Raw genomic sequence first — 69,952 nt, forward strand, 5'->3', positions numbered from 1 at the left:
TTCCAACCTACTCCACCTGTAAAGTGCTTTGACATCTGTGGAAGAAAAGCCCTATACGGGAGCCAGGTGTCACGTACATATCGGGAGAGGATTTGGGGAGGACGTGAAATGCTGTTCTTGCTTTTTTCATGTATTCAATCAAGTGGTATTTGGATAATCAGCTAATGAAGCATTGGGCAGAACAGCCTCTACTCAGACAGAGCTATCGACCAATGGCGACCTTAGACTACAACTTTCCATAGTAGCCAGAGGGCTCCTTAGCATGCCCGGATGCTCTTGTTTAAACACTGCAGACTGAAGCTGCTCTGAAGATCATTAGGCCCAACTCCCCTCTGATCAACCGTAGATTGGTGTAGATCAGGAGCAAGGCCACTGCGTTAACAGAGCCACACCCAACAAAAACTGGTATCAATGCATAGCTGGCAAGTTTTCTACAGCTCCGTATGTGAAATTTGATGCAAACTATCTCATTAGCTACGTTGTGTATTTGTGGCTAATTGGCCGAACACCTCAGCTTTGAAAACGCGGTGTGGATTTAGTCCTGGTGGAAGGTGCTGGACTGCCGTCAAGCAGCAGGAGCGTGTATGTGCAGGCAGGGGCTGGCTGTACCTCTTACAGGAGATGGAGGTGGGAGAAGGCTTGCAGGGAGGCTAATGGCAGAGGGCCATGGCTTAGTATGGCACACTGGGATATTCACCCACATTGTGGACAGGCAGGGCTGCTAGAACCATTTGTACAGTGCGGGGGCTGAGAGCCATTGAACCAAACTGTAAACCCTGCATGTGATGGAAACCACTTCAAGCCAGGGGGTGCAGCCGCACCCCTACTGCCAGCACCCCTGTTACATGACCAAAACATCTGAGCCTGCACTCCCTTCTTTTTCCATTTACTTTGAGCAGGTCTCTAACATGCCCATTCCTCGCGTGGTTTCTTGTTACCTACGAAGAATCTCAGCTGTATAAATAAAGCACAGCGCAGTCGTCAATACATAAGCTTCTTTGCACAAATAGACCCAACTACACAGCGGCTATCGGGAATCAAATAGCTTTTCGCTCCACTCGCAGTGCTGCTGGATGGCTAGCAGGTGTCACTGTTGTTTTACACATGCATCGAATGGATGCTGTGCCATTAGCAGAAATCAGCACTCAGGGAGGCCATGACAGCTCACTAGATTCAGGCTGGAAATGACCCGCACACACGGAACTGCTCAGATGCCCTCATGTTCCTGAGGGACCGAGGAGTTTTGTCATCGCTTGTCATTAGTAGCATTGTTTGTGTATTAATTATGTGGAATGCCGGCTGGGCCAGGTGCTGCATGGATAGTCCTAGGGGCTAAACCCTTCGGCCCACAGGCTCCCCAGTGGCAGTGCAAACTGAGCATGCTGGGCTGGCCCATGCTGCTTTGGGCTAAGGAGATCTGTCCACTAGAAACCGCACTGAGACCCACCTACCCCTTGCACATACGATAAACTGCCCAACACCAACTTCACTTAACAACGGATCTGGGACAAATCCTTGGACTTGGTCAATGTCAGAGGCTCCTTATCCCATTCTCAGCCCCGCGGATCCGCCCAGGCTTTATTGGGATTTACGCTGTATATGCAAACGTAACGCTTTCCCCCTGAGAGTTTAGAGTCCTTAATCGCTGCACATTTAGCTTTGACTTCCTTTGGCTGAGGCTTAGGAGGAAGTGCTCTAGACTCCAGCCCCAGACACGCACCAGCAGCTGTTTTTTGGTACTAGTATTTAGCAAGTAAAAAGGCCAAATCCTACAGGGGAATCTCTATTTTGCCTCTAGCAAGAGTGGATGCTACCTGCTTTTGTCACATAAAGGTGATGGACTAAACGCATCCCCCTTTTCGGTGGTCGTGAACAGACACGGTCATGCAAAGAGGTTGGCTGCTCTACACTTGCCTATGGGGCCTAGAGCGTAGCTGCCAGACGCCTGCCCTCTGACATTCAGAGCCACTGTCTGCTCCTCCCAGAGAAACAGCGCCTGCTGCAGCCCGTGGGCCGGGGGCTCGTAACCTTCCTTGGAAATGTTTTCAGACACAGTTCCAGCCTAGCACCATTATATCAAGGGCTATGTTCCTACCAGGTACAAGCTGGGTGAGCGGGACCCGATCAAACTAGAGCCATGTGGGGAAAGGGAATTCCACTGGGTGGAAGATTTTGATATTTCAAAATTTGGTTTTTGTTCCAATGTGGAGTGAAAGGAAGTGGAGCCCTTGGCAGTCCTGGGCTCCTGTCTCAGGGGCAGTTTGCCCAGCAGGTTGCCGTGTCTCCACGCACCTTGGAAGCTGGGAGCCAGCACTCCGAGCTGCCCATCATCCCCTCAGAGAGTCAGGACACCCTGGGAGTGCTGCCCTGCAGCACCCCGCCGCGGGAGCTGTGGAAGCCCAGGAGCTTAGGAGCCAGGGCTCCCAGACAGCTGGCCAGGTGGGATGACAGGGAGGCGGGTGAGCTGGCAGGAAACGGAGCAGGGCACCATTGGGATCCAGCCTGGCTCCATTGCAGCTTCATCGACATCTGGAGGACGAGAAAGATGCGAGAACCTGCAGTGGGGGAGGGGCGCATCACCGAGGTCAGGAACTCCATTCAGGGATCCCTCTCCAATTTACTGGCAGACAGGGCCAACAGGCGCATCTCTGTGGGGATTCGTGGGCACATCTGCAGCCATCGCGAGAGGATTTTAAAGTCATTTGAAATCTGCCAAGGTTTTCTTTGAACTCCTCCCCTCTGGCTCTCCCTGCTTTCTGGCCTCTGTTCTGCCCCGGGAACACAAAACCCACAACTTCCCAGAACCTCCTTCTTCACTATTAGTGCCAAATTAGTGATTTTAAAATATTAGGGGAATTAGCAGAAGATTAGTAGCTGGAATTAGGCAGCCTATGTGAAGGAAGATTTATTGCATAAATAATGCACGCAGTAACAAGCATCAAATCACTGGCTTGGCAAGTCCTTCCAGCAACAAGGCAGCTGCAACCTTGCCTCTCCGTGCCAACCACGTGCCCGAAACCTGGCAGAACTCTGGGTACCTCACAAAGTTTTGAAGAGTGGATTTTACATGAAGTGGCAATAAGGATTTTGATGAGTTTCTGTTGTTCCGTGTGTGACTAGGAGGGGCATTGATCTTGTGTTCTCTCTTGTTCCAAAGTAAGTTACCAAAGATGATCACACTAATACAGGCCCTTTGCAGGAGTAATTCCTCCTGCTGTAGATTTTGGATGAGTTAAAATGCCTTGGGGCCCGAAACTTTGAACAAGGCCCTTGAACAGGGCAGGTGCAATGGACTGCAGCACTCGGCAGATAATTCCACTGTTTTGCCTTGTTCCAGTTATTTGAGAGACATGCCCAGTGTTTGGCAAAGCCCTGGATTTCTCAGAACATATCATTCTAAAGCGCTGTTGTGTAGCATTTTGATCACTTTGCTAATTGCCCTCAGAGTATATGTAATCAAACCCTTTGCGGTACAGAGGTTATAAAAGAGAAGAACACGAACAGCTCTAGAGACGCGAAAAGCACCGCTCTGACTGCAGAGAAATCTGAATCTTTAATTAAAACAGTCACACAACAATTACAAAATATACAAGTATTTTCCAAACTCCCCAAAAACTATCAAGCCACAGTAAAGAATATTCCACATGTTAATTATCTGAAGCAAACCAGGTACATGTTGATTCCACTAAGTCTAGGCTTTAATCAAAGTAGCAACTGGTGGTACTTGGTTTTTGGAAAGGCCCAAGGTGTTGTTTCAATATTCCAGGTACGAAGAGAAACATTGTTCAGGCCTCTGCAGTCAAGCCGGAGCCTGTCTGTTTTTCAGGTGGGAGAGGTATAAATGCAAGGGACTCTTCCAATCTGGCTTCACTGACTCATGCTGATAACACAAGAAGATCCTAACGAAACAAGTAATCAAAAGTGCTTAGCTCAATTCCTTACACAAACATTATTTGTTTTTGTTTTTTCATACACGGATCTATTCCTTTGCCTGATATTCCCGTCAGTGGAATCCACTGTAGTGAACTTCCAGCAAGACTGACTGTGGGAAGACCTGACAACGTGAATCCCATTAAGGCCAGTTATGTGGGTCCCTGTAAGAACCCGGTGTCCTGCTCGTGTTGAGCAGAGAATCCAGTCAGTAAGGTGAGATGTTACCTTTGAAAAATTGCGTTGTCCCTGCTCCAATGTTGGGCCATATTGAAACATTTTCTTTTCAAATAACAAACACAGGCTTTCTTGTAGCGAACTATTCTGAGAATCTAGGGGAAAGCAGGACTAATGAGATGGTACAGGAAAAACAAACACTTACTTCAATGACATCAATATCAGCATTGCTAAAGTCGATGTTCATCAGTTTGGGGAGAGGAATGCCTCCTCCTAACACACCTGCAGATAAGAACAGAAATCAGACTTCGCTTTCCATTGTTTGGAGTCATTGTTTAATTTCGCGCTCTGTTCTCAGCTCACTCAGTTGCAATTAGCCTTACTATGTTTTTTTTAAAACTAACTCTCCATTCATTCAGATCACTGCAAGCAAAGCAGAGTTCTGTTGTGAGTCACGTCACGGCACCAGGACTTCATTGCTTTTGCAAAATATACTACGCTACTTTTTCTAGCACACTACGAAATAGCAGTCATCCAAATAGATGCACAAAGTCAATTCTGCAATGCAGTGTGTCTGCTTTGTTTTATTATTGTGTTTATTCCTTCACGGACAAAATTCAATCATCTGCCATGGGTCTCACCATCTTTAGTGCAAATTAGCTCCAGTAGGTTCTACTGTGTGCAGCGAACGCAAATTGAAAACATATAAACCATTATATTGTGTGCAGCTGAGTCTGGTGCAAATGAGCATCTGAATGAAAAATAAAGCCGTCCTTACTGTTCACTGCTGGCAGGAAGGCAACATCAAAAATCTTGCCAACCAGCGACTCCCAAAGTGAGACCTGCATCAGGGACAGAAGTGATTTAATGGAGATGCTTATTCACTAAACGATGGACCAGGATTCAGATTTCAGTTACATGGGGTCAATGCGTCTCTTCTGGATTTAACGACAACAGAGTCTGGCCCATCGCCTACTCCAGAGTCAATGTACTGTAGCTCAGTCCCTCATGTGTGCTGCAGAATCAGAGTGCTGCACTTTTTCATGGATTATGCAGTCATTATTTGGTCCAAAATTAATGCCATTCCTGAGATCAATTGGCATTTAGCGCTAAGTGATTCTCTGCAATTAACCTTCTCTGGAAGTCAAACAAACTTTAGCTTCAGTTAAGCTAAGAAATGAAAATCCTGTGATTGCTCCTGAATTTTCCTTCTGTCCTCTCTATTAGAGTGCGCTGTGTCTCCCCCATCGCTGGGGAAGCTAATGAGATGTTTTTAGCACAACTTATGGAGATCAAAACACCCCTCTTCTCTAAAGAATGAAAGAGATGGAAAACTAGGTGGAGAACTTAAGGCTACAAAGCAAACAGTGTTAATACAGAACACTTTTCATTGTGGAATTAACGTAAGCATTAACATAAGCACTTTTAGTGATCAAAAGTCTTCAGGAATAGTAGTGAGTGAATTAAATAAAGGTAATTACTGCCCCACTCACCATTGTCCCAATATATCCCAATGTTAACAACACATTTATCATACCCACGTCTTACAAACGGTAATTTACAGTATTTGCATGAAGATTGCCCATGGATCATCCCATGAAATAAATCCATCTCGAGGCAATAGAATATATTGTATAAAAGTGACACCAATTTTACATTCTAATCAACCCTTGTATTGCTAGAGCCAATATTGGTTAGCACGTGGCCTCCTTCAGTGGATTGCACACGGTGCTGAAGCAACCTATGCTCTTACATCAAATTTGCCAATGGAGGAGGAAGCCAAGGAGAGACGAGTCCTGCAGAGAAAGGAAAAGAGTCAAGTGAATTTAATTTTACCAGCAACTTCCAAATGGGCACAGCTCTAAGAAGGTGCTGTGTGAATTAACACACAGGGTCCTCTTTCCTCCCCCTCCCACCCTGAACACTGAACTAAGGCTAAGACATGATGAAAAGCTTCTTACTTGTCAAGACTGACACTGATCTTCAGTTTGTTGTTTTCAACAGAAAAGTGGGCCAACAAAGCAGCATCCTGCAATTAGGAAACAAAAGTCAGTCAGTCAGTCTCGGAAGCTGGCTTTTTCCTGCCTTCACTCATGACGGCTGAAAGCAGCCACTCATCTCAAGTGTAGAGCAGAGATGTGTGTGCCCTCAATTGGTGCATCCCATTGCAGAGGAATGAGAGCAGCAGATTTGACCCTCAAACAACCGTCCATTGACAGAACTTGTGAGACTGCAGAGGGAGTTTCAGTAATTGTGCTGTGGCTAGTTTTCAATACGTACAATATTTAGAACACACAGGGACTGGTGGGCATCATTGGGCTGGGAAACCAACACTTCCGTGGTAGCCGTGAGTTGTATCCAGCCTTGATTTTTTTTCAAGGTCACCCTGGGAGTTTCAGGGACTGTAACTTTCAGCACCAGTGGCTGTGGCTCAGGGAACTTCTGGTAAACCTGTGGAAATTCAAGAACATAGGTGTGGAGTTCCAGGGAGCAGGATTGTAACACCTAGGCTGGGCTGTATTATGAAATCAGGGTAAGCAGGAATTCCATGCAATGCAGCTAGATTAATTTCAGTACATACAGTTAACTGTGAATAAGGTGGCCAGATTCATTATTGCTTTACTCCAGGTGCAACTCCATTGATTTAAATGGATTAAACCCGGAGTAATGCTGAGAAGAACCAGGCATAGTGAATGCATCAACCACTGAAGTCCATGGCTGAATTGAGAGCATCACCTGCAGATCAGGGCCTGTAACTATCGTGTTATGACAGATGGGGCAGCTCCATTGCACCACCAGAACAGTGCAAAGAAGCCACCTCATAAGCCCAGTTCTAGCCCACTGTGTTTTGGACTTTAGAGTCTGATTTAAAGTCCACTGAAGTCAATGGGATTCCTGCCATTAGCTCCAGTGGGCTTTGGATCAGGCCCTTAATAAGCAAGGGAAAGGAAGTGGATTTCTCTATCTTCTCTCCCCGCCCCCCACAAGGGAAAGGAAGTGGATTTCTCTATCCTCTCCCCCACCTCATTTATGGCCCCCATCACCGGAGTATTTGTTGTAAAGTATAACACTAGAACTCACTAACCGCAGGAACCAGGGCTCCAAGGGTCGATGTTGTTAGTGGAGGAAGCTCAGGAAACTGTGACAAATAAAGAAATAATTCAGTGACCCGTATCCATCATGTGACCCGTGTCTACCCCTTTCTTTGCAGCATTAACAACACACCTGGAGCGTTAACCAGATAATCCTGCATTTTTCATTTCTCTGCCTGAGTAAGTAGCATTCCTGGCGATTGAGAATTTGCTGCTAAAACCTTATATACCCACTGCCATCCCACATTAGCCTATCATCTCTTCTTAATTCCAAAGCTAAAAAGGGTTAGTGAAGTCCCCACGTGGCTGGTTTGCTACTCACCATTCCATCAGAGATGTCTAGATCAAGAGCCCCTTGCTTCTGCAGGAGCGATATTACAGAGCCAAGGAAGTTTACAGAGAGCCCAAGCTGGGAGGAGGCAGTGTCTGCCATCTGTGGCATTGGTGGCATGGGGACAGCTTCTGGTTTGCCCAGTGGGTAGTCAACGAGGCCTCCTGCTACCCGCCCAACTACAGTCTGAAAGCCCAGAAGAATGAGTTAGAAACTTCCAGAAATGCTGCACATGATATTTTTGTTTGATGCTAACTTTAGGTTCATTTGGTTAGGAATTGACATGAAATAATTTCACGTTTAACTAACTCTGGATCAGAATCTGTTAGACAGCTGTTCTGATCTCTCTCCAGAATTTTATTAATTAAAAAACAGGAGATTGTTAACAGCTGGTGTGATATAGGGTCTGATCCTGAGCCACTAAAGTCAATGGGAATTTTCTCCAATGGCTTCAATAGGAAGACGATCAGAGCACAGAGAGCACGACCTAAAGCCATTGTCGACGGGAGCCTTTCACACAGTGAACAACAGCTTCCAGTGAATTCACTGCTCAGGGGCCAGTGGGGTCCCCTAGGACTCCCCCCCCAAACTGCAGGAGGATCAGTCACTGCAACGACAAGAAACATCACAGTCTGTGGGTACAAATGACAAGAACAGGACTTACATTTAAATCAACTTCCAGAAACTGGCCAGTTACTAGCGGAAGGCTTGATACAGTATACTGGATGCTTCCCAGTACACCCAGGGGCACCAGGGCTGCATTGAAATAGAAAGAAAGCTAGTGATCATCATTTGGGTTTGGATGCAACTCTACGTCCTACCACCACTATCACCCACAAACATCCCTGGGCTCAGGTGTTCGGAACAGCCAACTCAAACACCCTGCAGAGAGTCCCAGAATAGCTCTTGGCACCAGGCAGTACTGTGGATGGAGGCTGAGTTCCTGGCCACCAGTGTGTTCCATTGCTGGAAGTGGAGAAGGACTCCAGCCAGAACAGCCCTGAACACCCCCCCAGCACTGGGGGAGTCTGGAGCCAGACCCAGAGAAATCCACATCTCAAAAGTGAACAAAAACCGGGACCTTCTGGAAAGGGGATATCCAGATCCAATTCCAGATATTATCTTAGGGTAAATGATGCCCCCACTTGGTGAGTGCAGAGGTTCTCTGGCTAGTGGAGAAAGGCTGGGGAAAGGGAGGGATTTGGGGGGCTGAAGGGGGTGTATGCATAGGAGGCACTACCCCGTGTGAGGTGGCGTTCTGCTCTGTGCCTGCCCCCTATATGTAGTGTGCAGGGTCAGAGCAAGGGAGCTCCTTGAAGGTCTCATGTCAAGGGGCAGAGAGGGTATGGATTTAATGAGCACCTTTTGCCCCGAGGATTCATTGTCTCCTCGGGTCTGTGTATTGTGCGAATAGTCCCGAGGGAACATGGGGAACGGACCTGGCGCTTGGGGGAAAGAGAAGCAACGATACCACCAGAGACTTACAGTTCACGAGGCCGAGCTCATCGTTGACAAGGCCGAGGACAACGTCGACCACCGGGCACAGCTGTAAGAGTCAACGCTTTGGTGAGGCGTTCCCAGGAACCAGGCTCTCTCAAAGTCAGACTGGCGAACGCAACTGACAGCGTAGCAACGTGTCACGGACAAATCAAAACCCTTTAGTGCAGTGCCTGTGGCTGGTGTAAATCAGCATGAATCAGCTGAGGATCTGGCCCCTGGAGCTTGCTACACGCCGTTCCCCGTACAAGGAAAGCCACCATTCATGTTAATTACAGATGGGCCAAAGCTGGATCCTCGAATCCCAAGCCCTTCAGAGGAAGGGGACAGGGATTCACACACCCCAGACATTAAACTAGCCAGGAAGATTATTAAGAGCTATGAACAGCTTGAGTAAATTGGCTCAGATACTCTAGCCCAGAATTTCAAAGGAAGGCACAATTGATCCATCCGCTGGATATGAGCGTGGCCCATCCTGAATCGCCAGACATCCCAAACCAGCGCTGCAAGCGCAGACAGGCAGCTAGACATGCCCTTAACAGACTTCTGGGATTCTGTAGGCACCAGGCATGGGGGCTTGATCCTGCTCAATGGAAAAACTGTCACTGATATGAATGGGGCAGGACTGGGGCTGTGATGCGCATTTTCACAGGCTCACTCATTGCTCCCTCAGTAAATTTGCCCCTTTACGTATCAGGCTCACTCTAAGCTCAGAGTTTTCCAAAGAAGGGATGTTTTCAACAGAGCTGGTACATTCTCTGATACGTCATTAGTGTAGAATTGGAGCTGGACCCAAACCAAAACTCTGGCCCCAAAGACCCTGTACTTTGAAGGAATGGTGGGTTTTGAATACAAGCCTAGGTCAGGATTGAAACTTTACTAATGGCTTCTGCTTTTATAACGGGCTGAACCAAAACGTTGGATCTAACCTCTAGGGTGTATGAAAGCTGAATGCTAGAGCCTGAACCCCTCTCTTCTGCGGATTTATTCTCTTCTCCCTTCTTTGTGAATATCAGGGAGTCAGAAGGAGAATCAAGGAGCAAATCGAACTGTTTGGGAAAGGGCTACTCTTTACATTTCTCGAAGATCGTCTAACAGAGGATAATTTTTTGAGAAAGATTAAAATATTTGCTTGTTTAAAACATTCGAAAGACATTTTGGAGCACGGCTGTAGTTACGTGAAGCGCTAACATACTCTCTTTTTGGACTTACCAATTCGGGAAGCAGTCTGTTAAGGACCCGCGCCAATAAATTATCCACAATTGGGAGCAGGCTGAGAAAAATAAAACAAGAGGATGAAAAATGTTGGAGAGGAATAAAAGTATCTTGTTGAACAACAGAACAATGGATTAATAGTACCCAATGAGCACTGGTGTGGACCTCTGGAAGTAACTGCCCTGCCAATAAGACAGCAGTATAAAGCAGTTACGTGCTTTGTGGAAATTTTGATTTTGAATGCTGTGATGAACCAAATTCTCATCCCATGGAAGCAAACGAGAGGTTTGCCACTGAGCTGTATCTACTACGTTTTAACCTTTTTTAAGTATTCACGTCTTTAAAAGAAACGACCTTGTCCCAGGAGGGGACTGTGCTGTGTCTGTGAAATGTTGTGTATCTCAGAACACACACAGTGGTAAAGGAATCCAAGCGCAGAATAGGAAATATAGACGTATTTCCTTATGGAATAACTGGAGCATCTCACACACCACTCTGCGGTAACTCTAGTAAGTGCCAACTTTTCCGTAGCGACCACTGTACTGTAAATGCATATTGAGTAACCCCCAAATAATATTGGTTTTGTTAATTGCATATGTATGTGACCAGCTAGATCCTTAACTTACCACAATGGCCACTATCACACATGCAAATTAGGCACAAAAATGTAAACACATTTTAATACATACAGCTGCATTTGCAGTTCAGAAGATATGGCCCTGAAGGTCATCAGTGCATGTTCATAATACCATCAGCACTATGGTCAGTTTAAAATCCCTTTTGCACCTACCCTCTAAGGATTCTGATTTTAATACCATCGAGAAGGGTATCGCAGCTCTCAATCACCAGCTTGGGGTAGCCTGTGCCATCCATGGTCAGTCTGACTTTCGACGTGATGTTCACTTCCACTGCAATGTCAAGCAAACCTAGGAGGCTGCACAAGATGACAAGAGCAACGTCAAGACAAAGGATCTCCTCCAAGTGGAGACTGATGGACTCTGTCCCCAACCAGTGGCTGCCTCCTGATACGCAGAAGCCTCCATCCTTTCACCCTTGCCCAGGGATGGACGCAGTCCCGCGGCAGAGCACAGGCACTGAAACCTGTCAATGCTTGGATATGATGGGAAAGACAGGAGCTTGCTACCTAAAATGGGGAGTGAGGGTAGCACCATGGCCCAACCTCCTCCCCAGTATAGCTGGCCAGGGTAGAGGGGAGCGCATCCCCAACGTCCTTAACAGTGTGTTGGAGCTGCCATGGCTCTGAGGCCAAACTCTGGCTGAGTCCGAGGGCTCCTCCTAGGCCTGCCTGCTGCATCAACGCCCGTCCCACATCCCTCTGCTTCTACTTCACTTCACAGGAGTTATAGAATCATAGAATGTCAGGGTTGGAAGGGACCTCAGGAGATCTAGTCCAACCCCCTGCTCAAAGCAGGACCAATCCCCAGGCAGATTTTTACCCCAGTTCCCTAAATGGCCCCCTCAAGGATTAAACTCACAACCCTGGGTTTAGCAGGCCAATGCTCAAACCACTGAGCTATCTCTCCCGCCTTTGGAGTCTGAGCCCCTTGTGTCATTCAGTGACTTGTGTTTGACTGCCCTCGAAGCTGACACTTCCCTCCGGAATGATTCCCCCACCCCCGGTCAGGGGCTAGAGAATGCCCAGTGGAGGTGCTGAATTTACTAGCTGTCCGGAGTGAATGAGACCCTACTCACCTCTTACCATTGATTGCTACTCTAGTATACAAGTCCAGGCGGACTCCAATCCCTGGTAGGAGTCTCACAGATACTTTGGGGAGCGTTAGTTCCACAATTCTCAACCTGCAGGATGCAAAGAGGGATCGTGAGCAAGTGACTGACTGAGAGGGCCAAGTCTCAAGAAACGACTTAGAAATGTAGCATACAAATGGTGTCTTCTGACATCCTTTAAAGAGCTTTTGAACTAACGCATAACTGTTTCAAAACTGTTTAAAGATACATTGCTCTAGGGTTACATTAGCACTTTCTCTAAAACAAGAATCTCAAATGGTTAAACAAGGTTTTAAATGATGCCCTCTGTGCATAGCAAAATCATGTCATCAGAATAATTTAAAAATGCCTCCACTGAAGTAATGTAAGTGCCAATGAAGACAGAACCTTAAGGAACCAAATTCTCTCAAAACCTAGCTCCCAACATACACATCTCTCAAGTCACCATGGGAACCTTGCAAACACGGTGATAATTGGATAGAAAAATTATACCCAGTAGTTCAATGTAGCTCTTGCATTTGTGCATGCCTATTTGCTTCCTGCTTTCAGCTGGTAGGGGTCACAGAAGTACTGAAATGCTCTTCAATATACTATCCTGGATATGTGACGTTACTGATGTAGTTTTGACCCTTCCAGAAGCAGGAAGCAGTGGAAATCTTGTGGGATTTCCAGCCCAATTTTTAAGCCAGAGAGGTTTCAACTCTGAACCTTCTAGGGTTTACCTACTGCTCCTGAGCCGTACTACATTATTGCCTGTGATCATGCAGTGGGCTCATTGCCACATCTGTGCAGAGACCTTTGCAGTGCGTTCCTTACCCTGTGAGCCCCTGGACGGTGCTGAGCAAACCTCCTTCCCCGAGGATACCAAGTAGACCTCCGTCACCCAGCAGACCTCCTTTTCCTAGCAATCCTCCAGCAACGCCATTGGGGGGACTCCCTCCAGGAACATAACCACCAGCCCCAGGTAGGCCTCCGCCATAAGCATTGCCACCACCGCCAAGGAGACCTCCGCCACCACCTCCACCAAGCAGGCCACCTGTAAGCCCACCAAGCAGCCCACCACCACCACCCCCTCCACCAAGCAAACCACCAGTAATCCCACCAAGCAGCCCTCCTCCACCGCCACCTCCACCAAGTAAGCCCCCAAGTAGGCCACCACCGCCACCACCACCAAGGAGACCTCCTAGCAGGCCTCCACCTGCATCTGGACCTCCACTGTCGAGTGGCACGTCTCCAACTGCGCCTTGGAGGGCATTGCCTTGTATCAGCGAGCCTGTGACAGCTGGAAACAATGCACCGGGTAAGTATTCAACAAATGGGAATCTGGCTTCTTTTGTACCGTCTGCCTACTTTATTTTAACAAGGGAGATGTCAGGCCACCTAAGCTCAAACCCTGGATGAATCAGAACTAATGAATTTTAGTTCTGACTTCTGAATATTCTCCGTAAGCATGGTTACAACCATTGCTTTGGCAACACATTAGAATTTCTCATTTCTGTCATCGTCATGTCAGCAAAGGGAATTCTGGACCTATTTGACACTACGGGGATGGGCAGCAGCAGAAAGACCTCTCTGTGAAAGACAGAGCAGGTGAATTTGCCTTCTGCCTGGATAAGCAGAATAACATTTCTTGCACAATCACAATAATCATGCATCTGGCACGCGTCCCAACTGCGTGGTCTCACTGTGCGGGTCAGTAGCCGTAGCATCTCTGTGTGCCTACACTTGGCGAGGGCCAGCCTCAAAGCAGGGAGCTATTGCTGTCATTGGATAACCCTCGGGGAGAGGCGAGTGACTGAGGCAGACGGGCCACCACTTCACTCTCTCATGGGCAGCCCTTGACTGCGCTGATGTCAGCCTGCCCATCTGCATATTGCCCTCCATGGCTGGGGTGGGTTAGCTGGGTACTGTCCTCCCCATAGGAGCGTGTGAGCCAGGATACATGTGACCTGGCTTTTTGACATATCTGCCTACTTCACTCATGTCCGGTTTTCCCATGTATTCCCTGCCGTACAAACCTGGTGGTTTTTCCCTTGCCAGGCATCTCGCCTGCTCTAACAGGCCTTACTGCTTTTTGTCTGCACAATAGTTTCAGCACCTCTGACGACTGCTATTATTTCTATTTCCATCTGTACCCCAAAGGCGACGTTCCATTGACTTACCATTGCCTATCACGCCTTTACCAACCCTGAGGACAGCGTCTGGTGCAGGCTGGCTTAGAGCTGGTGTCGGCTGGCTTAGAGCTGGTGTCAGCAGACCACAGAAGATGGCAATGCCCCAGCCCTTTAGCATCTTGGCGTCTGTGCCCTGGTGAGAACATTTCTGGTTAGCAATATGCCACGTCGTAAAAGGGGAAGAAACAAAGCTGCACCATGAAGAGAACAAGGAGTCCCAGGGAAATTCAGGACAGGAAAGTGGAGAAATAGATCATACACATGAACTGGAAAAGAGAGAAAGGAGTAAGGGGCCGAATTCTGCTCCCACTGGGCCTGATCCAAATCCCACTAAAGTCAATGGGAAGATTGCATTAACCATAATTATCTGGTGTTTGTTTTCTACCAAAATATGGCATACTTATACCAGGATTACAAAAGAAATTTAAAAATAAATAGCAAAAGTTCTTCACAGCAGTATTGTAAGGACCATGAGCACAATGAAATCATTACAACTGTGCTCTCCAAAGACTAAAAGCACCCTGTACCAGCCTCATGCCTTTCTTTACCTGACTTTATCCCGAGTTTTAAAGGTGGTGTTATTCTTGCTTTGCTTCGCTCTTGATCAGCCAGAGGTTCGGTAGCTGTCCATAGCAGCCTTGTTCTCGCTGTGCTCCGCGTCTGAAAATATAGAAAAGGCAGGTCTTATATAGCAAAAATCTGCAGTGGCGAAGAGGAAAGCAGCCTAAATGGTAAAAGGTGGGATAATGGCTTGAGTGTAAAAAAGATGTTTGTGGTTTTGACGGATTCCAATATAAATAACTGTCTGTAGATCTGGAAACGCTATTAAGCAACAGGTATCAGATACAGCCCAGGTTAATCAGCCAGTGCTGTTAGCATTCCAAGGGCTAATGCACACGTCCCCAAGCACACACCGGTCATTTGCTAATATGACAGGTCTCCTGCTCCCACAGGCCCGATCCTGCAAACTCTTGCTCATGTGACCAGCACATAAAAGGGCGACAGACGGGGTTGGACCAAACAGCCATTCCGAATTCAAACACAGCGTGATCTGTGCAGCCCGGGACTCACCTAGCTCGGCTGAGAGCTCACTGGAGACCAGAGCTTTCAGCTGTGACTGCGGAGAGTAAGGCACCTGCACCATGTCTGCGTATGTAGATATGTGGCCTGGTCCTCACAGATGCTGAGCATTGGCAGCTCCCATTGACCTGGGACAATCAGACCCCGCTGAAAACCAGCCACTGATTTAGGTGCCAAAATGTAGATTTTGGTGCCCAGCTTTAGCACCCACTTTTGTGACTGCACCACACAAAATTGCCAGCTGGCCATCTCTATGTATGTATGTGTGTGTGTGTACATATCCCAGAGTCTGGGGCACAACTGTGGCCATTATTTGTTTGTTTAGATTTCTAAGCATCTCAGACAATCAGTGCCCAGCCGGTTCGCTGGATGCTCTTCCATCGTTTTAAATGTACAATCCCATCAGCCACTGAACATCCCACTCGAATAACCACCCCTGAATTGCACATTCAAGTCTGCACATTCGGATCTCAATGGCTCAGAGATAGTGTCAGCGCCAGGATTAGACTAATGAGCTCTAAGCACGTGTCTACACTGCAATTTAAAACCTGCAGCTGGCCTGTGCCAGCTGCCTCGGGCTAAGGGGCTGTTTAAGTGTGCTGTAGACATTTGGGCTTGGGCTGGAGGGTCCCAGAACTTCTACACTGCAACTAAACAACTCCTTAGCCCAAGCCCCACCAGCCTGAGTCAGCGGGCATGGGCCAGCCACGGGTGGCAAATTGCAGTGTAGACAGACCCTGAGTGCCCAAAGCAGGGTCAGCCCACCAGGGCAAAGCTTCCTTTCATGCAAATGTCACTGGCTGCTTTTCGTCTCTTTGTTGTCTGTTATGCACAGTTCATGTCGGAAAAACAAATGAAATCCCTCACAAACAAGACACTAAGGCCCCTGATAACCTGCCCATGATGAGCCCAGCACAACACCATATGGTGCTGAACGCCAGCTCTGAATCACAGAACAACGGCATCTGGAGCCTGCATGGGGAACAGTCTCCGGGAAAGCTCAGAGGGAGGTTTATGTCCTTAAAGTTTCAACCTGAGAAGTGTTTCCTGAAGATTATCAGCAGTTTCTACAGCCTCCATCGTGTTACTGATAGAACTGACGCCTTCCACAGACATCGACAAGTCCCTACCCAGTGAGAAATTGAGATTTAATGTCAGCTACCAGCTTAAATTGCCATCAGCTCATAACGATGCTTTTGTCCTAGTCACCTGAACGGTTAATACCTTTGAGATAAAATCTTTTGTTAGATCCCAGCTAGAGCAGTCAAGTATATCGCACAATAAGGGAAAATATGTTTTCAAACTAAGTAATCAGGTCATCAACTCAGCTTATCCATATCAGACTCTTGGGATATAATTACCACCTTCCTGGACTCCCATTAAGTGCAGCTCTGGGAAATGCCAGTGGATGTTGTTACAAGAGCAAACATTTTAAATAATGGGCCATCTTCCTACAGAAAAAGGAACGTCTCTTCACTGATACTCTCAGCTCTGCTTATAGGCCACCTCGGTGAATCACTGGCAGATTTTCTAAGTTTAAGTGCACACGGTGCTCTGAACTTTTGTCAACAACTGCCACCATTGCATGTGCAAAGTAGGTAATTGTGCATGCAAATTACCAACCAGTACTGGGCAAGCAGTGAGAAAATTACTTGCCAGAATGTTTGTGAAATCTGAATCATAATGCAATTCCGAGTCGATCGTCCTTTCTTTGCTGGTGTTGCTTCCCCATAAACATTAGTGTGACTGGGTTTTGACCCTGCGTGTCACTGAAGCCCTGTCAAGGTGGGTGCGGGAGGGAAGGGACGAGCCATACAGGGAAGGTGCTACACCCCGTTGGCCTGCTGGAGAGCAATGCCACAGCAGACCCAAACCGATCCATGTGGAAGGGAAGTTTCATTTGGGGCTGACAGAGGAGGCGGCCATGTTTGTGCAGATGCCCTGACTCCCTGTGCAGGGGATACAAGGTGGCAATGGCCACTAGTCCAACATGTGGGCCAGAGACCCGACCATGCAGGGAGGATGCTGCAGCCCTGCTACTTTCACAGACACTTTAAATGCCCCTTGAGGGACAGAATAGTGTCCTGCACAAAGGCCAGTCGCTTGGGTTTGTGCTGGGAGGGTGAATTGCTCTATAAACGATGCCATAACCAGAGTGGAGGCCCCTGGGAGCTGGAGAGGGCATACTGGGTTATTGAGCTCCCAGAGGGCTGTGGAATAGACAGCAGTGTCATTCAGATGTTCATTTCTGGAATAGTTAAGTGCCAGTAGAACAGTGCAGCTGCCTCCGTTCCTTCCCAGGACAGACGGTGTCTCAGCTCTCCGGCTCGCAGCACAGAGATCTTCCTTTTGAAAACAGATTTCTGGTGAAAGCCAAGGAGTTTCCCAGCCACAGAGGGAGGAATTTCCAGCCAGACGATTTAGCAAATGGGCCACTTTCCTGTGCAGGGTTTTCTCCAAAGCGCTAATGAGCGGCAGCGTGACTACCTTTCCATTTCCTCCACCCCACCACTTTATAGGTCTCTGCGGCAACACGGACGTTAACAATTCAGGGCCAGATCCTCTGCTGGTGTAAATTGGCGTAAGCTTGAGACACATCAATGGCACTATATGCAGTGTACACCAGCGGAAGCTCTGGCCCATGGGCACTACTTCTGCACATCTCCAAAGATCCCCAGGGGTTGAGCCGGAGCCTTACCTGGTGTAAATCTGAGTCGTTCCATTGATTTCCGTGGCTCTGTGCTGACGTGACCGGCCTGTTCTCTCCCCAGCCGCTCCCCGTAATAGCTGGGAGACAAACTAGAAGTTGCCTCTGTTCAGTTTGCACAACACACGTATTCAGCTGGACCTGTGACGTCCAGCTTGTGAAAGGGCATTTTCAATAGTACCTGGTTCAATGTACCCGGGGAAGGACGTCATCTAGGGCCATATTCGGTCATCTAGGGCCATAGCAACTCCAGAAACCCAACTGCGACTGAACGTGGCCTGAACGTGGCCCCTGTATACTAGGAAGGATGGTCTAGTGGGTAGCGGCACTAGATTGGAACTCAAGAGACCTGTGTTCGATTCCTGACTCACCCCCAGACTGCCTGTGTGTCTTTGAGCAACTCACTTAGCCTAAGCTCCCCACCTGTAAAATGGGGACAATACTGACTGTATGAGGACTGTGAGGTGCTTAGATACTACACTGACGAGGGCCATGTGAGCAGAAAGGCTGTACTCCAGGGCACAGGAATTGCTCCCACTAGGGTAGCATCACTGCTGAAAGAGGGCAGAGAGGCTAGTGCAGACACAGAGGTAACATTACCTACAGCTATGCGCGGGAACTGAAACCTTCCTACGGACACTGTCGCATGTGACTCATTGGTGCACGGACATGCGGGGCGTTGCCTGATTGGTGAGGAAGGGCATTGTGACAGTGCTGCGGGCTGGCACTCTGGTCATTATTAGTACTAATTAGGCCCAGCCTCCCTGAGAAGGCCTAATTGTACAGAAGTGTACCTGATTACCAGGCCAGATTGTAGGGTTACCAACCCTCCAGGAATTAAAGATTAATCTTTTAATTAACAACTATGTCATATGATAAAACCTCCAGGAATATGTCCAACCAAAACTGGCAACCCTACCAGATTGGGGCTAATTAGCCCATTAGCAGGGAAGCTGTATGAAAGGGCACAGGAAGGCTTGCTAAGGGGGGAAGAGAAGGCTAGGAGAGCCTGGCAAAGGCAGTCCTGAGTAGGCCCCCTTCCCCACCCCGCTTTTGGAGAAGGGGTTAGAAAGTTGAGATGCAGGTGTGGAGACACTGCTACGTTTTGGGAGGAGGGATTAAAACACTGTCACTGAACTCCCCAGTGGTGTTTCCAGAAAGAAGGCTCAGAGCAGTCGGAGTTTGTGGAAGGGAGGAGTGGCCCATCGCAGACATGCATTTGGGGTGGCTCAGGCATTGTGCTGAACTTCAGAAATGTGACCCTTAACATAGCCGCCTAGCAAACTATTAATGACGGCTCCCCTTTCCCATCAGAAGCTCTTAGTTATTGTCAGATGCAAATTTCTGTATTCGTTGTGTGGCAGTGGGGGTGAGGGGAGCATTCTGACAACCCGAGTCTTACAGCAAAGGAACAAAACCACATCAGGAATGCTGAGGCAATGAAAGCTTTTATTGAAAGGGTAACAAGAAGTGTAAAGCACAAAGCAGGGCTCTCGGCTCCAAACTCTCCTGAAGCTTAAGCTGACTGCAGAAGTTTGCTTAGAAAATCCCAACTATTTTCAACCAATTAAGCAACAATTTCATTCCTACTAAGTCTTTTCTACAGCTTGATTCAATGATCAGAAGCAGAACAACATTTTGTTTCTATCGTCATAGCCTTGACTCAAAGTGTCAGGGGGAACAAAAGGAAGGAAGTGCAGGGTTCTTCAGTCGTGAATTCTCTCCTTCATCCCCGGGCGGTCCCCAACACTCGCCCCTTGTGGGAGGGTTAGGCCAGCGCGTTAACCGATAAAGCGTTCTGTGGGAAAGAGAAGGCACTCGTTCAGAGAATTCAATTTTCTTAGTGGGATTTTCACCAACTTTTCTAACCTGCGCTAGAGGGTCCATTTAAAGAATTAGCAATGGTTAATGGGTGCTACAGTACCAGTATGTAGTACATTGGGGTTAATGGCCCTAGTTTTGATCACAAGTGGAAATCAGATGGAGGTTTAAATCCAATCTATAGCAAACATTTAATGTACCCACCTCACAAAGCTACTACATGGGTTAGTATAACTCATCGTCTCATCTCAGGAGACAATTTGACTAGAACAGGATGGGGAGTTACAAACTATCACCTAGAGTAAGGTTAGAAGATTTGACAGGACATACATGTATGAAATTGCGACAGTATGCGGCTCCTGGTTGCACTGTGAAGATTTAGCATTATGTCCCATTCAGTGAGAAGACATTTGTTTCTCAAATAAAGCGGCAGGGTTTGTAAGGTTTTACCATGCCGACAAGGTGGAACATTTCAATTGAAGTCCTTACTTTTAGAAGTGGCCTCTAATTTTCTACCGTATTTCGCACCTGCACTAATTGTGTGTACAATTTTGTGGACACAAAGTATATCACTTAATTGTCGGAATACTTGATTGCAGCAGCTTAGTCAACAAAGTACTATAAAATAGAAGAAAAATGTAGAGAGAAATTCAGAGGCAGAGTGAGGCTCTTCTTGAAAATTCAGGACCATGACTGGCAGGGTCTAACAGTATGTTATTGCGAAGTCTGAGGACGTGAGAATCCAGAAAAAGAGACCATCATGAAACTCTACAGGAAAACAACATGAAGAAATGAGCAAACCCTTACATTAATGACTTTGACAAGACCATTCTCCCACTTCAGGTTGAGAAGATTAGGCAGAGGAATTCCCACCGCCAGGGCACCTGAAATAAACAAGCAGAAACTATCAGCCTTGTGCTAAACCATGTGGTTGTAGCCAATGAGGAAAGACAAGAGAGCTCTGAAACACTTGCGGGACTCTCAGAAGACTCAAATATAAAGACCGTACCATTGATGAATGGCACGTATGCAGCATTGAGTATGTCACTGATTAATGGTTCAAGAAGTGCAACCTGCAATGGAGAAAGAAGCATCTTAGTGACCACATATTTTAGAACTGAAAAAGAGAACGTCTGCCCTTTCATTGTGGAGACATTGAATTTGATCCATTCCATCTCCGGATCAGAATGTCCCCCCACCTGCCAGCTGTTTATCATAGGACTGTTTTTAGTAAGCAAGACAATCATTTCTCGGGTTGAGACATTCCCATTTCACAGATCACAAGAGGAGGGCAGCTCGTGACTCAGTTCCCTGCTGGGCCCCAGACTGTCAAGTCACTTCATTTCTCTGTGACTCTTTTCCTATAAAATGGGGATGATAGCACTTCCCCACCTCGCTGAGGGCTGTGAGGGTAAAGACCTTAACGATTATCAGGTGCTCAAATACTACAATCCTAGAGGCCATCGAACTCTCTCATATAGATAGAAGGTGCTGAACGCGAGGTGCCTTCAGTAAGCTCCCTGTCAGGATCCCAGTTAGTCCAATCTGTGAGGCCCCTTTTTTATTTTAAGTGAGCATCAAGAGTCCGGAGATTGCTTCAGAATCTCCCACTTGCTTTACACCTAATGCCCCGAACTGCTGTTCTCTCCCCACTAGAGATGCCACAGGCTAGGTGTTAGCTTATGGAGATCAAAGCTTCCTTTGCTCTAGGATGATGCCTATAAGGGTATAAAACTGAGTGGTGTCAAATTTATTAAGCAAATTCTATCAGTGCAGGACACTCGGAGCTCTTAAAATGCAAATCTTAGGCAAGAGTTTCCCAACTTTTTCAGGACTGAAAGCAGGTGTGTTAATCACAGAAATGACTGACAGGTAATTATGCTCCATTCCCTCCCACCCTCTCCTGCAACCTTCACAAACTCACAAGATGCTCCCAACGTGTGAAATTAATTCATATATTCAAACGCAATTCTTAGAAATCAGAATGGCTTAGTGTGAATGATGATAGAGGAGTCTATTAAAATAACCCTCTCCAGGAGCAGGAGAATACCAGCGTTTTCTCCCACAAGAAAAGCTTGGAGACCAACACACATTAAAACTTTTGTTCCTTATTCCCTGGATACAGTCTCCATCATTATTGTACTTTGTTCAGTGGGTGTGTCATGAACTTACATTGAAATTGCTAATTAGCGAAGAAGCCAGTCTGAGGCCGACTCTACAAAAAATGGAAAAAGTCAAGACAGAGTCAAAGACTATCCTGTGCGATATCAACTTCCCCAGTGTCTGCATAGCCGGTGGAAAGACATTAGTAGATCAGAGAAAACTAATATTTCACTGGGATGGCAACACAGTTACACACACAAACAGTTTATCATTAAATCAACAGACATGGAAAATCTAGGGTTTGACCTACCGGTGCCTGATCTCTGCAGACTATAACATATTGTAACAATACGATGAAGTCCAACTCTAATCAAGTCTTTGAATGTTAATGAGATGCCCATTTGGCCCCTGAATTTGTCTTACACATGTACAGAAACAATTTTTGTGAAAACCAAGCTGAAAATAGAGGGACATTTTTCAGTAACCAAAGCTCCCTAATTATTTTTTATTCTTTTCAGAGTCCACATTTCAAATATCTGTCGTTACCGAAGTGAGCCCAGGGAATCTACTGTAAAGAATTATCAACTCTTTGTATTGAATTTAAATTGTGCATTTCCATTTAATCTTGTCTGGTTCACTGCCTGTTGTTCTCCTGAGGAATATTCCTTCCGATATGAATGAGGCACAAGGGACGAAGCCCCATTTACCTTTCCAGAGCTACAGAGATGCGGAGTTTGTTGTCTGAAATGGTAGGCTGGACACTCAGAACAATATCCTGCAATTAGAGCAAGAAAATAAAGCAAATTGATTCCTTCCTCTCCCATTTCCAAGATTGAAAACAAAACCCCAAGTCACCTAAACTTGTTATCTTTATACGTACAGCATCCAGAACAAAGAGAGACCGCTGGGGTGAAGCTGAGGGGGAAACCTCAATGGAAGCAGGGAGGCGCACCATGACTTTCCCATTTTGCACCGACACTGCAGGCGTTTCCAGAACTCTGATCTTCAGCAACAGTTGCTGTGACTCCGGCAGCAGTTCAGAGACCTGTGCAAAGTCACCAGGACTCAGTTACAGCAAGAAGCAGAAGATTTTGAAGGTAAGAGGGATATGGCAAAAAAAAATCTGAACAAAATAAAATCGCTGACCTCAGGAATGAGTGCGCGAAGGGCAGAGGCTGTCAGCGGGGTGTCACTGGGAAGCTGAGGGAGAAATACGAAGCTGAATTGCTTCCAAGAAATGGATCATGCATAAACCGTTATCCCTGGTAATGTTTCTTTGCTCAACCAATTCTCAGGGTTGTTCTGCTGGCAGCAGATCATGCAAGTAGCAGTTTGCTGAGATTATGCAGCTACAGTGGATGATGCAAGGAGAATTGTGTGGCCCAGATTCATCTCTGCTGCCACTTCTCTGACTGCTCCGGGGCTGAACCTGACCCCGAGCCGTTAATTACTAGCAAGCTGACATCCAGCGCGTCATTGCCTGGATTCTGCAAGTCCTTGCACAGGGAGTTGCAGGACGCCTATGGTTGCTATGCCCCACACAAGGCTGAGCTACGCTACGTGTGGGCACAGGTGAGTTGATTTGTCAGTCGTTTGCAGTGAGCAGAAGTCTCAAGCGTCTTGTGCCCTTACTCTTAAGAGCACAGAGTAAAAAACTTGCAGGGTATGGGCAGAAAATGGGCTTGTCTCAAGAGTCAAGGGCTTAATTGCCAGCGAGGGGGGCAGCTGGACTCTCCCCCTATGACCTTACTGCTACTACTAGATAGAGAGAAGTCAGTGGCCATGCAGAAGCCCTCTCAATAAGGCAGGATCAGGTTCCCCTGCTCACCTTGTGTTCACATGTGCAGCACCCCACCCCTGTGCTGTGCACGCTCAAGCCCCGTGTGTTATCAAAATGCACAAGGCAGGAATCTTATCCTAACGAGTCAAACTGTTCCTAGGTCATTTGAGAGCAAAACTAGAGGAGGGGGCCTAAAGGTGGCATGCCTGGGCAGAGGGCTCAACGGAAATGGCTCCCGTCCGGTTTGCCATGCTCACCGTTTGAGCTGCAATGTCTGTGCTGAGTTTCCCAGGCGCCAGCAGCAGTTTGAGCACTGAGCTGAGGAGACACACTGACAGGCCAAGCTGGGAAGGGCTGGCCACCACGGACGGCAGAGATACGGTTGCTGCTGAGCACGTGGGATCGTCCACTCTGTGGCCAAGCAAATCCTCAACTACAGCCTGAAAGAAAGTTTAGAAGGGGCGGGGGGGACATCCATAAAGCTCCCTACAATGAAATACACTAGTCATGAAGCCAATATCATTGCGGCCACACTGTATAGTAAGATTCCATTCATCACTAGTTTATAAATGGTCTATGCACAATTAATAGATGGTTTAATAAATAGTTAATCAATTGTGAAAACATCCAACAGATCAATAGGTTGCTTATAGCCATGGCTTACAAACGTCTGATATCCTCTACTGATGGCCTTATAACCATCAACAACACATACGACTGATGTCCGTAATATGTTTGTAACGTCTATTAGCCATCTATCAACTCTTTATAAATGGAACCTTAATATCAAGCGTGACCATTGTTGCTTTAGGAAATGCTAGCATTAGGTGCTTCTGATTGAAGATCAACTTAACATTGTTGTATTAAACTAGCAAATATTTAAGCTGCTGTTCATCTCTCATACCCGACCATCAAGCTTTAGTGTATGATGAAGTCTATAGCGAGTGAGGACGTGACAGTCACTGGGCTGCAGTCCACAGCCTCTTTGAACGAGTCCTCTGCTGCAGGCAACTGGGAAACAGGGGGCTCCTTTGAGAAATCGTCACCACACCGAAGGGGATCACAGGGACCATCCGGCATTGCAGACTCAGGGCTGCGCACGCTAAGGAAAGTGACAGCACTTACATTTAAATCCAGTTTGATCTCCGCATCACTGACCACGGGGAGGCTCGCTAAAATGTACTGGAGTTTTCCTACCACACCCAGTGGGACCACGGCTGTAAGGAGACAAAGAGTCTCTTAAAATGGAATGAAGGGGAAGTGCCCCTACTCTCTGTTCCTGTTATTTGTTATTTGTTGTATTCTCATCGCACCTAGGAGCCCAGTCAGGGACCAGGACCCCACTATGGTGGGCGCTGTGCAGACACAGAACAGACAGACAGTCCCTGTCCGGAAGAGCTTACACACAAAGTATTTCTGGATATCCCCAATCACCCTATTCCCAGCAGAACACGGCTGAGGGCAGCAGTCCTTGAAATGACCCGCATTGGGAAGAGAACATGCAGAGAAACACCCAGCTGTGGCGCTGGGTCCCTCTGAGCAAAGCTGTAGGAACTGGCTCAGAACTGAGCTGTATCGCTCTCTCAGGTATAAGTGGCTCTTAGGATGGAGAAGTCGCAGGCTCCCTGTGGGAAGTCCCAAAGCAGCCATTGAACTTTCCCAGTATCTTCTCTATCAGAAACTTTACAGAGTTTCCCCCCCACATTGGGAAGGTTTGTTTCCCATCCCCTGTTCTTTGGATCATTCGGTTCTGAAATAATCTCACCTCCAGCCCCAGAGCACTGATTGCTTCTACAACCTACGTTCTACGGCTGCCCCTTTTGCTGCAGGACAGCTTAACAATGGCTTAAAGATTTAGAAAACCCGGTAGATCCTTTAGGTGAAATACTCTTGTAAAATCAGATCCTTTTTCATATTGGGCAGCTACAAAGTGCTGACCTGGACCAGGGAGGGAATATTTTGGAACAGGAAGGAAGGAGGAAGTGACCACAGACTTACAGTTCACGGTGCTCAGCAGAGGGTTCACGGCGTTGAGCACGGTATCAATTAAAGGACACAGCTGTAACACACAGGGAAAAGATCCTATTGCACGAGACTCTCCGAGTCACTGGATTCTGTCCCAGGCTGTATCATACTGGTACAGTCATAGGACTATTGCCGGTTCATGGACTTGGCAAGAAGCTGCCGTAATGCAGCCCAGGAAGTTCATTGCCTGCATGGGGAAGCCTCTTAGAAGCCTCCTCCCTCCACACCCTCTCTGCTGACAAATGAAGGACCAATGCTGACCTCTCAGAAGGGGTACAACTGTGGTGCACCAAGGGGTGCAGAAGCTCACCTCTCTGCCCAGTGCTTGTCATGAAGCCCATCCCTCTATTAACTTCTGCACGGGATAGTGTGTGGACCCTCTGAACCCAGGTGAGCTTCAGCCCAGGGACAAGATTTTCACAGCTTATGTGCACAAAATGCACAGTTAATTCATGCACACATTGACTGGGAATGCGGACTGGAGTAAGTGAGCATGCAGATAGCTGGGCACATGACAACATGCTGTTGCACATCACAAGGGCCCAGTTTTCAAAATGGTGGGCCAGCCCCTCCTTGGGGGGTGAGCCTTTACTCTCAGGAATGGTCCTTTCTCCTGAGAGGAGCCCCAATGACTTAGTGCAATAGGGACCACTCAGCTGACTACGTGTTTGCACATTTGGGCTTCTCAGGAATCACTTTGATCCTTGCCACCATTGCTTTGCAGACTTACCACTCCAGGAAAGAGGTTCCCAAGGGCCTTGTTTAGGACAGCTGGACGTAGTGGGAGCGCACTAAACAACAGAAGAATAGAAAATTAGAGGTGATGCGAGCTAGTAACTGGAAAACAAACGTAATCAGCACAAGAGAAATCGAACTGCTTGCTCGTAGCTTCACGCTGCCCTCCGCACAGCACAAGGCTGGGATTTTGTTCTGAAATTAAGAGCTAAGAAAGAAATTCAGGATCTGGCCCAATATTAGGATTAATATGCATCCACGTATAGTGCAGCACAATGCAGAAACTCTCTCGTTTGGCCATTTGAGCCAAACCTTCGAAAGAAACATTTGTTCTAGTCACAGGAAACGAATACGGCACTGAGGTATCTTAAGTATCAAACACAAGAATTAGCGAATTTATTCTCTTTGAAGAGAATAGTAAAAATGGCTGGTGCCAGCGCATCTATGGCGCACTGTCATTGCGGCACAGCAGATATCTGTGGTACCCACTTGAGGAGCCGAACGTTAACAAGCTGCGTCTTGCAGTCTTCAACGATTAACTTGGGGGCGCCCATGTCATCCTGTGCCAGTCTGGCTCTTGCGATAATGTTCACGTCCACCTGGAGATTGAGCACCTTAGCTAGAAGGCTGAAAGAAGACGGAGGAATTAATTGCATCCATCTTAACAATCGCCCCTGCTGACTGACTCTACGAAAGAGGGCCGGCTAATGGTATCTTCACAGGACGTGTCTACATGCTAAACTGGGGGCTCTCCGATTAACTCACCACTGTTTTACACTATCCTCTCTCTGTTATTTCTGCGCCATGTGAACTTTTAAAGGTGGAAATATGGTTAATAAATGACACCTGCTGATATACACAAGCCTGTGAAAGAAACGATTCTGTCCACACAGAGCCAGGAGGAACGCGTCCTGGTCTGAGTTTTCTCGCGTTGCACTCTTCTGCTTTAAGACTACTCACCTTTTGCCTTCAATTAACACTTGGGTGTTGACGTTCAGCTGGACCCCCACTCCTGGCAGGAGCTTCAGCGATACTTTGGGGAGAGTAAGTTTTTTAATTTCCAGCCTGGAGAACAAAAGCGAACAAGAAGTAGGCAATAAAACGGTAGTGCTGAGGACACGGACACTCCATAGCCCAGCGTTCGGCCCCTCAGCCAGCCAGTCCCCCGGAAGTGGCTTCATGAGCTAGAGGGGTTTTCAGCCTGGGAGTTTAAGCTACGTTTTCACAGTGCTTTAATTCCACTGTGTGCTGGGAACTCTCCCTCCTGCACAAGTAGAACTGGGTACAGGGTTTTTTTCCTTCAAGGGCTTACACTAGCTGTTAATACTTTAAAACCCCAAAACGGAGGGGAAAACCCACCAATTGCGATTCCAGCGTCATGCTTGACAGAGCAAGGAGTGAGCGATGCTGCCTCAGGTGTCACCATTGGGTGGTTATGAAGCACACGTAGGTTCATCACTTATTGAGTTGCTCATATTGACAGTAATGGGTCATATTCTGGACAGGCGAGTGCATAGGCACATACCCAGAAACATCGTCTCAGTACCACATGGGACAAATGCTCGCTCCAATCTTAGATCCCCAAAAGATCCTGGGGAAGCTGCCCCACTGCTCCTCTCTGACTCGGACCAGCAGAGGGATGTTATTGGGGGTGGCCAGTGGGTCGGGGTGCGCAAGTGGATGATCAGGGCTGACAGAGACGAACGCAAACAGCACTTCCTACTAGATTATTCTCTCTCTCTCTCTCTCTCTCTCTCTCTCATTAGAAACATATTGGAATAGGGAGGGGAGGGGACTGCTCATATCCAGAATGGGGCCGGACATCAGCGCTGCCTTTTGCAACATCTTTGTGCTCCTCGTTGGAAGCTGGTTATGCCAGTTCCCCCCTCCCACATTGGGCAGAAATCAGCCCAGGGTTTGTTCACGGACACCTGGGCTGCCCCCTGACTTACTTTGTGAGGTCAGTACCCAGCAGATTTCCCAGGTTCAAGAGCCCTCCATCGCCAGCTGACACCGTTCCTAGCACACTGTTGAGAATGTCGCCTCTGTGGAGCACATTGTCTATAACTGAAGAGATGACCTAGTGGTTAGAGGAGGTAAGGTGGGTTCCACCCCCAACTGTGTAGCCTGGGGCACGTCTCCTCCCCTGCCCGTGCTGCGCTTTCCCCATTTGTGAAGTGGGTTTGGTGATAGTTTCCCACCTGGGTAAAGCCCTTTGAAATCTTTATAAGTGCAAGAATGACTCTGATTATCCTTGTCACTGATGCTCAGTGACTTTGGTACTGCCCACAGCTTTTCTGTGTAGGAGCAAATAAAAGGAAGGACAAAATGGTTCAGAAAATCGTAATAAATCTGACCCCTTCCACAACACTGAATTGAACAGTATTCTAATAAAACTTACTTTTTCCTAATCCATTTGCATTCACGCTGGAAAGAACCTGAGTAGCACCATCTAGTCCTTGAGATGGGGTCAGCAGGCTGCCAAAGAGGAGAATGGCCCAAACCTTTAGCATCTTGGCTGTGGTACCTGTGAAAAGCATTCCCAGTCCATTAAACATCAGAGGATGATGATCAGGAACCGGAGACAGGACATGGTGCCAGACGGGATTAGAATAGACAGGGAAAGAAGCCAGTTGCACAGAATGAAGGGGAAGCAGAGAGAAAGGAGAAAGGCATGGCAGAGGGGATCCATTTAGGCAACAAGCAGATGAGTGGCAATAGGTACTTGTGGCCAACTCCTGATTCCATTGAAGTTAATGAAGTAAAATTACCCTGGATTTAGAAGAGACCAACATTTGAACCTTCAGCGGATGACTTCCATAATGGAGCCATGTGACAGGAGCGAGCAGTTATCCCACTTTCCTTACTCCCTCGCCTTAGGATAGTTGCGTCATTTTCCTCATTCCATCGGGAATGGTTTCCGGAATTTTTGAACTGGAGTTTGACTGAGAATTTTCTCCCACAAACCAGATCCTGTATCCCACATGTAGGGAGTCAGAACCTTGTTTGCAACACGACATGTCATGAACATTACTGGGATGGCATAAACACAGGTTTCACTGAAGAGTCAGCTAGGAAGGAGTGCAAACCCTTATTAAACACAAGCCTCTGATAAAAGTATGAAGTGTCTAAAAGTGTTAGAGTCGTTTTTCAAAGACTATGTTAAAGAAAAGTGCAACAGGAACACATCAAACTTTTTTTGGTTTTAGAGATATTACCAGCTCCAGCCATACAGTCCCCATACTTAAATGGGGGACACAACTAGAATTAGTATCGTCTCGAGAACCAGAATGAACTTCTTCATTGCTCCCATTGTATCAACACATTTAAATGGAAATAGAACAACACAGAGCAAAAAGCATCAAGATAAAAATTAAGGGTCAACTTCACCTTGTGTCTAAGTGCACCTGGTTTATGGAGCTACTCAAGGGATGATTTTAATTATTATTATTTATGAAAGCCTTGAAATAATACTTCAAGAATTCTCATCAACATGCAGCAAGCCTACATCTGTGCTTCAAAATCCATGAAGAGCAGCAATCTCTCCGCCCCGCTCTGTCTGTAACGGTGGATTTGCTTTCGTCCAGGCTTGATCTAAGAGAATGCTCTTCAGAGAGTAGTTTTGGTCTTACCTTCGCAAGCTCTTGGTCACTAAGAAAGGTCTCAAGAGTTGTCCTCCTTCTCTGCAGCTGACCTGCAACTGGCAGCCCTTATATACAAAAAAATCTGTGACTGGAATGAGGAAAATGACATGACTGAGAAAAAGTCCAGCTAATTGTTTGGGTTTAACAATAAGGTGTGATCTCTGATGTCTTCCAGTGCAAATATTTCCTTATAGATGTGAAAAGTTAGGTAAATTATTGAGCAACATGTATCAAATGCACATCCTGGTTTCTGACCAGCATTTAGTTCGGCATTCCAGGGTGCTAATCCATAAAGGTTGATCTAAAAGGTCCTTGCCTCTTTGCTAGTCTAGTGCAGTGAGTTTTCTGCCTTGCTGCTCAACTGAGTAGTAAAACTGGGATTGGTATGTAGGGCTGGTTGAAAATCTTCCCATAGAAACAGTTTTTGATGGCTATGTGGGTCTTTCATTAAATGAGGTGGGGGTGGGGGGTGAGAAAAAAAAGTGTCTGCTTTCCTCGGAAAATTTCAACTCATAAGAAAACCTGACCACCTGAAAACAAAAACCTTTTCAGTTTTCAGCCAAATACCCAAAAAATTCAGCTTGAGATTTGTAGTTCGGGTACCTCATGCCCCCATCCACCTCTACAGGCTGGGTTCTCCAGCTAGACTACATCTCCCATGATGCACCACAACCAGGGGCTCCCAGCATGCACTGTGGTGGCTTAGCAAGGGGGAGACTATGGTGTGTCATTGGAAATGAAGCCCAGCACACACAGAAGAATGAAGGTGTGAGGCACTTGAACTATAACTCCCATGAAGCATTGCAGCATCATTTCCAATTTAAAATTTTTGGTTTTCAGCCAGAAGTTTTTGCTTGTAAACAAAATGGCAGATGGAATTCAATACTGATAAGTGCAAAGTAATGCACGTGGGAAAACATAATTCCAACTACACAAATGATGGTGTCTAAATTAGCTGTTACCACTCAAGAAAAATCTGTATGATGGACACAGCACTGACCAGCCAAGGGAAAGAGGAAGCCATGTGAGTTAATATAGGGCTCAAGGTCCAGAAGTCAGGAGGATCCTAGGCTGTAGCCACTGATTTTTCTGGCCTAGTGCTGGCACCACAATAAATAACCCACCCACTGCACGGTGTGCATGTTTCCTGCCCTAGTTAGCACATTAAGCAGTACCCATGAGGTCTTGTCTCTGTTGAGTCACTGAGTGACCATACACGATGCACTTAGGGCCAGCTTGTGGCATAAAGCGGAGGTGCCTTTTCCATTTGGGACAGTGCTCTGTGGCCAGCCAGGTCCATGAGCCATCCACCTGGGAGAGAGGGTCCCAGGGATGCACCGATAGAGCAGTCCCTGCAGGCAAAGGGGGATTGGTGGGACACGTGATTAGTTGTGAATGAACCACTCATTACCATTAGAGAGACTTCCCAATGGGATTCTCTGCACCTGTGAGGCACAATGCGGGACCCACCAGAAAAGCACCTGCTCAGATTTAACACTTTGTTTAAACGTCTGACGGAAAGACGTGTCCCCAGAGGATTAGCTGAGATGGCTTTTGTCTCACACTACTTCCAGCTTTAAAGATCTTATCTAGCAGCCAAAGTCAGCATAGGAGAGGTGCCAAGGTACTTATAATGCTGCCATTGTCCCAGCAACTTAATCGCTCACTAACCTCAAAAGAACAACGGGTTTCATTGCTGGCTAGAACATGACATGTAATGGGATATAAGTGTGTGTTGATAAAGGAGTGTTGTGCTATCAGCTCATCTGAGTCACATCAAACTTTGAGTGGATGAAAATAATAAGCATGAAATCAGCATAAGCACAGCTCCGGTAAATGTCACTGGGATTAATCAAGAAGACCGGACTGTGTAATAATGGGACACCTTTCCATGACAAAGAGCCGCTGCTCATTAGTGACCTTTCATTCATGCTCAGAAGTTGGCTTCCTGTCAGCTGTAGTCAAATAGAGATGTCAATGGACGTCATGTGCCTGTTTTAAGGGCACCATAATGGCATTACATATGTTGTGCAAATTGAAGGGGATTTTCCTAAAAAGAATCACATTGAGACCAGTTCTAAGGTACTTTCATAAAAGTAACTCGCAAGACACAACGATTAAGAAATTAAATTATTGTAGGAAGAAAGGAATAGAGATGAAACTGGAGGAGATGAGACTAGTTCAAAAGGAGAAGAACGGGGTGAATAGAGAGAATATGATTTTGGTGCCAGTAATCACTGCGCAATCTTAATTGGAAAGCAGATAACATACCTAAGAGGAGACTAAGGCTTGTCTACACTTGAAATGCTACAGTGGCACAGCTGCACCACTTCGGAGTAGACAGTACCTATGCCAACAGGACAGGATCTCCCATCGGCGTAGGGAATCCACCCCCCGAGAGGCAGTAGCTAGGTTGATGGAAGAATTCTTCCAGTGACTTAGCGCTGTCTACACAGGGACTTGGGCATCTTAACTATGCTGCTCAGAGGGGTGGATTTTTCACACCCCTGAGTGACCGTTACGCTGACTTAGTTTTCCAGTGTAGACCAGGCCTTAGAGAGATCTGGGGACTAGGGAGAAGGAAACTGGTATTGCAAATGTGTGTGAGAGAAAAACAATTGAAATCAGGTGATGGGAGAATTAAGATGTTATGGAGTCCAGTTATCTGTCTCCTTCAGCCTAAAGGGCCCCATGTGTGACACTCCTGTTAGGGGGGGAGGGATAGCTCAGTGGTTTGAGCATTGGCCTCCTAAATCCAGGGTTCTGAGTTCAGTCCTTGAGGGGGCCACTTTGGGATCTGGGGCAAAATCAATACTTGGTCCTGCTAGTGAAGGCAGGGGGCTGGACTCGAGGACCTTTCAAGGTCCCTTCCAGTTCTAGGAGACAGGATATCTCCATTTATTTATTGAAGTGACTCCATTAACATGCACAGTGACGGGAAAATAGACTCCCAGGGCCAGATTCCAAATGCAGCGATTGTGGTAACACCACTGGTGTCAGTTGAGCAATCTGGGTTTATATCAATGTGACTTAGAGCAGAATCTGGCCTGCAGGATTTTTGGATATTCCTGTGTCACCGAGCTCAACACAGTGCAGAAAAAACCTTTTACCCTGACTTAAAAGAATCAGACACCTTGGCTGCTCTATGCGGCACCACTGGGATCATGCTTATACAAGTGGCAGCCTCTCTGCCCATATACACCCCATCCCATCCCTGCCGCCAGAGGGAAGGAGATGTGGGCTGGGGTGCCCCTATACTGTGCTAATCTCCAGCTGTGCTTTTAGCCCCTAGGGGCCATTAGCAGCCAATACACGTTAGAGCTGCTCATAGGCTTCTCCAACTTGTGTCTGGAAACAGAGACCTATTCATGGTCTACGTGCAGTGCCGGTGGGTGATGCAGGACCAGAGTCATGCATACTCCCCCAAGTCAGCTTCCAATAGCCCTTACACCACACACCAAGTGGCATTATCATAATTGTCAAAAACGAAGGTTTGGGGCCTGCAAAGAGTGTTTGGTGGGAAATCAAATAGACACCACCTGGGATTTGCCATTTGATTTGGGGTTTCCCTGCGAGATCATGGAAAGATATTTTGATTTTTTTTTCTTCCATCAGAATTCAAGCTTGGTTCTCATCAGCTGCCGAAGGAGTGAGAATGAAGATCTTCATTTTTTCTTGGAATTGAAAAGAATGTTTGCTAAGCAATGGGGAGAGAAGGTACAAAAAACATCTCTCACAGGGAAACATCTCTGCGGCGTCTGGCTGCTCTTTTCTTTGATTAGAATTTTTTGCTGAGGACAATTTCTTGTCAGCATTACAAAGTGAATGCTTTCTGTGTTTGGTATTATAGGCATGGAAAGATCATTGCTTTTCATGGCTGGCTTTTATAGACTTTTCTAGGGACACCATCTCGAAAACAAGTGCAAAGCCCTTTTCAAAGTTAGCCTTAAATCTCCACTAGCTACCTGATGAATGACATCTACCTTTAACATCTTGCCGCCAAGTTAAAGAAGTATGGGCTGGATGAATGGACTGTAAGGTGGATAGAAAGCTGGCTAGATCGTCGGGCTCAATGGGTAGTGATCAATGGCTCCATGTCTAGTTGGCAGCCGGTTTCAAGCGGAGTGCCCCAAGGGTCGGTCCTGGGGCCGGTTTTGTTTAATATCTTTCTTAATGATCTGGAGGATGGTGTGGACTGCACTCTCAGCAAGTTTGCAGATGACACTAAACTGGGAGGCGTGGTAGATACACTAGAGGGTAGGGATCGGATACAGAGGGACCTAGACAAATTAGAGGATTGGGCCAGAAAAAACCTGATGAGGTTCAACAAGGACAAGTGCAGAGTCCTGCACTTAGGACGGAAGAATCCCATGCACTGCTACAGACTAGGGACTGAATGGCTAGGTAGCAGTTCTGCAGAAAAGGACCTACGGGTCACAGTGGACGAGAAGCTGGATATGAGTCAACAGTGTGCTCTTGTTGCCAAGAAGGCTAACGGCATTTTGGGCTGTATAAGTAGGGGCATTGCCAGCAGATCGAGGAACGTGATCGTTCCCCTTTATTCGACATTGGTGAGGCCTCATCTGGAGTACTGTGTCCAGTTTTGGGCCCCACACTACAAGAAGGAGGTGGAAAAATTTGAAAGAGTCCAGCGGAGGGCAACAAAAATGATTAGGGGTCTGGAGCACATGGCTTATGAGGAGAGGCTGAGGGAACTGGGATTGTTTAGTCTCCAGAAGAGAAGAATGAGGGGGGATTTGATAGCTGCTTTCAACTACCTGAAGGGGGGTTCCAAAGAGGATGGAGCTCGGCTGTTCTCAGTGGTGGCAGATGACAGAACAAGGAGCAATGGTCTCAAGTTGCACTGGGAGAGGTCTAGGTTGGATATTAGGAAACACTATTTCACTAGGAGGGTGGTGAAGCACTGGAATGCGTTACCTAGGGAGGTGGTGGAATCTCCTTCCTTAGAGGTTTTTAAGGCCCGGCTTGACAAAGCCCTGGCTGGGATGATTTAGTTGGGAATTGGTCCTGCTTTGAGCAGGGGGTTGGACTAGATGACCTCTTGAGGTCCCTTCCAACCCTGATATTCTATGATTCTATAATTCTATACCAAAGTGTTTGCAATCTTTGAACTGTGAAAGCAGCAAACAAAAAGTAATTTTTGCTTATCAAATTTCACCCTGGATATTTTGGTGGATAATTGCTTGTAAACATATGCAGAGACCTTTTCAGAATTAATCTTGTAATTCAACAGCAGATCCCAGATGAATGATGTCTGCAAATGCAAAAGGGTCTGCAATTTTTGAAAGCCTTTTTACTGTGAAAGCAGAAGCCCAGAGATTATGTTTGCTAAATGCAAAGATATTTGCACTCTTGGAACGCCCTCTTGTTATAGAATTCTGAATGTTTTGATACCATATGCGCTGCTAAAAAGCCCCATAAAGAGAGCCATGCTGTTTACTGTACCTCTATATGCCAAGGTGTGGAATGCATTTAAGAGATTGGACCATAGCATTGTGCACCCAAAATCCAAATTAATGACTACAAATGATGAAGGGAGCCATGAGCAGCAGTACGGTCCTGTCCACATTAGTTAAATGGCTTCTTTATTGCTGATTTTGCAAACACAGACAATACAGGGACCAACTTTTCCAAAACGATTTCTTGTGCAAAATGGCTGGGTTAAAAAAAAAATACGGACTGCCAGTGTGACAAGGGAAGAGTTTTATGGGATAGTGGGAAATGTACTGAACATGTGAGAAAATAATAAACAAATATGAGTAGCACGTTTGTGCTGACTCTGGAAGCAGACCTCATAGACACTCAGTGCAAAAGGAGAAGGTATCAGGCAAGCTGAACATTCAGCTGGGGAGTGAGTGAGTTGGGAAGAACCCTTCTATTGTGAGAGTCCAACTTGTGTTTGGCAACTTCTGGAACTTTAAACTGTATTCTACTGGTCAGCCACTAGGTGCAGTGTATGTACATCATCTTATTTACAGGAATCTCGGCTGTACCTGGCAGAGCATTAGGGGACCGTATGGTGTGTATGCGCAAGCTATGGGACCAGTCCAGATCTGGTACCGACGTACATGACAAACCAGATGCCCCCCAAGCTGGGACTGACCAAAAAGTGCTCAGTAATTCCCACACTGATTGAGTCTGAGCCAGTCACATCTAACCAGGGGCCCCCAGCAGTGACTGGCAGTTTCTATCACATTTCATCACTGGCACTTAGACACATCATCACCGCTGTGCAGGAGAAAACGACACCACTTGAAATTCAGACGTACTTGGTATCCCATGGAGTGGGGCAAGGCAGTTACGAGGTGAGCGCGGTCTGTACAATACAGCCATGAGGCGTGGCTAAGGTGATCTCCAGCCTATGCCTCCAACTGTGCTCAGCTCCCATGGTGATGGAGAAAGGGGAAGCGCTGCCCCTATTTGCCAGGACAAGAGTTAACTGAACACAATAGGGCACGTTTTCGACCAAGCATCAGTTTCCTCTTATGGAGCTTTCGTGCCCTGCTTTCTGACCCAGTGGCAGTGAAGGAAGCCATACCATTGACCGCTTTCATTAAACGGCCACCAAACCTTTTCCTTTGATCTAAGTGCCTGGTGCCCCGTGTTTACCAGCAGTCCAGAGTCCCTGGAGTTTGCTGCCATATTGTCCCAGTCCCACTAGGTCTTCTCTTGCTTTTAGTATCGTCAGTATCGCAAGCCTCTAGCACGCTGGGGAGCCCATAAATTCAGCACTCCCAGCTGTCACACATGGCACAATCATAGCCCAGCCTGGCAGGATGTCAGGACCCAGAGGGTCCTAGAAGGCAACTGTAGGAATGAGATTCAACTACATTCATAAGAACAGCCAGACTGGGTCAAACCAAAGGTCCATCTAGCCCAGTATCCTGTCTGCCAACCACGGCCAATGCCAGATGCCCCAGAGGGAATGAACAGAACAGGTAATCACCAAGTGACCCATCCCCTGTTGCCCACTCCTAGCTTCAGGCAAACAGAGGCTAGGGACACCATCCCTGCCCATCCTGGCTAATAGCCATTGATGGACCTATCCTCCATGAATTTATCTAGTTCTTTTTTTAACCCTGTTATAGTCTTGGCCTTCACAACATCCTCTGGCAAGGAGTTCCACAGGTTGACTGTGTGTTGTGTGAAGAAATACTTTTTTGTTTGTTTTAAACCTGCTGCCTATTAATTTCATTTGGTGACCCCTAGTTCTTGTGGTAAAAGAAGGTAAATAACACTTCCATATTTACTTTCTCCACACCAGTCATGATTTTATAGACCTCAATCATATCCCCCCCTTAGTCGTCTCTTTTCCAAGCTGAAAAGTCCCAGGCTTATTAATCTCTCCTCATACAGCAGCCGTTCTATACCCCTCATCATTTTTGTTGCCCTTTTCGGAACCTTTTCCAATCCAATATCTCTTTTTTTGAGACGGGGCGACCACATCTGCACGCAGTGCAGCTGCTGGTCATTTGTTCCCAGGCACCTACCTAACTAAAATGAAGGGAATCAATGTTCCATTTGCTCTCTTGAAATATCCCTGCGTAGACAGTCGTTGCCATGGACAGTGTGTGCGCTGACCAGCTGCAGAGCGCTGCACACTCAGAGGTTCATAACAACCCAGTGAACTTGCAAAACTGTTTTTATAGAGTAAGAAAAATACATGTTTCCTTTCCTTTGTTAGATGTTCCATTGAGAGACCTGGGTCATGTTAGAGAGGGGTCCAGGCTGCGGAGTTCAAAACTGTAATCAGACCCAAATCCAAACTTCCCTAACATTTGGGGATGCTCAGATTCACTTTTCCGCTTCAGCGCATTTTAGAGATTGGCCCAGGTCAGATCCAGATCTGGATGGGCTCTAGTGGTGCCAGATCCAGTCGTGGTTGGGTTCGGGATATATCGGAACCAGTTCGTTTGTAACTCCAGAGCATATTTCAGCACCACGTTGCATAAATGGGAGTCTGCTCAAGGCAGACTCAGGACCGGAAGGGGTTGGAGAGCACTGGCAACGTTGTGTGGCGACATCTGCTCAGTGTCCTCCTGCCTAGCACGCTTTAGTTCCTCAGTGTCCTGGACTCAGCAGCCAGACACAGCCGGTAAAACCTTCTGAAAAGAGGAAACACCAAGAATGCAGAGAAAGAAACTAGAATCTTTTATCGCAACGGCACATGAAATGTGAAACACCACTGCCCACAGTGCACTGCTGTTCTAAACTCCCGTGAAGGCTACAAGCTGTAACAAAACGTCACTGAGACAATTACAGAGATTAATTATATTCAAGAAAAGGAGCGGCCCTTTGATTCCGCTACAGGCAGAGCCCAGCGTACGCCAGTTACCGGGAGCGGTGTTGCCTTTTTACGTTAGTTCTTTAAAGCCAAAATATTGAATCAAAATGTTACAAATAAAAAGAGGAAGACATGCTTCCGGGGACACCAGACTGGCTGTTCTCCGTCTCGCTGACTCGTTCCAGTGGTGGTGAATAGTGTCGTGACGCCGCCTGGATCAGCTTGATGTGGCTTTTACATTCAGCACAAGAGCATTCTGACAGAAGTAAAACAGGTCACAAATATTAGTCGCCAGCTAGTTCGGCGCTTAGATCCCTACGTGCCGACTACCAGCACAGACCATGCAATTTACAGAAAAGCAGGTGCCAAGTAAGTCTCCATACACTTACCTCAGACATGCTAATATCAGCATTTGCATATTTAATGCCCAGCAGGTATGGCAGAGGAATCCCTTCTTGCAGTGCCCCTAAAATGAGCAAACAGAAACCAGGGTGAGAACTGCCTTGGGCAGTTGAAGACACTAGCAGTGCTCTGGTCACTTCTCCCCTAGTCTCCTGCAGCTTCCCAACTTCTGTTAAAAACGCCTAGAAGATTTTTTGTGTACACCAAGGAGGACTATTCTATTATTCCGATGGCACATTTTCCATTCCAAATATCGATCTAACGCCCAATAGCTAGACTGGGTCTTCTGTGTATTTTGTGATCAGCAAACCTAAGGAAAGCTAAGGTCAGATGAGCCCACTGGTGTTTGGAGATTTCCAAAACGTACTGAATTTATGAAAATGATCTCCAGTTTCCCATGGGATCTAGTTTTTATTTTGTCAGCAGGTACCATATTCAAGGAGCTTCCAAAAATGCACCTGTGATGCATCTGTTTTGCATGCATAGACCTCAGGTTTCCATGAGCAACTGCACATGCAAATGAGCATGAGAACATACACACATTACCTGTTCTGAATGCCCAAATGCAAGTTCTGCATGTGCAAAATGGCTGTGTCTGCAATTTTACTGGGCACAGTTATTCACCGACTCGTGAAAGTTCAAGTTGGAAAGGCTTTGCTAGGTCAGTTAGTCCATGCCACTGTCAGAAAAGGTTATTTCAGTCTAAAGAAAGTACTGGTCGTCATGTTCTCTGAGAAGGATAAACAGTTTACAAAATGGAACCATCTCATTGCCTTACCATTGATTGCTGGCACATACGCAGCTTCAATAATATTCACCAAAAATCCCTTCACCAGCAACTCCTGAAAAGAGAGAAGTGATCTACTAATCCTGCCACAAGCAGCTTCCACCCCAGTCACTTTATATTGGCTCTGATTTCATCGGTGCAGACGTCCAGTTACAATGGCCCCGAATTCAGGCAAATTGCTTGTTGTTTCAAAAGCCGGATGGAAAAATTTGAAAAATTCAAAATCTCAAAGGAAAATGACCATTTCCCCCCCGTCCCCCATTTTACCACCAGTTGTAGTATTTCCTTTGGCAATGACTCATGACTCTTCCACAGGTCAGCTAGTGACCGAGAATCGGAACACAGTGCAAATTATCTCCCTCTGAGGCCAAATAGATCACCTCGGACAAACCGAGAGCCCTAAGAGCCTTGCTGTAATTGTCTCCTGTCCTTCACAGGCTTTTATGTTATGTAAGTACAAACCCTGGACATCAACAGCCCCTCCGTCTCAATAATGAAAGCGGGATTGGGGTGAGTGAGGAACCTTGAACCTTCAATGCATACACTGTTAATGCAGAACAGATTTTCATTGCAGCATTGTTGCAAGCATTGGGGATGGTTATTTATTGACCAAAAGTCTTCCAGGAATTAAAGTGAGTGCATTAACTCACAGCGATCGTTCCAGATTGTTAATACTTCCTGGCAAAAGAGGTGGTGAGTTCTCCAATTAATTTGTCACTAGAACTTCTTACTTGTAATAACATTTTGATTTAGGGGATTATAGCACATTGATTTTTGAAATAAAACTATTACTAGGAATACAGGAAATCCAGCTGAGTTCCCAGGAATGAACTCCAGGGCTAGACATTTTAGACCAACACGTCAACACTCAGATTCATAGATACAATTATTCTTCAGCATTTGCTTGTGCCGAGTATCACACACTCCACTGAACTCACAGCGAACGTGCCGATGGACGAAGCCGCCAAGGCCATTTCATACAAGCTGCAGAGAAAGGAAATAGGCATTGTCATCTCCTCTCCACTTCTTGTTTTGCCTGCCGCTGGCAGCATTTCCCGCAACCCAGCCCCCTTTCCTCCCTCCAGCCTCTTCGTTTGACTTGCTGCCCTGGATCAACGTCTCCACTCACTACAAGGGTCAGACGTCTGACAGAGCTTGGGCTTTATCTCTGCACTGACTCCACTGATTTACACCGGTGTAAGCAAAAGGAAAAGCTGACCTTCTCTTTGCCAGAAAGATAGGTATAGAGATGAACGAACCTCCCCATTAACTCACAGAACCACTGTTCTCCCTTCCCCGACCTAGAGCTGGGCAGGAAATTCTCTTCCTGTCCCACAAAAATTGTCAAGATTTTGAACAATTTTCCTGTCCTAAATTGGGAGGAAAAAATCAAAATCTTAAAATTTTTCATAAACCAAAGACGCTGGGCAAAAATTCAAATGAAATATTTTGTTTCGATTTTGAGGAGGGTGTGTCTGTTTATGGTGGGGGGGGGTTGCTTTGTTTTTTAACTATAATTAGCTTAAATTTCTAAGCAAAAAATCATTTTGAACCAGGAAATGAGAATTTTTCATTCTGATAATGTCCGACAAATTTTTTTTGACAATTTTGAAACTTTTTTCAAAATTCTTTAATCGAAAAATTTGTCAAAACTTTTCAAAATGCTTCCATTTTGACCAACTGGAGTTTTCCAACCAAAAAAATGTTGAAAAATTCCCAATCGACCCCCCTCAACTCTCCCAACAGGTGCTGGATTGGCTTTCCTTGAGTCTCGATGGGTCCCAGCTGTAAGGGTATTTTCTAATTGATAATTTTATCAGAAGCCTCCTGGAAGGAAAAGAAGCGGATTTCCTTTTGTTCACTTGTCAGTCCGATTTCCTTTTGGGTCTTTTAACTCCTCGGCTCCAGGGCTCACCACAGCTGACTGACCCACCTTGCTTTGTCCATTCTCCATGTCCGCACATAATACTTTTCTTTATTGTAACTACGGATGTGACTGGCCCTAATCAAGATAAAAATTCTGCACATTTCATCTTATTCACAGTTCACACATCTCAGAACCGGGGGTTGCGAACACTTAAAATGATCAAGACTATGTGGCCCCAGCCCATCCTGCTGCCCCTCGGGGGCTCAGCACCGTTCCCTCTACCTAATTTGTCCTACTGGGACTCTACCCAGCGACCCCTCCTGGCACCCTAGCAATACCCGGGCATGGTTTCGCTGTACCTGGCCTTTCCAACGGTCAGGAATTATCACACTCTTAACGGTAAGAAACAATGGAATGAGACTAGCGAACGTCTGACCTGTCCAGAGCCAAGGAGATCCGCAGCTTCTCTTCTTGAAGAGAGAATTGGGTCCCCAAATTGATATGCTGCAATGAGAAAACCGAGTCAGCACCGGAAGTGGGTTCAGTCCTGCATGGCAGCACGTGGGCATGGAGCCAGACCTTTGGCCCAGCGTCAGTCTCCATTGAGCCATTTTAGCGACGCGAAGGGGGCTTCCAGCTGCCCCACAGAACACAGAGGAATGCCCAGGGGATGCTAAGCAGGGCCCGGCTTCCTGCCTCCCATCTAGGAGGGGTGTTGGGGGCAGGCTGGGGACGCTCTAGCTCTCCCTAGAGCAGCCCCTAACCGATCATTTCAACGTACAATGTTGAGGACGAAGAGGGACTCCCGAGCAGCGTCGGGCTGCGACGTGAGGAACTCCGCGGTGCCGAAGAGATGCACGAGGCCTTTGTCCTGCTGCATGGTGAGCACGGGCCGTTGAGTTATTCGGATTTCAACAACCATCGGCTGAGACGGAGGCAACGACTCCGAGAGCTGGTGAGATTCCAAATGCCAAGATGATAAAGCGACCGGCCCACCCGGCCCCCTCTCTGATCAGCCTCAACAAGGCTCTGGAGACCAGCACCCGCAAGCCCATCAAACTTCCAGGTTACCCGGAAAATGGTGGTCTGAGAAAAGCATCCCACTGGCATTGAATTGTGTGTTGATCTGAGAACGGTACACGTCCCTTTCACTGGCATTCCCTGACGCTTTCGTGTTCCTTGGGCAAGCCAAACCTCCTCCTCTTACATAATAAACACCCCCCCCCCTTGATCAATTAGTTGGTACAACAGCTGGTTTTCTTTATTCTTCTCCCCCGCAATTTTGAGGCGTATCCTGCGAGGGGTTCAGCACCTGTGACTCCCTCCAAAGGCAGTGGAACTACAGGCGCTCAGCCACTCTTGGGATAAAGCCTGGAAGAACCACTAGTACCAGTCCCTCAACTTCTGTGAGCACCAAACTCATTCCTTTTTGCCCAGATTTGCAGAAATGTGCATGCTTCATTTGCACATGCAATTAGCCCAATGGTGACTGCAGGCACCAGTAACCCGCTAGGCACTTAGCTGACGATATGGAGCCACTGTCATTATCACGGCATATGCAGTCACAGTAATATGCAGGCAAATGGATCCACAATTCTGAAAAACGGGGCTCTCAAAAATACCTGGATCTAAGTTAAACCTGGTGAGACAATTCATCATGTTACCCAACGCCCATGATCTGTCTGGTTGATAAAACGAAGAGAAAGCAATGCTGGGTTCGGGGAAAGATCCAAAGCAGAGGATCCTGGTGGAGGAGGCACCATGCTGTCTGCTTCCACAGAAACTAGGGTGACCAGGTGTCCCAATTTTATAGGGACAGTCCCGATTTTTGGGTCTTTTTCTTATATGGGCTCCTATTACCCCCCACCCCATCCCGATTTTTCACACTTGCTGTCTGGTCACCCTGCAGGAGCCCTGAGATGCCTCAGAGGCCAATGGGATAAATAAATAAAGTTCACCAACCGTGGGGATCAAGGCTCCAAGTGTTGTCGTCGTTAATGGAGGAAGCCCAAGAATCTGCCAATAAAATGTGAAGAGGCAGTGAGACGATAGGCTCACATTAAAAAGGATGGGAGAGCAAAGCAAAATAGGCAACGATTATATAGGAAAACTGAAATCAATGGGCCACAGCCTCAGGTGCATTGGAAAGAGGGCACAGGTAGGTTTCTACCATCTTTCTTCTCCCTCACCCCCTGGGTACAGCCAGGAGCTGCTTTGGCCCCTGATCAAGTTACAGCAGCATCAGCTGGAACGGCCCCCATGAGCCATTCTGGGGCCCAGCATTGTCACCATGCAACAAGCTCTTTTCCTCCACCCCCTGGCATCCTGGCTCCAACACCCACACTCTGCTGGGGGGAACTCGGGGTAAGTGGCATTAAACTAGTAAGCCAGGATTGTGCCTAATGCCACCTAGAGATTCCATTATACAAGGGAAATCTGCAGCATCCAGGTGTATGGTAGATAATGAGTTTCTGAATTTATCTCATGGAGTAAATTTCTTTCCTGCTCCAAGATATTACAGGAGTTGGGACTTTACGCTTGTGACTCCAGCTGCAGGGTCACTGCAGGGGAATGATAAACAGGTATGGATCTTGCCTGAATCGGTGTTTAGGTTTCCTCATTAGCCCCAAAGGAAAAGCCCCCACTTTGAATTGCTCACTGTGGTCTCCGTGACGTCAAGGCTGAGGGATGTTTGTAGGAGAGTTAGCTCGGCGCTCAGGAAATTCACTGACAGGGCCAGCTGGGTAGCGGAGTCCATTTTCGGCGGCAGGGAGGTAAGAGCTGGGGGGTCGGTGGGAAGGTCAATGAGATCTCCGCCCTCATGCAGGACCGTGGTCTGAAAGGAGAGGTAAAGAGAGGCATTCGGCCATGTCCAGAGAGGGGCGCCGCGATCCAGAGGGTTTGCATTTGGACAATACACAGGCCACTGGCAGACTCTCTTTGCCTTGTTCTAGGATTTTATGTATAGAACACTGGCAACTGGGGCCCGAGATTGAGCAGCTTCCTCGTCCACGCAGCCCCCTGCTTAAGGCTACAGGGGCCCAGGCAGCACCTATGAGAAGAAGGGTCCCTGAGCCCCCCGCATCCCCTCACACCCAGCCCAGCAGTGGGGCTTACATTTAAATCCAGTTCTATGAAATCTTCACTCGTCACCGGCGGGCTCAGCAAAGCATAGCGGATGCTTCCAGCGGCGCCGACTGAGCTCGGGGCTGCAGAGAAAAAGCGAGAAGCCATTTAAACAGCAGCAAACGCTCTAAGTGCTGCAAACCGGACGAAATGGGACGCCCGATGGAAGCAGAGCAGGGTGCCCTCCCGACGATGTTAGCCAACCAGTTACACAGGAAGGCAGTAACTTGAGTGCCTCTGCCCTCTGCATCCGAAGAAGTGGGTTGTAGCCCACGAAAGCTTATGCTCTAATAAATTTGTTAGTCTCTAAGGTGCCACAAGTACTCCTGTTCTTTTTGCGGATACAGACTAACACGGCTGCTACTCTGAAATCTGCCCTCACTGCTGCCGAATGCTTGGGCCGGGTACAATCCGGGGCTCCCGATGGGATTTCTCTGTTGCTCTCTGCCCACATGAACAAGGCCTGTCACCTGGGCTCTGTAAAGCAGCCCACGAACGCTCTTTGGAGTTCTCTCCATCAGTTTCCCCACAGACCCTTTTGCCACCCCTGCAATGGTCCTGGTGGCCTGGAAGGCTCCATCTGAAACCCTGAGCAAAACCCAATACAGATCCCTCTGCACTAGCCAGCCCTAGAGAGAGTGAAATAGACCAGGAGAGGACTGGGGATTTGTTCTCGAGAGGACCCTTAATACCCAACTATCTCTATGTGCCTTGAAGAGCAATGAGTTGTCTCCTTAGGCACCACTTCAGGAAAGCACTTAAGCACATGCTCAAAGTTAAGCACATCCTTAAGTCCCCAAGGGGACTAAAGCACTACTCAATGCTAAGCACCTGTTTCAGTGATGTACTGGAGAGGGCTGCTTTCTTGAACTGAGCCCTGATAGTGCAGCGATTGTGGGAGATGTGCAAGGCAACAATTGTGTGACCACCCTCCACCCCATTCCCTTTGTGGGACCAGGCCTTGTTCCGGGGGTGCCCTGACAGAGCAGGCCCGGAGCTCCCATGAGTGAAAGGACAGCGACTGTGCCTGCAGCAGCACTCCTTGGCCTGCCCGCTCTGGCCTTGAACGAAGGCATCGTCCTTGGGTTTGCTCCGTGTTCTGGGAGCTACTGAGAAGAGGACAAGATGAAGCCACAACTTACAAACCAGGGTGGTGAACTTTTGGTTCACGAGGGTAAGCACAGCATCCACTGCTGGACACAGCTACAAGGTGAGGGGAGAAACAAAACTCCAGTGAGGCACAAGCAGTAACAAGACCCAGAGCCAGGCACTTTCCCTATTGCGAAGCTTTTGGATTCATCGGTGCGGGGCCAGATTCTCCTCTAACTTCCAGCAGTGTCCCAGTGGGGTCACTCCAGTGGAGCTACTGCCCGATCTACACCCAGGGCAAAGTCGAAGCTTTGCATCACGTTGTGCGATGGGCATCACGCAGCTCAGAGCCTGGTCTACAGGCTCGGGCTCACACTCCAGCACTAAAACCAGCAGAATAGACGCTGCGGCTCAAGCTGGAGCTTGGGCTCCGAAGCTCCTCCCCAGAACACCTACGCCGCGCAGCAATGTTTAGCGCCGCAGCACGAGCCCAAGTCTGCAAACCCTGGGCTCTGAGACTCGCTGCTTGCTGTGTACACGTACGCTAAGGGGCACAGCACAGAACTCACAGCCCGGGGGGCTGGAGGTTGTGGTGGCTTTATGCACCTTTCTGCCCTCCCAATCTGGGGCTGTTTCGGGGCCTGGAGAGTCCGGGGGGGCCTGTCTAAGTTACAGCAGCCTCCCCAAATTGCCCTATGCCCACAATCAATAGAACCCTGCATGCTGTGCCACACCCCCGTCCCCACCTGGGCTTGTCCAAGGGTCCTGGGGGGACAGCCTTATGACTGCGTGTGCAATGCATGCACTGGGGGGATCCTCCCCAAGGTGGTTGCAGGCAGGGCTTTTGAGACCCCTTTATGCCACGCTGGCCCTTTTCCATGCTGCAAGGGGCCAGAGCAGAGGCAAGTAGCTCACCCCTGGAGTACAGATTAGCTGCCATTCCTTCCAGTTCAGTCCCAACAAAATCAAAGTTCTCCACACCGAGGAGACGGGTCTCAGAGAGGGACCAGCCGTGGTTTATTTAGGATCCATCTACACACAAACTTCCTCTGGTTTAACGGAAGCACTTTAGGCAAACCAGTGTAACGCTCTGTGTGGACACTCACTCCGATTTAGCTTAAATGTGTTTCGAATCAATTTAAGCTGAACTGAAAGAAGCCTGATTTAAACTGAAGTATGAGTGTTCACACAGCATAGTGCATCGGCAAAAGATAGGAGTGTAAACGTGGTGGCACATGTCAGCAATGCGAGTATGTACCCAGGGTCCCTGGAGAGCTTGCACTGCTGCATCTACACTGCTGTTTGCAGCTGTGCTAGCAAGGGCATGTCTACCCGAGCTGCAATCCCAACTCCAGTTGGCAGTGTAGACACGCTATCATTGGTCAACAACACACCTCCAGTTAAACAGCTGCAAGCGTGTGTGTAAGCAAGTCCCTAAACATTGAAGGGTTGTTGAGACATGGTCATTCACCATTGTGACCACTGTAGGCAAATGTTGTGTCTGTGTCACTCTGTCTGAGATGACAAGCTCTTTGGGACAAGAACTGTGTCTTCATTTATATTCGTACAGACCCCAGCACATTGCAGGGGGTACCAGAAACAGACAAATCCTAGAGCACATTTACTGTTACCCAAAAGTGTCCTACTTCAAATACAAACAGTACGAGAATTGTTTACTGACCACCACCCCTGGGCAGTTATTCTCTGGAGGAACAATGGTTAGTGGATGAACTACACGAACAGACTTACCATGTCTGGCAAGACTTTTTGAAGGGTGGTAACCAGGAACTTATTCACAAGTTTGGGCAGCATGCTGGGCAAAGGTGGTAAAGAAAGAAATCAACAGAGTAAATAAAGAGATTCAAAATGACAACAGTTGCTGCAAAGCAAAAGGTCAGAGGATCAGCTCCAGAAGAATCCAGGTGGCAAACTAGTCAGAAGTGTTTTGTGCTGGGCTGGCTTTAAACAATGCTAAAAGGTTCCCATTCCTAGCAGAAGCTCCGTCATCCTGGAGATCATTTCAGTGCACATAGATGGATACCGCATGGAAATTCAGTCAGTTGTCTGTGGGTGAAATTCACTCCAGTACCGGGGGGCCAGCTCTTTTCCTCTAGCACGTGGTGCTCTGATTTTCACTCTGCCAGCACTGAGCTGGGGACGTGCCCTTATGGTTATAAGTGTTAAGTATTACAAATAGTGGCAAATCTAGTGAGCACTGTCCTCCATAGCAGAGGCTAAATCTCGGGCACTCACCTGCTGGGAAGGTTGGTTTTAATACTAACGAGAGAAATCTGGCAGTCGCCAACGCTGAATTTGGGGCAACCCAAGTCATCCTGCGACAGTTTGTTCTTGGCGGTCATGTTCGCAACCACTGTGATTTCCATATTTGCACCTATAAAGCTGCACAGAGCAAACTTCAGTTACCTCCTGGTGAATTCTTTACTTGCATCATCCTGCAGGGAGACCAGCTAGCATCCAGAAGGGAACTGATTGGTTCAGGGTCCATGCCAGCTGATCTCCTCCTTCTGATGCCTTAATGTAGGGCTGCTCATCCTGACCTTTCCAGCTTGCTAAAGGGAGGGGGGGCTTCTGGGGTAGTCCCAGGGAGTTGCCTTAGGGAAACGGTTAAGAAATCACTGCCCTAGAGTCCATGTGCATTGAGTCTAAGACGACATGTCTAGCGCTGCTCGGGACTGTTTATTTATCTCATGGCAATAAAACTCCTTAAAACTCTCCTGCTTCTTGCTCATCTTCTGGCTACCTGATTTTATGGAAACCTTGAATTTACCCTTTGGCTAGGGACGTAGAGCTAACGCTATAGCCACACGAGCCCACGCATGCTGAGCTGGTGAGAGAGGCAGGCAATGCCGAGCGCCGGAGTGGTGAGAGCTGCTTCCCGGGAAGAGACGGCTCTCCATCAGATCAATGCACTGTGCCTCTGGAAAGGCAGGCAGAGGAGTCCGAACGGACGCTGGATGCACCAGGGAGGGTACGAGATACAAGTCCAGCCTGGTGGTCTTTGGCATGCCAGGTGTGCCTTACACATGGAGTCTGTTTGATAAGTGCTGGTGGGGGGCCCCTCTGCACGTTACCACCCCTTCTCTTCCTTAACTTTGCAGCTCTCAGGCCCAAACTAAGCCCTTGTTTGCCAGATGCTCTCAGCTCTGGCTAACCCATCTGCAGAGAATGCCACATGCTGGGCACTGCACTTCAGGTGTTGGACATTTTTGCAGAAGATGGGAAATAAACATGTTGCATTCCTTGCTGTCCTGAATATAATTGTTTTTAATTCCTTATCAGCTTCCTGGGATCATTAACTCAAGGAACTTGGGAAATAGTTTATCCAATAGATCTGCTCACACGGTGCCTTTTCCCAGGTTCCCCAGGGAGACCTTATTTGTTTTCAAATATTATCAGTTCAATACGAATTGGTTAAAAGGAACGACGCCTTCTCACACTCCGGGCAGGATTGCACTCACCTCTTCCCAGTGATGGTTATGCGAGTTAACACAGCCATGAAGAGCCCAGTCCCTGGTAAGAATGTTAGCGTTATCTCAGGGGGTTGAAAGTCTTTCACTTTTACCCTATGGGATAAAAACAGGGGAGTAGTTAGCAGAGTGGGTGCCTGCACCAGTGAGACCGGAGTCTAAAGGGATACAAATCCCGTCAGGATTATTCCATTTGTCATTGCAGCAGCGTCTAAGGGCTCCGGTCTGGGATCAGAACCCCACGTGCTGTAGAGACACAGAACTAAGAGATGCTCCCCTGTCGTGAAGCGCGCAGACTAAATAAGAAACCTAGAACCCTCCGTGATGGGCAGACCACGTCTCCATGGCCCATGCAGAGGTTTGGTATGCAGGTCAAAAATTCCTAAACAAACAGGGGACAAGTTATAGTAATCATAGAAGCGTAGGCCTGAAAGGGACCTCAAGAGGCCATCGAGTCCATCCCCCTGTGCTGAGGCAGGACCAAGTAAACCTGGACCATCCCTCACAGGCGTTTGTCCCACCTGTCCTTAAAACACTCCAACGCCAGGGATTCCACAACCTCCTCAGAAGCCTGTTCCAAAGCTCAGCTACCCTCAGAGGGAGAAAGTTTTTCCTAACATCTAACCTGAATCTCCCTGGCTGCAGATTGAGCAGATTACTGCTTGTCCTGCCATCAGTGCACATGGAGAACAATTCATCACCGTCCTCCTTAAAACGGCCCTTAACAGATTGGAAGATTTATTAGGTCTCCCCTCAGTCTTTTTTTCTCAAAACTAAATATTCCCAGGGTTTTTAACCTTTCCTCATAGGACAGGGTTCTCAACTTGTAATCCTTTTTGTTACTTTTTCCTGGACTCTCTCTCCACTTTAGCCACATCTCTCCCAAAGTGGGGTGCCCAGAACTGGGCACAGGACTTCAGCTGAGGCCTCCCCAGTGCTGAGCAGAGCAGGACAATGACCTCCGAGGTCTTGTCTTGTTAATACACCCCAGATTTCTATTAGCCTTGTTTGCAACTGCATCCCACTGTTGTCTCATATCAGTGGCGATGGAGTCTTCCTAAAAGTGGCGGGGCCAGGAGGCCCCGTCCCTCCTTTTCCCCACAAGGTCCCACCCCCTCAGCCAAGCCAGAGCTGGGCCAGGGAACCCGGGCTCCTCTACCTGCCCGGGGTGGGGAGCCCAAGAGGAGCCCCTGACTCGTGTCCCCAGGCCCCAGTGGAGGGTCTGTGGTTCCCCACAGCTGCCCCAGGCTCCCTGGGTCGCTCTTCCCTGAGCTGGGCTCCAGCTTCTGGCCTGGCCAGGGGGCAGAGCCTCTGGAGGAAGAGAAGGGGCAGAGGCCAGGCCCATCCACTTTCAAAAGTGTGAGAGCCGTGGCCCCTTGGCCTCCTCTGTTCTGGCACCCCGACTGATATTCAATTTGTGATCCGCTATCCCCCCAGGTCCTTTTCAGTGTTACCACCTAGCCAGTTATTCCCCATTTTGCACTTGATTTTTTCTTCCTAAGTGAAGTATTTGGCACTTGTCTTTATTGAATTTCATCTTGTTGATGTCAGATCAATTTTCTTGGTGCCACCCACAGATTCTATAAGTGTACTCACCACTCCATTATCCAAGCCATTAATGAAAATGTTGAACAGAACCAGACCCAGGGCAGACCCCCTGTGGGACCCTTTTAGATACAGCCTCCCAGTTTGACAACAAACCATCGATAACTACTCAGAGTACAGTCTTTCAACCAGTTATGCACACACCTTAGAGTAATTTCATCTAGACCACATTTCCCTAGTTTTCTTATGAGATCATCATTTGGGACAGTCTCAAAAGCCTTACTAAAATCAAAGTATACCATGTCTTCTGAGTCCCCCCATCTGCTAGGCCAGCAACCCCATCAAAGAAGGAAATTAGGTTGATTTAGCATGATTTGCTCTTGACAACTCCACGTTGGCTTTTACTTATTTCCCTATTATCCTCCAGGTGCTGACAAACGGATTGTTTAATCATTTGTTTCAATATCTTTCCAGGTGTTGAAGTTAGGCTGACTGGTCTGTAATTCCCTGGGTCCTCTTTGTTCCCATTTTTAAAGATCAACAGTATTATGTTTGCCCTTCTCCAGTTCTCTGGCTAAATGCAAACAATGTCTCCAGATATGGGTGATGCTGTATCTTTGATTTAACTTCAGCCTCTAGTCCCTTCTGTATCTATCCATGAACTTCTGATCTATGGCCACCCTGTGTTACAGAAATTTGCTGTGTCTACAACCAACTCCCTAGCAAAGTAAGCAAGAATTACAATATTAACGTATGACCTGCTTTGAAGCAGCAGCTCACAGGCTGTGTTGCCCTCAGGTGATGGCACCTCCATATGTTCGTAAGGCCAGTCATGCCTTTGTCACTAGCATGCTGCTTTCCATTAAAATCACACTTATGAATGGCTCCAGATTCATTTGTTTCTCGTCTGGGCTGATGCTTCCACCCCTAATGCAAATAGCTAGCATTTTTCACCTGCAGAGCATTGACATAATGCTTGGGTCGTGTTCAACTCACCTTGAAATGCCCTTGATGGGTTTGACACCTGGCTGCGTTTTAGCTGCAGCTGCTGCCAGTTTCTGAAGAATGTCGCTCTCAGTCATTGCGTCGGAGACAGCTGGAATATTTCCGCAAGACAAGGTGTGGTTAGCACAGATGCCTCATCAGCAGGGATGGAGATAAGTGGGGAGGGGGGGGGGCAAAGGGCGAGGGAATCTTTTGTCAGGGAATTCAGGAGAGCATGCTGTGTAAATCATTCAGTTGCATGGCATTCCTATCCCAGTAAACACAGGTGTGGCTGAGAAGCCCATGATGACAGTCATATGGCAAATTACAGCAATCTTTGCTGTCACTCCGTGTGGCTGACTTCTGTGCAGGGGGTTCCACCTGAACCACCATCTGCTGTGTGTGCATTTTAATTTCTACACATGAAATAGCTTTTACTCAGCTCAGCTGCCCACAGGCAATGCCCTCCCCCTTTACTCCTACCCATCAGGCCATCATGTAGCTAGAACCTGCAGTTCTCCTGTCTGTGGGCACTGGTACATTGCTCCACCTCTGGAGAGCAGAGCATGCATTTCTCCATGTGAGCGACTTTTATTGCAGATTACGGAAAACAGCAAACAAAGGAAAAACAAATCTAAAGAGTTTAATTCTCAGGCCTGCCTGCGCTGTGGTCAGCACGAGGGGTCAGGTGGCTTTATACCCCGTTAGCACTTCCACCTTCCTGATCCTAGGGCGAGCGTGGCCTCTAGCATGCTTTAAAGTAGCCGCAGGGCTTCTCTAAGTTATGCCCAAGGGGCTGTTCTGGCCTCTGGGAATTGGGGACGCTCATTGGTGCTTTGGCCACGTGCCACATACTGTGGGCTGCACAAGGGGGCAGCACTGGTTCTACCCCACCTGGGGATTTCCCCAGTGCCCGGCCGGCCGGGGAATTCTCAGCCGTCCAGACAAATGGGCTTTCCTACCCTTTGCATCACCGAACAGCACACAGTTGCTATATTGAATCCATGGGTCCCCATATTAGAGCGCCCAGGAATTCACGGTCACATTCTGCAGCTGAAGTTAAACACGTGGCTGCAGCCTCAAGGGCAGAGAAAACAGGACGGCAATCTCCCCTTTCCCACAGCCATATGCTCCAGCCACACCGGCCTGAGGGGTTCGCTCCAGGCACAGCCGACTCTGACTGACAGGCTAATTAACTCACCACGATCTATTGTTCCAAGATCAATCTTCAGGATGGCCCCAGGGGCGTCCATTCTTTGAGACGTGGCCAGCCAACCACAGGAGAAGAAAATGCACCAAATCCTTAACATCTTCGGCTCCAGCACCGTGGTGCCCAACGAGCAACGTGCCAACAGATGGGCTGAAACGAGACCCTCTGCCAACACGACCAGAAAGAGACTCTGTGAGGCTGAGTTCATCACTGCACAGAGCAAACGCAGCAGCTCAAGGGCCAGACTCTAATCTCCCATGAATTGTATTCGGGGGCAACTCTGCTGATGTCAGAAGCGTTAGCCAAGGCTAAAACCAGCACGTGCGGAGAATCAGCCCCTAGTGGTTTTACCTACAGAAATACAATTTGAACGCACAGTTTAAGGTGCATTTGAATTGGCTCTTGTGGGGGGCGGGGGAAGAGACTCCTACGGTACCTGCTTAACTTGCCCCATACAGAACCAGGGATCTAGGCTGGGGTTTGAGCTGTGTTACAAGCATCAGAGTGGCTCAGGGGCTCTTTGCAAACAGAAGAAAGGGAGTTAGTGGAGAGAGTTAACCCCGGGGCTTCCTTGGACGCTGCATGGAGCAATGTCTAAATTTGCATGTGGCCGTCTACATTTAGGTGCCACCCGCCTGCCCCACTGAACGTTAAAGGTGCAAAAGGCCCTTTGGTGCAACCATCTGAGGAGTCTTAATTCAATCAAACGATCTGAGATCTGTGCTCCAGCAAGGCGATAACCACAGCTAGACGCTCCGTGCCCATCTCATTGCTACCAGCGCGACATGGGTGTACAATGCTCCCAAGTCCGACCAGTGGCGGCAGATTTCACAGCCCCATGGGACAGCTGTCCCTGAGCACACGAGGTACAAGGCAGTGGAGAATCGGGCCCTGGGTGTGTATAAAACAATTATTTTTCCTAGTGTTGCAATAGCACTAGAGACACTTCATCGGGGCGTTTTGTGCTCTCACCTGGCTGGGCGGTTGTCCAGTGGTAGGTTTCTCCAGAGCTGCCAGAGCCTCTCTCCTTCCCCGGCGCTATAGAAGGGGCAGCCTTTATATACTACAATTCGGAGCGAAAAGGAGGAAAAACGAAAGGAGCCGATTGTTGGGATGTAAAACTAACTCCCGTGTGGTTTCTGACATCTTCCAATGTAAATAATTTTGCTAACAAATGTGAAAGTCTGGGCAAGTCGCTGAGTCTGAGGTATCAAGTGAATGTTCCTCGTGTGCACGGAGCCAACACTCTTACTCAACCGCCACGCAGAGCTGCCCTGCAAATCCAGAAGAGCAGGGTAAAAAAAGAGATGTTGGAATTGGCCAAAAAAGCGAGTTGAATGAATGTAAGGAAGGGAGGAAGGGGGAGACTAAAAGGATAATTTGGGCGGGGGGGGGGGAAGGGGGGAGACACGCGTGCTTAACTGTGAACCTTTCCCATGTGATTAGCATGGCCCATGTTCCTAATGCTGAGCGATGGCAGAGGTTACACCCCAGCATCCAAGGGGAACCAGGGCCGGATCCATGGTTTAGTGAAGTCAGTGGAAATCTTTCCATTGATTTCAATGGGTTTTGGACGAGGCCCATCATGGAGAGGTCTCCTGGAGAGAGCAATGGACTGAGAGCCAGGACTCACGCGCTCTGCTACAGCACATCGCTGGGAGAGCGGCGCTCACAGCTGACGTTCTGGGTCAGTCACACCAATGTTTGCGACTTGATATTTCTGACCTGCTCTCAAAGGAAGACAGGAGAGAGAGAGAGACAGACTCATTGCAGGGGTGCGAGGGGGGAACTAACATGAATCTCTTTAAGGGACTGAATATTTAGTTTGTTAAAACAATCTCACCTGCCTCCCTCTCTCTTCCCTGTCATTTCTAATTCCCCTTCCTTCTCGGACCCCATCAGGACTGGAAGTGGAGCAGTGTTTCTGTGATATTGCCAGGCCGGACAAAACCCAGAATTGAAAAGCTTGCAAGAAATGCTGTTCTTACTCTAGTTCTAGCCCAATTTTGTCACGATTGACGTAAGGTCTGAATGAACATAACCACCCTGAAATTGTATCTTTACATCTTCAATACTGATTTCTCTCTATCCAGCTCTCTGTACCTGGCTAAGTAGTTACACCTTGCTTGGACCTGTGGCATCTGAGAGCCTGCTTAGCTGACTGTTTCGAGGTTTACCCATCATTCCTGTCAGACACGCCATTGACTTGGCCATGTGCACCCCTGAAATTGTAGTTGCTGAATTATTTCTGTCCTCTGCATTATTTTTATGTAAAAACGTGTTTCCTAAAGCTTACCTCTCAGTGCCACGCCTGGTGGCTTTCTATCAGCTGCTCCGCCCAGCTTCGGAGATTTCTCTCTTATCTATTAGGAATTTAAGCTTAAGTGCCCATCAAGTCAGAAAGATGCTTTTGTGCTGGTAACTTGATCAGTCCTTAACTAGATGTCATCTTACAGGGTAAGTCCTCACGTGGAGAGTCAGGTACAGTACAGCTCAACAATAGGAGAAAATCCACATCTAAATAACAGGGTGTCACCCTGTCCCCTCAGCTTACCGCTCAGACTCTTTGCACAGATTAAAATAAAATAATAAATAATAATAATATGCAACCACGAGGTGGAGATCAATGGGCTGTGATTATGGGGGTCCCTTCTGGCCTTAAAATCTATGCACTGGCAGCCAATCAGCAAAAATAAATCAAACTCTACCCTGGTTTCAGATGAAGGCTACAAATGCCTTTGAAGGTGGGAGGCTGGATTTTGCAGCAAGATACCAGCAGTAAACGCAGCAGGTTGCAGAGGAGTCAGTAGAAACCCTCCTGACACCTACTTGAGGCTCCTGAGGGTCATCGGTACATCTCCTAGAAGGGACTTGCCGGCAGAAATGCTCGACTCAGGGAAGCCTTTGGCACTTCGGAGAACGTGGATGTCCAGCTGGAGGGATGATCCCACTCTCAGTCCTGTTGGAGCCAGGATGCTGAACAAACAGAAGAACAGCCAACTGGGTGATTCCTGGCTTTCCCAGACAGCCCAGAACCTCAGCCACTGACACCAGGAACCAGTGAATTGGTTTGTTCCATTCAATGATAAGAGAGTGTTAAACAGCATCCTTTTTCCATGAACGTTCTCATCCTATTGTCATGCCGCTAGATACCAGTAACTTCCACTGACGTTTGTGCGCTATGGTCTCTAGCTGTGTTAGAAGTGGGAAAGCTGCCGACATTCAACACCCAAATATCTTTGCCTTACAGACCCATTGCAAGGACCTTACACACTGTATCTATACACTCTCTTGAAATGAATTAATAGGAGCTCTTTAGGGCAGGTATGCAGCACCTGGCACACTGCGGCCCTGGTCCATCACGGGAGCTCCTGGGCACAATCCCAAAAGCAATACCTGAGCCCTCAGCCCCCTGCACTCCCCACCCAATATAACAGCCCTGCAAAGACACAAGGCAACACACTCACACTTTGGCTCAGAGATGGAGATCAGTGCGGAGACACAGTTGAACGCCAGTGTGCGGGACGAGTTTCACCGAGATCTGGGGGACAATTCAGAATATTTATCCTGCAGGGATGAGACTGGCGTCACTAGGAGGAAATCTCAGCTTTCCCTTAACACAGTACGTACATTTCTAGCCCTCATGCCTGCAGAGACACATCTGAAAACCTGACCTTTAGAAGCTCAAAAGCCAGGAGGCAAATAAAAATAACCCAACATGTATTCGGACAAAAAAAATCTCCTGATTTTTAGGCCAATCTCGTGACATTTGGGGGGCCTGACCCCTGCTTTTTGCACGCCTGGGGTTGGCAATAGATGACCCTCCATTTTAGAGGTTTGGTGGGGTTTGTGTAATGCCAACAGACCCTGGTCGTCAGTGGGCGGAATCGAACCTGGGACCTCTGGAGCTTAGTGCATGAGCCTCGGCTGTATGAGCTAAAAGCCAACTGGCTGTTAGGTAAGGCTGTAGAGCAGACTCATTAATTGCTTTCTTTCTGTTTAAGTGGTCTCGGTGCCACCAGATGGGACAGAACACCACACCCAGAAGGTGTGTGGGTTACATATGTTCATCCTTAGTAATCCCCTTTGGCCTAGAACAGGTTCCTGAGATCTGGTTCCAGAGGCTGGAAACCTTCTGGGAGCAGCAGGCTTTTCCCCGACATTCCTTCTGGGTTCAGCCAGGTCAGACGACCGGCCAGAGGAGCCCAGAAATTGCATTAGTCTCTTTGGAATGAAAATCCCCGATTCTCCCGGGCAGTAGGAACAGCAGCCAACACTCAGATAGGGAAACTCTTCAAATAGAGGTGGGAACCCTTCGTTTCGTATATCTCCAAATACTTATTCCTCATCCCACTCAGCCACGTGATGTGTGCCGTGAAGGCAGAGGTGCTCCGAGGGGCTCAAAGCGAGACGAACTGATGAGAACCTCGGCCAGTGGAGGAGGAGCAGACTCTGTTCAGGGAAATCACCCAAGGTACCACTGTCACGCTGGCAGTGACACTCACCCCGGCAGCCAGGCGCCAGTACAAAGCTTATGCACCTCTTCAGTCCCATGGAAAGGCCTCCACACTGGCATTAAAGGATGCCTAGGCCTCGTGTTTATGCCCACTGCATGGGAGTGAATTTCACCTTTAGTGAGCACACCTGGAATGAGCTGTTTAGGGGCTTGACTCACCCTACAATATTCAAGACTGATCCAAACAGGCCTTTTTGGCCACGGAAATCCAGGATGTCTATGATCCGAATAGCCTGTTGCAGGGGGGCCGGCCAGTCTGGCACACTGTGGAAACACAACACACTTGATGAGGACACTCCATGGGAAAAAGGAGTTGTTGTGTTGGGCACCACCTACCCTGCGCACGCAGCATATCTGCTCTCAACAAAGACCTAGCAGGAAACCAGCTCTAGGACAGCATGCAATACAAAGCCAGCCCAAACGAGTGGCTAGAGAAGAGCAATGGTGACATTTTTCATCATGAATAGTGTCTGCTAGAAATGCATTCCCTTCTTCTGGCTGAGAATCATTTGCAAATCAAGTCTGATTTCTTTGAACAGGTTCAGCATCAGTAAATACTTGCCCAACGGTTTGAGACAAACAGGCCCAGCCGTAAATCAGCGTAGTTCCACTGAAGCCAGCACCTCACTCAGTGTAATTGGCACAGTTCCACTGAAGTCAATAAAACGACACCAATTACACTGGGCAAGGATCCGGCCCACAACTTTCAGACAAGCGACGGTGTGTGAACGGCTCACTGTTCTAGGAGCAGCCTTGGTCCCGTGAGGTGGTTTCTGCTCCTTGACTAGCGGATTGCAAGGTTTTAAACAGGAGACTAATGGATGACAAATGGTGACGAGCACATTTTGCAGAGGGACACATCACTCCGGCTGAAATCTGTGAAGACGCTGGGATTTGCAAACACGTTCCCAAATACCCACTGGCTGTCCAAATGCTCCCAATGGCCCCCAACAAGACCCCACCGTGAATCAAACCCCAGGTTCGACTTTGCCAATATTTTCGTGAATTCAAGGTTTTCAAAATGGGCTCAGTCCCAGCATGGTGCAGATGTCACAGTGCAGCGAGGCAGATATTTCACTGCCCCCAGCCTGTCCGAGGCCACCGCGGCTGGGCCGTTCCCAGTGCTTGGCAGATGAACGTAACAAGATGATGTAAAGACAGGGGCGGCACCAGACGATTTGTGGGATTTGCTTTTGGTTTGAAGCAAGCAGAAGGAGGCTTCCCTCACCATACTCCAGCGCCTCTCGATTGACTCTCCCCACAGTCCCAGGTGTGGTCCCATGAGACGGGACAAGGAGACAAAGGAAAATGCTCAAGGTACAAAACAAACATCTTTCCTCCTGGACTGCAGAGCCGCCTGGGGACAGGGAGCCTGAGTTAATCATCATGCAGGTCTCGGAGGCCACTAGACTCTAGACCCTGTGGGACAGGGTCTGGTGACTTCCCATGCGGGAGCCCGGCACTGCAGGGCAGGTTCTGGGGCGGGGGGGTCCTGACACTATGAATGATACCAGAGAGTGAGCGAAATGTGGGTTCTCCCAGGGGCGGTGTTCAGAGGAACACGGGATCGGGAAAGGGGTTGAGCGAATGGAATATGCTGCACGAAAGAGCCTTTCAAAGGGAAGCTATTGGAGAAGCTGCAGACAGAAGAAAGAAAAGAACATGGGGGCCTTGGGCCTCGTCTGGTTACCCTGAGCACTTGAACATACCGTCAAACACCAGCTAAGAACAGTGCGTGCCAATAACGAGATGAATTAGCAGCGTTTGTGTACTGCAGGTGAGGTTAGGTATGTAGCTGAATGGCTAAACTCTCTGAAAACCTGGCACCTGGGGGGACAGGGTCCCAGGTGATTCTCAGTTTTACATGGGAGAAAACAGTAGATTTAGTATAATGAACAAGTGGTGTCTGTTTTGCAGTTTTGCACCCAGAAATAACTGTGTGAAAGAGAAATTGTTGGTGCAAATATAGTTAAACAAACTACCTGCTTTATAGGTGCAAAAAGGCACCATAGCTAGACATCTAACTACTCATGTTTGCACCTGCAACAAAGCACGGTTATACGTGAAAGCAAGCGAGTGTTTCCAAAACCAGAAGTCCTTCTCTGAAAATCAGCTTCAGGGCAGCATGGCTGTATGTTCTGAAACCTTTAACCGGCACAAAGAGGGAGCAAACTGACAGGCACAGTGCTAACATGCTTTAATAGACATTTCATTTAAAGCATCTGTCCCCTGGTAGAGGGAATTGCCAATTGCTTAGAGCAGGGACTTGCATCAAGGTTCCCACGTTGTATTCCTGCTTCTGTCAATGATTCACACTCACTTTTTTAAAGTCACTTAAGCTTTTTGTGCCTTGATTTGCCCAGCTTCAGTGAAGCTGGAAGAGTGCCTGCTTGCTACGTATTTTGTAATGAACACAGGAACGTTTGTGAAGCACTTGGAGAGTTGTGGACGAAAGGCGCTGTAACGAAAGATAGTAACAAGGTCATTTACTCTGTCATTTCACAAATAGATAAATTGTTCCTTTAACACTTTATTTGCTTTTGGAATAATTTCCCATTTTGACCCATTGTACCCTTCTTACCCACAAATACAGCACAGACTTACCACAGTGAGTACACAGCCCAATCGCTAGTTCATTGAATTATTTGCCTTTTTTGATCCAGACCTCAGGAACCAAATTGTTCTTATGGAAACAACGTAACCCCAACTTACGCACTACGGAACGCTCTCAAATGAGTTGGGAGACCTTCATGTTGGGTGTACCTCTGACAGCCCCAGTTCCAGATATTGCACATACACTAGATTGGTCACTGAAGAAGACCCTTGTGTTGAAATTCAGAAGGAGATATTGACTCCCCCATATGTTTATAACAGTCATGTGGCTTCACACCAAACAGCGGTCACAAGCTACTTACTTCTGTTGGTGAGAGAGACAAACTTTCGTGCTCCACAGAGCTCCTCTTCTTCTGACCTGAAGAGCTCGATGGAAGCTCGAAATGTCTCTCTCACCAATAGAAGTTGGGCCAACAAAAAGAGATTCCCTCCCGCACCTTGTCTCTCTAATGTCCTGGGACCAACACGGCTACAACAACCCTGCACATGTCCAGGCAATGCTGACGAAGACAAGCTGTACAGGACTCAGGCTGGACTCTGGACCAAACGGCTGTTTGCAGCTGCTACCAAAGATGGAAGAGTAGATTCATCCCAAACCGTAATGCTGCCTTCAGGCCTTGGAACCCATGAAAAGGACGTTCCCGGCTTCCCTTCGGGATGTCGCAAATCAAGTGAATTCCTCACGCCAGACCCTGTGGGGAGCTGTATTCTTTAACTAAACATCTCCTTGTATAACCTTCATCAGCTCAAACAGCACCAAGACGAGGACAGAGCACAAAAGGCAAAGATACTTTAATGCAAACAGGATTAACTCCTCCTTACAAACCACTGAGGACACAGATGTACTTGCTAAAAGCAAATTGAAAAGCCTGAACTTCTCAAGTTACACCGGAGGTATTTACTTTCCCCTCTCCTCCCGATTGATGAAACCCTTCCTGCCAGCCCATTAGTAGCAATAATGCACCCAGTAGCCACGCTGGCATAAGTTATAGACTTTGGTCAGTTTCGTAACCCTTAGATAGCAGAGCTCAGTCACCCTCTAAAATCTGTATTGTCCCCACATAACAGTCGCCAGATAGAAACCAATGGAGACAGAGACGCTTCTCTGCTACCTGAGCATTACAGCCGCTAGTGCCAGCCATTCTGTCCGCTGCAGCTGTGTGAGCTATGTAACTGGGAGCTGAAATGGACCATAAAAAGGCAAAGATTGTAAACAGCAATATGGCAAAAAGAGCAGGAGTCCTTGGGGCACCTTAGAGACTAACAATTTTATTTGAGCCTAAGCTTTGTTAGTCTCTACGGTGCCCCAAGGACTCCTAGTTCTTTTTGCTGATACAGACTAACACGGCTGCTCCTCTGAAACCTGTCAATATGGCAATCACACAAGGTCAGAAGGGGAGCACGAAGCAGGACAGGAGAGCAGCAGAGAGCACCAAATAAGGCCTTTTCTACCCCAGAATATTACCCCAGTTTAACTAACAGTGTGATTTTAAATAGATGTAGTTAAACCAGAGCAAAAACCTGTATGGACACACTTATTCTGGTTTGGCTTAAGACAAGCAACAATTAGTTTAAACTAAACTGAAACATGCCACCCTAAACCCAGCTAAGAATGTCCACACAGGGATTTGCATCAGTTTAACTAAACTGATTTCAATACCAATTTAAATTAGGGCTTGTCTACATGGAAACTGGCACCAAAGTAACGACATGGGCTGTAATTCACACCTTTCATTATTTCAGTGCAAGTCTGTGCGTCAACACTTAGTTCAGTAACTATTTGACAGACAAATTATATCAGTCTACTCATGCTAGAGCAAAATAAAGGGGGGGGGCATTATTTTGAAAATATTCATGTCATTCTTTCAGTTCCAGTTTTCAGAGAGGCAAAAAGCCTTTAACCCGGTACAACTGCCTCCCATAGACAGGGCTTAGCACCCAGTGCGCCAGCGACGCCGGAGCATAGGAAACGCAGGATCCAGCCGAGTGAGAACTCGCCTGAAGGGAGGCAAGCGGGAGGAGATTCCTGCGTGATGCTATGGCCCTATCGCACCCAGTAGAATGGCGAGAGACAGACAGGGACGCTGGGCAGCCACAGCTGTCAGGGAAGCACAGGGGGAGCGGGGGTGTATTTGTACTTTAAAAAAAATAAAATTCTGCTTCTCTGGGTTCCTACTCTTGTGACCCTCTTGAAGCACGAGCTGACCCCTCTCTAGCAACACAGGCACTGCTCCTTTCAATCCCTAGGTTTACACAGACAAAGAAACCCATAAAACAAGGGGTTCCCCAAGCCCCTCTCATCTCCCCAACAAGCCCCCTGAACCTCATCTGGCTCCCTGCTTTTAGAAACAAACGTCCCATGTTAATTCAATTGCTCTTGCCTCTTCCAGGTCCGGTCCAGTGGGAGATTTCTCAGCTGTGCAGATCCTTCTCGTTTCTCCGATGCTGCTGCCCCTTACATCCGAAAGAGTCTTTGAGCCCACAGTGCTCCTGACCTTAACATGATCAGATACGGTAGCCCACCTCAGAGCCCAATTATGGTGTATCCCAATTCTGGCCCTAATTCTGCAGGCTGCTTTGAAATCGGTTGTTCAAGAACATATTTCACTTCTAAAATTGCTCAGAAATTGCAGAGGGATTCAGAAAAATCACCCACAAAATGGTGTGGGGCCCATAGCCAGCTATCTGAAGCTGTTCCAGAGTAGCAGCTGTGTTCGTCTGTATCAGCAAAAAGAACAGGAGTACTTGTGGCACCTTAGAGACGAACACATTTATTTGAGCTGTGTCACTCTGGTCCGTTTCCTCATTCCAAAGTAGGTTTGTTTAGGTATAGAAAAGTAACATGGTCCATATCAGCATCAGAGAAACAAACGGCAAAGGGGCCAACAACTGATAAGCCTCCCATCGCGTGGCACATAAGAACATTAAAGGCCAGAAAGAGCCATACAGGCTTTTCTAAACTTGAATATTTGCCTCATCCTACACTAGGTGTGACTCATCATCTGACCCCTCTCCCGCTCTGTGCTCAGCTGTCACTTGGGTGCATTTGACGAGGTGGTTCTATTGCACGGATGCTATTTGCCCTCTATCTGCATCAACAGTTTGGAAAAAAGAAACCTGCCTGGCCAGATCTCATTCCCTTTTGGTTTTACAATGTCCATGCACGTCCAGGGCTGTGGCCATCACAGGAAAGGTCAAAGGAAAATATGGCAGGAGAGGGAGCCGGCTCAGATCTGACCTCAGATACAGCTCTTGGGGTGTCCAGTTGCAGAAGTGTTACAGTTTCATAGATTATAAAGCCAGAAGGGGTGACTGTGATCGGCTAACTTTGACCTCCGGCATAGCTCCAGCCATCGAACGGCCCCGAGTTAATTCCTCTTTGAACTAGAACAGGTCGTGTAGAAAAACACGCAATCCGGATTTGAAATGTCCAGTGCTGGCGATGCCACCATAACCCGTGGTGAGTCGTTCCAATGGTTAATCACCTTCCTTGTTAAAAACTGGCACCTTTCTAGCCTGAATGTGTCCAGCATCCACTTCCAGCCATTGATCTTGTTATGCCTCACTCTGCAAGATGGAAGAGCCCTCGAGTATCAAATTATGTTCCTCACGTGGACATATCGACTGTCATCAAGTCACTTCTTAACCTTCTCCGTCAAGCTGAACAGACTGAGCGTCACTACAAGGCATCTTTTCAATGCTTTAAATCGTTTTCAGTTGGATATTGTGATCCCAATGCGCTGACACAATCACCCATTAGACAAGACCAGATTTTCATCCCGGGGCCCCAGCTCCGCCTGCTTGTGGGTTTGTTTGTGTTTTTACACACACTAAGCTGGCTGCTCCTGTAAAAAGGGGGCCTACACCAGTCGGTGCATGGAGCTAGCTGTGGATCTGAGTAAACAGACGGGCATGACCTGCTCACAGAAATGCAGCTTTGCATGTGCACGCCAGTGGCTTGCCCACTTTGACAGGAGAGCTCTAACTGCATGCAAATGAAGGCCTCTGAATCGGATGCTGGCGCATGGTGTAGCTCCCAAGGTGCAAGCGACAGATGCACATGGATCTCAGCTCCAGCGCGGCCCTCCAGCCATGCTGATGTGATGCTACTTGCAACCACTGGCAAAGTTTCCAGGAGCCTACGGCCATTTTGTAATTAAGCAAGACTTGATAGTCTCTGCCATAATGCTAGTTGATGCTTAGCTTGGACACATAAGGCGAAAGGCAAAGCCTCATGGGCTGTACGTTAATTAGTGCTGCTGTAGAATCCAAAGTGCCCTATTGCATTGTTACGATAGGTATTTAGAAATATACGTTTGATGTTTTACTAATGATGATTCTCCTCTGTTACTCTCCAGTGTAACCCCATTGCTACCAACCAGTGTAGCGCAGGAGAGGCCCAGGCCAAGAACATATCTAAAAATCCTTACCCTAAATCCTTTTCTACACTTCAGGCTAGAAGAGACCTCAAGAGGTCATCTAGCCCAGCCCGCTGCTCTCAGGCAGGATTAAGTAAACTGAGACCAGCCCTGGTAGATGTTTGTCAAACCTGCTCTTAAAAGCCTCCAATGATGGGGATTCCACTTACCTGCTGCAGAGCTTAACTAGCCCTAGCGTTGGAAACGATTTCCCAATACCTGCCTGTAGTGAATCGGCCTGGCTCCCGACGGCCCTGAGAGGGCCCAGCTCCCGCACCGGACTATTACACTGCCATACCTTTTCCTGATTGCTTCGTGTCCTACCCCCAGACACGGAGAACAAAGATCTCCAGCCTCTTTGTAACAAACATTTATGTTTGAAGACTTGTGTCCTCCCTCCATTTTCTCTTCTCTAGACTAAACATGCCCAGTTCTTTCAACCTTTCCTCACAGCTCATGTTTTCTAATTTCATATTCTCCCTGCTCTCCTCTGGACTCACTCTAACTTGTCCATACCTTTCTTAAAGGGTGGTGCCCCAAACTGGACACGGTTCTTTAGCTGAGGCCTCCCCAGTGCCAAGTAGAGCAGAACAATTTCCTGCCGTGTCTTCCATCCGACACTCGTGTTAATACATCCCAGTGTGACATTTATCTTCTTTGCAACAGCATCACATTGTTGACTCATTCAATTTTTGATCCACTGTAATCCCCAGATCCTTTTCAGCTATACGACCACCTAGCCAGTGAGACCCTATATATAATTGTCAGGGCCGGCTCCAGGCACCAGCGCAGCAAACAGGTGCTTGGGGCATCCAATGGAAAGGAGCGGCACGTCCGGGTCTTCGGCGCGGTAGAGCAGCCACCGAAGTGCCGCCAATCGCGGCTTTTTTTTTTCCCCTCTCTCTCTTCGCCGCGCTTGGGGCAGCAAAAAAGCTGGAGCCGGCCCTGATAGTTGTGCATTTGATATTTCCTTTCTAAATGTCATATTTTGTGCTTGTCTTTATTGAATTTCATCTTATTGATTTCAGACCAATTCTCCAATTTATCAAGGTCATTTTGAATTCTAATCCTGTCCTCCAAAGTGCTTGCAACCCCTCCCAGCAAGTGTCATCTGCAAATTTTATAAGTGTAGCCTCCACTCCATCATCCAAGTCGTTAATGAAAATATTGACTAGTCCTGGAGCCAGGACAGACCCCTGTTGGACCTCACTTACTATGCCCGCCCAGTTTCATAGGGCGGGGAGGGATAGCTCAGTGCTAAACCCAGGGTTGTGAGCTCAATGCTTGAGGCGGCCATTTAGGGATTTGGGGATTTAGTTTGGGATTGGCCCTGTTTTGAGCAGGTGGTTGGACTAGATGACCTCCTGAGGTCCCTTCCAACCCTGATATTCTATGATTCTATAGTAAACCATTAAGAATTATTCTGAGTATGGTTTTTCAATCAGTTGCACACCCACCGTAGAGTAATTGCATACAAGCCACATATCCTTAGTTTGCTTATGAGCACATCCTGTGAGTGTGTGTCAAAAGCCTCAGATCAGACTGTGGGGGAGGGAGCAGTTGGTGTGATCTATCTACGAGGCTGGTTACCCTGTCAAAAAGGGAAATTAGGTTAGTTTGGCGTGATTTGTTCTTGGACAAATCCATGTTGGCTGGTCCTTATAACCCTGTTGTCCCCTAGGTCCTTACCAATCGGTTATTTCATCATTTTTTCCAGCATCTTCCCACATACTGAAGTTAGGCTGACTGATCTAGAGTTCCTCAGATTCTCCTTTTCCCCCTTTTTAATGAGGCAAACAATAGACCCCATTTCTCCCGTCCTCTGGGACCCCCACCGCTCCCCCATGAGTTCAGAAGAGAATCACTAACGGTTCTGAGATTGCTTCAGCTAAGTTCCTTAAGTACCCGTGAGTGAACGTTCTCTGAATTTCTCCAATTTACTGTAACTTCCTTCCCCCTTTTGTGTAGCCAAGAACAGACTCCGGTCTCACCAACACTGCCAAGGTCTGATTCTCCTCTCACTTCCCGGGTGTAACTCCACTGGCTTTGGTGAGGTTAGTGCCAATGGACACTCGTGTGAGAGGAGAATCGGGCCCCCAGGTTCATTTTAACCAGTCGGGTCTCTTGTTTTTAAAGCAAAATGTGCCGAGTTCAATTCCCTTTTCACAATGGTGGAGTCCAGGACATGTTAGTCTGTGCAGGCATAGAACTTGGTGTGCATGAGTCCCCCTCCAGTGGAGAAGAATGGCATAGCCATTCTCTAGTAGTCTCCCTTACTCTCTTTCAGATTTTAGAAACCAGCACTCTCTTGGTGGCCTTTGCAATGCAGTGTCCTCCTGATTCTTGGTCCTGGATTAACATTTGGTCAGGTAGAGACACAAGCTGCTACATTGTTACAGATCGGGAGGAACCGTCCTATGGGAGTTTTCTGGTGAGCAACTTCTCAAAGATCTGTGTGTTAATTACCAAAAGTGAACTCAATCTGCAGTGGGGAACTGAACACAGGGAGGTCTCTGGGAAACAGACAAGAGAAGCACAATGTGGAGTGTTGAAAAAGTAGAAATGTTTATTAAGAGAGTTACAAAAAGTGAAACACACCCCTGCCTACCCATAATCCACTGCTTGGCACAGGAAACTCTCCTGACCCTGAGACGGTGAAATTTACTTAACCATCACTTGTTCGTTATACTAAATCTACTGTGTTTTCCCATGTAAAACTCAGAATCACCTGGGACACTATCCCGCCAGGGACCAGGTTTTCAGAGAGTTTAGCCATTCAGCTACATACCTAACCTCATCTGCAGAACACAAACGCTGCTAATTCATCTCGTTATTGGCGTGCACTGTTCTTAGCTGGCGTTTGACCGTGCAATCCTAGTACTTACACGTGCAAATTAGGCCTAAACTACCTGAAAATCTGACTCAGTCTTGAATCAAGCTAGAAAAAGAAATAGGATGATATCAGTCTAGGCGTTTCATTCTTGTGGGTCTTTCTGGCTCTCTTTCTGCTGTCAGCGCTGTCACCACAAAGACCTCGGCCTGCTTTGGGCTTTCCAGGCTCACACACGCACCACAACCAGGCCCTGAGGAAGTTCCAAAAGTGACAAGTTTAACTTACTTTCTTACCCCAAAGGATGGGTAATTTCATTAAGTCTGTTCCTTTATCAGCTATGGGGCTGTAGGGGGTCTGGAGTGTTCCTGGAAGCTCCTGGTAAAAATTCTGGCACCAAACTTAAAGGAAGGCTGTGGAGCAATTTTCCTGCCTCTGCTGGAGACTCCCCTCTGGGTCCTGATCAATAATCCCTGCTAGAGGTCAATTATTTTAGGGTCTCATAAAAATGTATCAGGAGCGTAACTTCCCCAGCCACCCCTCCTCCATTACAAGTGGAACACTGAGCCGGGCTCTCCAGAACACTGTCAAAAGCACAAACGCCTTCAACACAGCGCAGCTGAGTGCATCTGTGATTGCCATCTCCCCTGGCCTCAAAATTAGGAGACAGCCTCATCGTTCTCAGCAGACAAGAAATGACAGATCCTTGGGGCAGTTCCAGCAGGAGGGGGGCACCTTTGTGACAGCCCCTTGCTAACGCATGGGCAGCACACCCGAGCCTGTCCTTCGCTAAAGAAATCAACGATTGCAGCAAGGAGGGACGAGAGGCTGCGATATGCAAAGATGTGACACCAATGAGGCAAGGGGCAACCGTGGAATCATCGTGGTTTGGGGGCACAACTGTGCATGGGCGTTGCACCAGTACAGGGAGGGTAATGGTGCAAAGACTCCCCCCACCCTTGTGCATCCCATGTATGGATGTGTCACAAGCCAGTCCCTGTGCTCCAGCAGAGGCCGTCTGTGCACCCTTCCTGCACACTGAGCTGCTCCAGGAAGCAAAGCTGGTCCCTGAGGTACAATTCCTACAACCCCGGCCAGTGCCTTTAAAGGCGCAGTGTTCTCCCAGAGAAGAAGTGTCCCTGACTCGAAAGGGAGGGAACTTGGTGCAGCACAGACAACGTATCTGACTCTACAAAAGGCAAACTCCCTGGCCAGCGACAAACTTCAGGGGTGAGCTGCTCCAAGCACACAGACGGGAGAGGCGGCAGCAGGGCAGATGGAAATAGCCCTTCTGAATCCCTACCTCCACAATCTGAACAGCGTCAATCAGCTTAATGCCCAGCACGTTTGGCAGTGGGAGTCCGACAGCCAGAGCATCTGGAAGAGACAACAAGTAGGTTTATTTCACCCAGCTGGTGAAGCTGAGCTGTTCCATGCACCTGCTGAATTTTCACCCTAGACATGAGTTTACCCATCAGACTAGCACAGGGAAGGCTGGGGGCACCGGAGCGGAGTCTCCTCAAATACAAACAGTGCCTGAAACTTGGCAATGCATCTGTTTTCATTTCTGAGGTTCTTTATTGTGAATGGTTACAAGGGCCACAAGCATCTTAGCCGGGGCCAGGTGCCTTAGGAATAGAGGGCTAGGTAACGGCTTCTAGCCACAGCTCTGGGGCTTTCGCCACCCACCCCCCCCGGGCAGCACTGAGAGGCCATTCACTAGCTGTGCTGAAGGAGGAGTAACATTTGACTCCCCTTCAAGAGGTGCAGCAGACTCCCTCTCATGCACTCAGTCAGCCAGTCCTGCTAGCTGCAAATCTGGGAGTTGGGGGGTAACCCTGGCTCCCCCTCTGCCCCCTCCCATTCTGGTGAGAGGCTCCCCTGGGGAATAGGAGGGGGCACATCTTCGGAGTAGCCCATCCACTTCCCCAGGCATAGGAGCTGCAGCTCTGGGCCCCTGTATGCAGGCTGCTCAAGGAAAAGGGGGGTGCAGGGGAATTCTCCCCCCCCCCCCCCCCCGGGGCAGCTGCCTAAACAGGGGAAACCCAAAATTATCTAGCCCAAAATTATCACCATCACCAATAAGGCTTTAGCAAGACAACTGACAATTTGTCTCCCAGGGCTCCGAAGCAGCTGCCGGCAAGCTGCAGGTTTGGTTCCAGCCCCACTTCAACTCTTCCCATTCAAATTCAAAAAGCACCTAAATGTCACGGTGACTTTAAGAAGCCGGCAGAGATTTACCATCAAAGCAGCAGAGACATTTGCTTTGGGACGTCCCTGGCCAATTTGAACTCTGAAGATAGCCCCGAGCTGGCCTTACCATTGATGAGCGGCACAAAAGTTTCCACCAAAAGTTTATTGATCAACGTCCCGAGACCAGAGAGCTGAAACAGAGCAGAGTGATCCAGTGAGCTGCTGGCCAGCATGTGACAGCCAGGCACACGCTTTAACATGGGTAACGCAGGCTGGAATTCAGCTGGCCCTGTAGCATGGGAGCAGCCTAATGCTTCATCTCCTAGCAATGCAGCTTATGGAGAGCAAACATTGCCCGTTTTCTTCGCCAAACCTTGGCATCCTCACTCAGATTTCATGCCCTCCTTTCGGAGGCAAAGCTCCCACTCAGTCAATGGAAGCTTTGCCTGAATCTGGAGTGAGGACTTTAGGGTTTGACCCTGTGTCACCTGATGGAGGCAGAAGGAGAATGACATGACAGAA

General features: G+C 47.8%; 4 protein-coding genes across 4 annotated transcripts in view; all 4 read right to left on the reverse strand.

Annotated features, from left to right (window-relative positions):
* Window positions 1-3,875: 3,875 nt before the first annotated feature.
* Window positions 3,876-15,306, reverse strand: LOC112117483 (BPI fold-containing family B member 4). Its single transcript, XM_024215433.1, has 16 exons — window positions 15,234-15,306; window positions 12,977-13,270; window positions 12,805-12,898; window positions 11,956-12,060; window positions 11,033-11,176; window positions 10,240-10,300; window positions 9,016-9,076; window positions 8,195-8,286; window positions 7,522-7,716; window positions 7,193-7,246; window positions 6,388-6,558; window positions 6,069-6,136; window positions 5,861-5,903; window positions 4,886-4,949; window positions 4,313-4,389; window positions 3,876-3,899 (listed from the first exon to the last, which is right to left on the reverse strand). The coding sequence occupies exons 1-16, from the start codon at window positions 15,304-15,306 to the stop codon at window positions 3,876-3,878; spliced, it is 1,620 nt and encodes a 539-aa protein (XP_024071201.1).
* Window positions 15,307-19,717: 4,411 nt separating this feature from the next.
* On the reverse strand, window positions 19,718-28,926 carry LOC112117494 (BPI fold-containing family B member 3-like). Its single transcript, XM_024215443.1, has 15 exons — window positions 28,815-28,926; window positions 28,366-28,480; window positions 27,374-27,478; window positions 26,903-27,040; window positions 26,409-26,469; window positions 25,652-25,712; window positions 24,779-24,870; window positions 23,911-24,093; window positions 23,020-23,073; window positions 22,754-22,918; window positions 22,581-22,648; window positions 21,943-21,985; window positions 20,780-20,843; window positions 20,578-20,654; window positions 19,718-19,747 (listed from the first exon to the last, which is right to left on the reverse strand). Exons 1-15 carry the CDS (start codon window positions 28,924-28,926, stop codon window positions 19,718-19,720), a joined length of 1,368 nt encoding a protein of 455 aa, XP_024071211.1.
* A 9,227-nt stretch (window positions 28,927-38,153) lies between these two features.
* BPIFB6 (BPI fold containing family B member 6) lies at window positions 38,154-51,748 on the reverse strand. Its single transcript, XM_024215431.1, has 13 exons — window positions 51,663-51,748; window positions 49,113-49,217; window positions 47,887-48,033; window positions 47,383-47,446; window positions 45,687-45,747; window positions 44,536-44,627; window positions 44,078-44,254; window positions 42,200-42,370; window positions 41,855-41,922; window positions 40,490-40,535; window positions 39,543-39,606; window positions 38,752-38,828; window positions 38,154-38,183 (listed from the first exon to the last, which is right to left on the reverse strand). Exons 1-13 carry the CDS (start codon window positions 51,746-51,748, stop codon window positions 38,154-38,156), a joined length of 1,188 nt encoding a protein of 395 aa, XP_024071199.1.
* A 15,718-nt stretch (window positions 51,749-67,466) lies between these two features.
* Window positions 67,467-69,952, reverse strand: part of LOC112117489 (BPI fold-containing family B member 4-like) — a 12,782-nt gene continuing 10,296 nt past the window's right edge. The window contains exons 13-15 of the mRNA XM_024215439.1: window positions 69,558-69,621; window positions 68,541-68,614; window positions 67,467-67,490 (exon numbers count right to left, since the gene is read on the reverse strand). Of these exons, the coding sequence (XP_024071207.1) occupies window positions 67,467-67,490; window positions 68,541-68,614; window positions 69,558-69,621 (162 nt within the window). The remainder of the gene's footprint in view (window positions 67,491-68,540; window positions 68,615-69,557; window positions 69,622-69,952) is intronic.

The sequence above is a fragment of the Terrapene carolina genome, unplaced genomic scaffold (assembly GCF_002925995.2).
Source record: "Terrapene carolina triunguis isolate 2854851 unplaced genomic scaffold, T_m_triunguis-2.0 Scaffold130, whole genome shotgun sequence".
Lineage (NCBI taxonomy): Eukaryota > Metazoa > Chordata > Testudines > Emydidae > Terrapene > Terrapene triunguis.

What these genes read in the sequence shown, in the direction of transcription:
- LOC112117483 (XM_024215433.1), bottom strand. Translation starts at nt 15,306, where the DNA reads ATGGTGCAGGTGCCTTACTCTCCGCAGTCACAGCTGAAAGCTCTGGTC. An exon ending in AGGTCTCCTTGGCGGTGGTG is followed by an intron (nt 12,899 to 12,976) that starts GCAATGCTTATG and finishes GCGTTGCTGGAG; the next exon opens with GATTGCTAGGAAAAGGAGGT. An exon ending in TGAGCTCGGCCTCGTGAACT is followed by an intron (nt 8,287 to 9,015) that starts GTAAGTCTCTGG and finishes ATTTCAATGCAG; the next exon opens with CCCTGGTGCCCCTGGGTGTA.
- LOC112117494 (XM_024215443.1), bottom strand. Translation starts at nt 28,926, where the DNA reads ATGCTAAAGGTTTGGGCCATTCTCCTCTTTGGCAGCCTGCTGACCCCA. An exon ending in CTGGGTACTGACCTCACAAA is followed by an intron (nt 27,479 to 28,365) that starts GTAAGTCAGGGG and finishes TTTGTTCTCCAG; the next exon opens with GCTGGAAATTAAAAAACTTA. An exon ending in ATACGTGCCATTCATCAATG is followed by an intron (nt 20,655 to 20,779) that starts GTACGGTCTTTA and finishes TGTTTATTTCAG; the next exon opens with GTGCCCTGGCGGTGGGAATT.
- BPIFB6 (XM_024215431.1), bottom strand. Translation starts at nt 51,748, where the DNA reads ATGACTGAGAGCGACATTCTTCAGAAACTGGCAGCAGCTGCAGCTAAA. An exon ending in CCCATCAAGGGCATTTCAAG is followed by an intron (nt 49,218 to 51,662) that starts GTGAGTTGAACA and finishes TTTATCCCATAG; the next exon opens with GGTAAAAGTGAAAGACTTTC. An exon ending in AAAGTTCACCACCCTGGTTT is followed by an intron (nt 44,628 to 45,686) that starts GTAAGTTGTGGC and finishes TTTTCTCTGCAG; the next exon opens with CCCCGAGCTCAGTCGGCGCC.